This window comes from Cotesia glomerata, unplaced genomic scaffold, assembly GCF_020080835.1.
Source record: "Cotesia glomerata isolate CgM1 unplaced genomic scaffold, MPM_Cglom_v2.3 scaffold_14, whole genome shotgun sequence".
In the NCBI taxonomy this organism is placed as follows: Eukaryota; Metazoa; Arthropoda; class Insecta; order Hymenoptera; family Braconidae; genus Cotesia; species Cotesia glomerata.
The window spans coordinates 227,552-292,587 of NW_025401775.1; the positions used below are offsets into that span (position 1 = coordinate 227,552).

The 65,036-nt window shown below is 30.3% G+C and overlaps 6 protein-coding genes and 2 long non-coding RNA genes across 8 annotated transcripts; 2 read left to right on the plus strand and 6 right to left on the minus strand.

Annotated features, from left to right (window-relative positions):
- Nucleotides 1-424: 424 nt before the first annotated feature.
- Nucleotides 425-915, minus strand: LOC123273825. The gene is made up of 2 exons (XR_006511377.1): nt 881-915; nt 425-700 (listed from the first exon to the last, which is right to left on the minus strand). It is a non-coding gene; the product is annotated as an uncharacterized LOC123273825 (long non-coding RNA).
- An 11,603-nt stretch (nt 916-12,518) lies between these two features.
- LOC123273802 (ATP-dependent DNA helicase PIF1-like) lies at nt 12,519-13,745 on the plus strand. The gene has a single exon (XM_044741272.1). It carries the CDS (start codon nt 12,519-12,521, stop codon nt 13,743-13,745), a length of 1,227 nt encoding a protein of 408 aa, XP_044597207.1.
- A 20,451-nt stretch (nt 13,746-34,196) lies between these two features.
- LOC123273826 lies at nt 34,197-36,717 on the minus strand. Its single transcript, XR_006511378.1, has 5 exons — nt 36,365-36,717; nt 35,932-36,089; nt 35,317-35,536; nt 34,616-34,798; nt 34,197-34,549 (listed from the first exon to the last, which is right to left on the minus strand). It is a non-coding gene; the product is annotated as an uncharacterized LOC123273826 (long non-coding RNA).
- A 1,483-nt stretch (nt 36,718-38,200) lies between these two features.
- On the minus strand, nt 38,201-41,107 carry LOC123273809. Its single transcript, XM_044741280.1, has 2 exons — nt 40,966-41,107; nt 38,201-40,809 (listed from the first exon to the last, which is right to left on the minus strand). The coding sequence occupies exons 1-2, from the start codon at nt 41,047-41,049 to the stop codon at nt 38,245-38,247; spliced, it is 2,649 nt and encodes an 882-aa protein (XP_044597215.1). The 5' UTR covers nt 41,050-41,107; the 3' UTR covers nt 38,201-38,244.
- A 589-nt stretch (nt 41,108-41,696) lies between these two features.
- Nucleotides 41,697-44,368, plus strand: LOC123273813 (probable ATP-dependent helicase PF08_0048). Its single transcript, XM_044741284.1, has 6 exons — nt 41,697-42,177; nt 42,363-42,565; nt 42,824-43,001; nt 43,160-43,503; nt 43,612-43,840; nt 44,046-44,368. Exons 1-6 carry the CDS (start codon nt 42,024-42,026, stop codon nt 44,189-44,191), a joined length of 1,254 nt encoding a protein of 417 aa, XP_044597219.1. The 5' UTR covers nt 41,697-42,023; the 3' UTR covers nt 44,192-44,368.
- A 5,389-nt stretch (nt 44,369-49,757) lies between these two features.
- LOC123273803 lies at nt 49,758-50,762 on the minus strand. The gene has a single exon (XM_044741273.1). It carries the CDS (start codon nt 50,760-50,762, stop codon nt 49,758-49,760), a length of 1,005 nt encoding a protein of 334 aa, XP_044597208.1.
- A 177-nt stretch (nt 50,763-50,939) lies between these two features.
- LOC123273804 lies at nt 50,940-52,382 on the minus strand. Its single transcript, XM_044741274.1, has one exon. It carries the CDS (start codon nt 52,380-52,382, stop codon nt 50,940-50,942), a length of 1,443 nt encoding a protein of 480 aa, XP_044597209.1.
- Nucleotides 52,383-52,409: 27 nt separating this feature from the next.
- Nucleotides 52,410-54,525, minus strand: LOC123273805. The gene is made up of 3 exons (XM_044741276.1): nt 53,739-54,525; nt 53,130-53,680; nt 52,410-53,084 (listed from the first exon to the last, which is right to left on the minus strand). The coding sequence occupies exons 1-3, from the start codon at nt 54,523-54,525 to the stop codon at nt 52,410-52,412; spliced, it is 2,013 nt and encodes a 670-aa protein (XP_044597211.1).
- Between the last annotated feature and the right edge of the window lie 10,511 nt (nt 54,526-65,036).

The following is a 65,036-nucleotide window of genomic DNA, read 5'->3' on the forward strand; positions in this document are numbered from 1 at the left end:
TGCTCACTTTACCCCCTCCCTTGAAACTCTATACTGCGATGGTAGTTGTAGTATTTTTCTGTTTCGATTATTAGGCGCTTTAATTTTTAACTTTATTAATTTTTCTCAACCGTGACAATTACGGTTGGCAAGAACGGGATATAAGAATTGTAATTGTCACGGTTGAGAAAAATTAATAAAGTTAAAAACCATAAATATTCTTTTAAAAAAAATAATATGCTTGTCACAAAAATTTCCTTTCTCTCTTAATTGTTTAAGTCATAAATAGCTATCGCTAAGAAATATATACATTTACAATAAATAAATTTACATACATAAAACACAATAGGGGTGAACCAAATAACCAAATTATAGCTTTGCCTGAAAAAATTCATTTATTTATGAATTTTTAATATTGCGCGGGAAAAGTTCAAATTTTAAGTTAAAAATGTACAAGTATTTTATGAATACAACAAATTTTATAGAATAAATTATCATACAATCTTCCATGTGTATGTTTGAAAAATATTTTTTTAATTAATTTTCTTTATTAACCAGTTTAAATACACAACAGACTAAACATTGTTTGAGTCCTACTTTCTTCGGATAAATCAGCTGTTTATTGTCCGGGGAATTCTCATTGAAAATAATGTTCATACTATAATCTCATAGTTGTTGCCTGTAGATGGCACTATCGTCAATTGAGCGGGTTTCAAATAATCTTAATCTCCTGATAATACGTAACACAATTATGTGTTTGATACATTGAGTCACATACTAACAACAATATCATAATAACAATAAATAATATTGATAATCATAATAACAATAACAATAAAAGTAACTATAATAGTGAAAGTAATGATATCGGTAATAATAATAAATTGATGTAAACAATAACAGCAATAATAATACTTATCATTATCATTATTATTACTAAAATAATTGTTATTTTTATAAAATTCATGTGTACTGCAGTATTAAATCTAAATTGAAAAATTTTGTTATATTACAAAAATGTTAAAATTTTCTTCGTAAATGTAAGAAATGTATAATTTTCATCGATAATTTAGTCTACCAATTTAAAACGGAGGCGTTTACGCGGATTAGTAACTTTAAATTTTTGGAGTTTACTCCTTAAGAATCGATTTTGATATATAAGGCGCCCGGTATGAGAAAAATATGAGGGGTAAAATCTACTGATGAATGACCTCGTTACTTTTTTGGTGCGCAACCTCTATTCTGCGCGAATTTTCTCTTTTTAGGCGCGAGCATTCAAACGTTCACGGGGTATGTTGTGGGTCAGCTTACGCATTAAGTATATACCTATATATGTTATTAGTTATTAGTAATAACGTATTATTATATTAAATATATAGGTATATAATAGGGTGTGCCAAAATGTAACATCCTTGATGGACCTCTTAAAATTGGAATTTTGAGTTCCGCTTTTAACAGGAGTTGTGTTTGGGCATTTCCTGGCAAGTTTTGGGCGTAAAGAATTTATTTGATTTTTATAGAATTTTTTATCAGGAGTTTCGTTCGGCCATTTTTGCTGAAATTTAAAAATTTCAAAATTTAACCGACCAAAAATCCTGTTAAAAAATTCTATAAAAATCAGATAAATCTTTTACGCCCAAAATTTGTCAGTAAATGCCTAAACACAACTCTTGTTAAAAGCGGAACTCAAAATTCCAATTTTAAGAGGTCCATCAAGGAAGTTACATTTTGGCACACCTTAGTAAATAATATATAAGCCACGCGCATTAATTCAAATAGGTATTCAAGTTTATAGTTGAATTGAAAATTGTATAAATTCGGCCATTTCTAAAGTCTAAATGTTGAAAATCTAAAATTATGCCCTTTGTCAAATTTACAAAACCTCAAAAAGAATATAACGCCAAGTGTACATTGAGTGTAAAGTAAAAAATGACAAAGAAAAAAATCCGCGAATTTTCGAAAAAGAACATCTAAAAAGGCAGTCACTTAAAAATAAACAATTCAAATAAAATGCTGCATTAATAAAATAATGCCAATCTGACATAAGCTAATTGATGAAAATGATTCTAAAGAATAATTCAAAGTAACAAATAAACGAAAAAAAATATTGAAATTTGAAAAGATTGTCATTTCTCAAACAATATTATTTTAAATATTGAATTTCCATAAAATTGAAAATCGTAAAAATGTTGCCGTTTTAGAATTTAGAAAAGCAATTTTAGCTGATACTTAGCCTAGCATTACGTAAAATTAGCCGAATCAAAATTTTCAAATAATTAAAAATTCCGATTCAAATAATCATTTGTCGTGTTCGGCTTACAAAACCTACCCCGGGGCAGTGAATACAAAAGCATTTGATTGGACCTCTAATTTTAATTTTTAAATCTTGAAAACTTCCGATCTAGTCAGCTGCTATTCGTTTGTTTTACCCCGGGGTAGGTTTAATAAGCCGAATACGATAATAAATGTATTTACTTTCAATTGCATATTGTATTAGTTAACCTGATATTAACTTACAACAACTGTCAACTTGCGGAGGTTTTATCGTAAATTTTATATTTTATTTATAATTGATATAAATATAAATTTATATCAATTGATATTTATTTCAAAATTGAGAAAATTATACTCAATGAATAAAAATCAATCTATAGATGTGTCATGCATACTCTAAGTAATATAAGAAATACATTCATTTACCCTTAATCACTAATCTATTTATTTTATAATCGTTCGTAAGGAGTAAACTTCAGTCGTGCGTCGGAGCTGACACACACATTTTTTTTAATGCTACTAGCTACTATGAGAAAAGAAAACTTTAATTTTTTTATCCAGAATTAAGCTTTAAAATCAAAGAACGAACGACTTTTCATATGGTTATAGCTTTGCCTGAAAAAATTCATTTATTTATGAATTTTTACTATTGCGCGGGAAAAGTTCAAATTTTAAGTTAAAAGTGTGCAAGTACTTTATGAATACAAAAAATTTTATGAAATAAATCATCATACAACAATTGACGCTCTCTGTATTGGACCTCTCTGTATTTGATCGCTTTCTGTATTTGACCACATTCTTCCTCTGTATTTGACGATTTTAAACAGCTCTTATGGACAAGGACGAGTCAAATACAGAGGATAGTCCTGTGCGGGCGAGTCAAGTACAGAGAGCGTTGACTGAACCTTTTATGTGTATGTTTGAAATATATTTTTTTAATCAAATTTAATTTATTAACCAGTCTAAATACATAACAGACTAAACATTGTTTGAGTTCTACTTTCTTCGGATAAACCAGCTGTTCAGTGTCTGGGGAATTCTCATTGAAGAGAGTGTACATTCTATAATCTCATGGTTGTTGCCTGTAGATCGCACTGTCATTCAATTAAGCGGATTGCAAACAGTCTTAATTTAAATAATCTTAATCTCTTAATAATACGTAACAATACGTAATAATACGTAACGGTATTAATAAATTGATGTAAACAATAATAGCAATAATAATACTGAACATTATCATTATTATTACTAAAATAATTGGAATTTTTAATCAATTCACGTGTATCGCAGTATTAAATCTAGATTAAAAAATTTTTTTTTTTACGAAAATGTTAAAATTTTCTCTGTAAATGTAAAAAATGTATTATTTTCATCGATAATTTAGTCTACCAATTTAAAACGGAGGCGTTTACGCGGATTAGTAACTTAAAATTTTTTAATGCTACTAGCTACTATGAGAAAAGAAAACTTTAATGTTTTTATCAGGATTTGAGCTCTAAAATTTACACTATTATTATGGGTACCTTCAGATATGATGATGTTCAGGTGTAATGCCATATTTTAAAAACGCATAAAAAGCGTGGCTCTGACTTTTTTTTTTAATTAATTTTTCTGATTGTTTGATCACTCATTCAAAGCCGCTAAATGATTTGGCATTTCTTTTACATACACTGTACATAGAATCAAGGGTCGAAGGTTTACTAGATAAAACATAGCACACTTATGTCTTTAAGTTACAAGTGTAATGTAGAGGTGAGCAAAAAATGACACTTAACAAAAAGATATGAAATCCGAACAAAAACAGTTTCACTGTAAAAAATTGCGCCAAGTCCACGTTCATAAAACTCATCTCAATAACATTTGTACTTTACAAAAAAAATTAGATTCGTTTCAATAATTTTCATTCTCTACAAAAAGATGTGAAATACAAAAAAATACCAAGAAACCGTCATAATGTTGAAAAAATTGAAAAACAATTTGTTGAAAATTAAAAAATTATGAAAACAATTTTTTATCGTACTTGGCGCGCGTCATTGAGTACCCCAAATTTTTTCAGGATAAATAATGAACATCCTTTTCATGTTGAGTAATTTATAAGTAAGTCAACCTGCACGTTGATATACGTCAATACGCATGCATACGTTGGGTCGGTTGCATTGTGAGAATTGTGTTTACTAAAAAGTAAAACATATGGCCGACTAAATTGGGAAAATGCGGTGTGAATACCAATTAAAAAATATTAATTACAATTAAACGAAGAAATACCAAGCTCTGATATAGCATAGGGTCCTTCATTGAAAATTAATGACAAAGCTGAAAAAAAATGAATCCAATAATTTTATATAATTTCCGATTTCTTGACCACACCACCATATTGTCAGTTGTTTCCACTAAAGATCTAAAAAACATTTTAAAAACGGGTTTATCCACTAAAACTGATAATTAATACACTAAGCGGTGTTATTTTTAATGAGTTCAGTATACTTGACTAATGTAAATCTGTATAAATATATATATACATTCAAGCAAAATCGATTTTTCTTCAGTAGAAATTCTTCCGAAAAAATTTGGGGTACTCAATGACGCGCGCCAAGTACGATAAAAAATTTTTTTCATAATTTTTTAATTTTCAACAAATTGTTTTTCAATTTTTTCAACATTATGACGGTTTCTTGGTATTTTTTTGTATTTCACATCTTTTTGTAGAGAATGAAAATTATTGAAACGAATCTAATTTTTTTTGTAAAGTACAAATGTTATTGAGATGAGTTTTATGAACGTGGACTTGGCGCAATTTTTTACAGTGAAACTGTTTTTGTTCGGATTACTAATAATTTAATAATTATAAATTATTTTAAATAACAACACTTATGTAAACATAATATTACTACGTAAACATATTTATATTTTTATTTTATATAGGTTAGAAACTTACAATTGTGCATGCGGTCAATTACTGGTGTTTTGAAAAATAGCAGGTTCCAATAGATGACCGAAGTCATTTATTGATGGTACAACGGTGTTTTATTGTGCCAGTATCTGACCGGTCGTTGAATTGGTATTTATTTGATTGTTTTTGTCAAATCTTATTGAGAGATTTGTTAAGAAACTATTAAAGACTACTTCAGAATTTAATTTGGCAAGATTAACCTAATAGAAAATTTTTTGTTAACTAAAACATGTAGTCGCCTCTCGGATACTCTACTATAGTATTTGACCGATTTGAGTCAGATTAATGGTGAAAAATTTTCATGAATTATTTTCGATGTTCTAAAAATTAAATAAAATCTGGAATACCTATTTATTTTAATGATTATAAGTTCAACAATAGTTAAAAATAAATTTCAGGGTCATAAAAAATGCAGTTAATAATAATTTTCGGACTTTTTTATGAAAGCGGTCAACTACTGGTGCCCGGTCAACTACTGGAACATTTACCTTAGTCAAAAACTTTTTTTCTTTAATTACATTAATTCAATTAAAATTTGTATTTCTAAATATTTACGGTGAATTTCATACTTGTACGACAAAATTCAAGTGGTGAGTAAATTATTAACTAATATTATATTAATATGAAAGGATATTTTATCTGTATTCCTTAAGGAAGTATGACCGTGAAAAGTATATTTAAAGAAAATTATTAATATATTTGTTTTAAAAAAAAAATAAATTCCATAATTTTCGTTAAATATGCTTTTCGCGATCGTACGACCTTTCTAATTTAAACGTTTGTAAACTTATTAAAGACCATAAATAACAAATACATGAATTTTTTCTTTATAACAAGCATCGAACATCGAATTACATCAAAGTAGAGTTTTTTAAGTGTGACTACAAAAGTACTTAAAACTACTGATAACTTCAGTTGTTTGTATGTTGAAGATAACACTAAAATTCATAAAACGTTGGGCTACAAGGAACTCCTATGTGAAACTCATTACGTGCATTGCATCATTTGATGATTAAACGTCTTATTAAATCCATTAGATAATGAGTAGGTTAAATCAGGAAGTTCTGTGTGAATCTCATTCCGTGTATTAAATCGGTCAATAGGCATTGTCAAATAGGTACCGATTGAAAAAGTTTGCATTTCATCGTGAAAATCCTGCTATAGACCGATATGTTTAATTGAGTTATTTAACAGAAATACCTGATCCAATCGATAAAACGATAAAACAGACTAAATCAGGAACTCCTGAGTAAATCTAGTTCCGTTTATTGTATAGTTCTATTAGTATTTTCATATAGGTACCAATTAAAACCTTGCAGTAGCTCATGGAAATCCTGTTTAGGATCAATAAGTTAAATTGTATATTCTAACGGAAACGCCTGATCCAATTTAATGGGATCATGAGCTAGTTTCAATCCGGAAGTCCAATGTGAATCTCACTGTGTGTAAGAATTAAAAAATGTAAGAAAATCCTGTCAACGACTACAAATTTTAGTTATATATTCTATCAGGAATGTCTTATTGAAGCTTTTAAGTAATGTTGTGGTTTTTATAAGGATGCTCCATTTCCATAGACATTATCATTTTACACTGGATATCCACGTAGAAAATCTTTGTAGTCCGATTGAATCTTTCTCTTTTGCAACCGGTATAAGTTTTTATAAGGATTTACCACGACAAAAGCACAATCAATTCCAACCAATTTTATTTTTAATGGAAGTTATGGGACATTTTCAACAGGGTATTCAACCCTCTGGAAAAATTATAAATATTAGTCCAACAGTCACGGGAGTGGGGACTTATTTTAGGAAATTTTTTTTTCATTTCGAATCTTCTTTTAAAATTGAGAAATCTTCATTAGTTATTGAGATATATGCAAAAAACTAAACCCCTTTTTTTTTAGTTAATTGTTGATAACTTTTATAATTTTTGCAAGCGGAACTTTTTTAAAAATCTCCGAATTCCGAATTGAATGACACCTCAAACATAATTTTCGGAGATTGTTGAAAAAAGTTGACCTAAACGGCACTCGTTGACTAGACTATAGGCTATCAGTTTATAAAGACGTAAAAGTACTTACGGCCGTATAGCTTAGGGGATAGTCGTCGCTTTCCATACGTTAGGTCGTAGGTTCGAATCTCGATTAGGGCACTTGCGATATTTATAACTTAGAATTGTCTGACGTTTGTGATTATGTTTCTTCGTTTCTAAGTTCCTTGATTTTCTCGAAAATAAATCCTTAGTATTTAATTATAAAATCGCAGATTTCTTAAAATTTAATGGGTCTGAATTTTTGACTCGGGTATGGTACATTAAGCGAGTTTTCAGCACTACTATACTATAAATATGCTGTGGAAACACTGTGGAAACAGCGTGGAAATACCGTGGAAACATAGCAGAATTACTATGGAACTGCTATGGGTTCATCGTGGACAAATAGAACAAATCCACGGTATTCCCACAGTGAGTCTACCGAGTCTCCATAGTATTTCCACGGTGGTCCGGAAGTTGCGAGGGTAATAAATTCTTTCGTTAACCTTAAAATACAGCGTCGATTGCCATAAACCCATCAAAATCGGTAAATTTGTTCGTGAGATATCGTCTACGAATGAAATCGCGAAAAGTAGTTTTTTGCACATAACTTCGAAGTTTCTCGTTGGATCGTTTTTCATGAGAGGAATTAATTATTAGACCGCAAAAAACTACGTCGATTGCTACCAAGATCGTCGTAATCGGTCAATTCGTTTGCGAGATATAGTCAACGAAAGAATTTCAAAAAAGTGATTTTTTGGGTTTTTTGCACATAATGTTAAAATTCCTTGTTGGGTCGTTTTTTATAAGAAAAAAATTAATTATTAGACCGTAAAATATCACGTCGATTGCCACCAAGCCCGTCAAGATTGGTTGTTTCATTCATAAGTTATCGTTGAAAAAAAAAAAAAATTTTTAAAAATATGTTGGAATTACTTCGAAATTTTAGATCTGATTCAATTGTTATTAAAAAACCCTTAGATTCAAAAAACTGATTATTCTTTGTAACTGTTAACAGTCTTTTGAACTCGAAGAGCTCAAAAACGTCATAAGTTTACTTTTAAGCATTTTAGGATAGAATTAGCGGGAAGTTGCAGGGATGGCCTTTAGGGTCAACCGTTTTCCTAATTTTTTTTGTTGGTTTAATGAAGTATATTACTTACACTAGAAGAGACTTTGACAGAGATTCTTTGGTATCTCAGAATTTAAAGAGCTGAAATTATGAAAGTTCTTGGAAAATACAAAGAAAAATCGATTGACCAAGCATCGCAGTGATATTAGTAAAATAATTATTTCTTAATAATCTTACTAGTAATCAATAAAATAAATATATATATACGCAGTTAAAAAAAAATATATAATTTAAACAAAAGTAATTAACTCATTTATCGTTTTATTCTAGTAAATTTATTTGAACTCATTTTTAATCAATTAAAAACACTTATCTATATAAATAAATATTAGATAAAAATTTTCAATCTAAAAAACCGATTTTATAATGTATTTTTTTCATTTCTTTAATTAAAATTAATTAGTAATTATTAATTCTTTTTTACTAAATAGTATATTACAGCCCTTGGAAAATAAAATAAAAAAAGCCTCAGATCACATGTTTGTCTTTATTACATGTGATCTGAGGCTCTTTTTATTTTACTTCCCAAGGGGTGTGATATACTATTATTAAATTAGTATCTTATGGATCTAGAAAGTATAATTTATATAATATAGTGTATATTTATAAATGCGCTACTAGTAGCTGCAATACATCAAAATTGAAAGGGCTACTGCTGCTTTTAGCTCATTTAGGAATGTACCCGTAGTAATTATTTTAATTGTAATTGCCGCTATTTTCCACCAATCAGGTTTACATTACTGAATGAATAGGCTACAACTACCGAAACTTATTTAAAAAAATTAAAAAAAAAATATTACCGGATTAATAAATTCAATCATAAAAGTCTCGCTAATTATCCGGTTGTATTCTATTTAAAAAAAAAAACAAAACAATTAATTTATCCGGACAAATAATTATAAATTATCAATACAGTAACTGTATTTATAGTGACTGCGATTAAATTAATAATAGTTAAATAAAGTAAAATAAATAAAATGGAACAAGGTGGTCGTCCAAAGCACAACTATTGGGAAGAAGGAGGTTTTGAAAGCATTCGATAAAACGGTAAATTAGTAGCTTCTTGTTTAGAATGTAAACAAATAATAAATAATACTGCTGAGCAAAGATTAAAAAGTCACAGGTAAGACTAATAATTTTTTAAACTAACTTTTTAAAATTTTAATTTTATAATAATTAATTTAGTAATTAAGAGCAGTCAGTCAAGCCAGTGTAAAGTTTAACTAAAATAGTAAAATGTTGATAAATTTAATTCGACTTTATTTTTTATAGAAAAAAGTGTAAATGGGAGAATGAAAGTTCTAATTGTAACAGTGATGGTGATGATAATGATTCTGTGATTCAACATTCATCAAAAAAGCGCAAAGAGCGATCTGGAAGCTATGATATAAATAATAATTCTTCTACTTGTGAAATTGCTAATAAAATTAGTACACCATCAACATCTAAACCAAAGAAGACTACACAAAAAATAAATGCATTTGTTGATAAAATAAGTGAATGTGAACTTTTAAAGTTAGATGAAAGCTTAAGCTACTTATTTTTCAGTAAGAATTTATCATTTGAGCTTGTGGAAGATAAATATTTTAAAAAATTTTGTCAAACATTACGACCAGCTTATAAACTACCTAACTAACATGAATTGTCAACACGTTTCCCTGACGGATCCGTTTTACGGTAATGTTACGTAAACTTACGTAAATTTACGGTAAAATGCGGTAGGTACAGTAATATACCGTAATATAGTATCGTACCGTAAATTACGGTAAATGTACGGTAGAAAACCGTAAATGTACGGTAGATTACCGTAAAAATACAGTAACCTACCGTGATTGTACGGTAACAATACCGTCATAGTACCGCAGGCTACCGTGACAGTGCGGTAAAGTTACGTAATTCTCGGTCATATAATATAACTATACAGTAGCTTAGTACCGTTACTATACGGTAATTTATCGTTATTAAATTATATGAAACCGTAATTGTACGGTAACGGAACGTATTTGTGAAATGATATAAATATATATATCAAGTAAAAGTAAAACACCTCAACATCAAGCTATGATTACTCAAGTATTAAATCCAGAGAGTTCTCAATATGCACAATACACTATATATCCTCTTTACGATAAAAGAAAGAATGATACTTCAACAAATATGTATCAAATGTTAAAAATTAATGAAAAAGCATTAGATAATCGATTGAAAACATTAGACTTACAATGTTTTCCAGATTTATATCCTTATGGTAAAAACGGTCAATGTGAAGAAAGAGAAGTACGTATAACTGCTTTCGAATATATTAAAGCAAAATTAAAATCAGCTGATTCACGTTTTCGTCTAAACCAGCAATATTTATTCTTTTTATTAAATGACGCTAACATTCGTCAACTTGGTGCAGGTGTTTATCATACACTGAATGTTACAAATGCTCGTGAAAGATATACAGCGCAAAGTTATTTAAAACATCTCAAAGATGGTCAGTTAGAAGCAAATTTAACAACTCTATTTGCTCGACTTCGAAATTCAGAACAATTTTGGAGTAAGCCTAGAAACAATTTGTCATGTATGACACGTCATTATGGACCTGCAACATGGTTTGTTACTGTCAGTCCTGCTGAATGGCTTTGGTATGATTTAATTGAGTATATAAAGGAAATTAATACTCCACACTTTGATAAACTATCTGCAAGTGAAGTAATTGCAGCTGACCCAGTATCAGTTTCAAGATTTATTGACAATAAATTTCAAGCTGTTCTTGAATTCATTAAATCAGATAGCCAACCTCTCGGTCCACTTAGCCATTACTTTTGGCGCCGAGAATACCAAGGTAGAGGAATTCAACATTTTCATTTAATACTTTGGATAGAAGGTGCTCCAATAATGGGTATTAACACTAATGAAGAAGTTGTTGAATTTATCATGAAATACGTAACTTGTAAGTTACCAGATAGAAAGATATCACCAACACTTTACAGACGCGTAACTACACATCAACAACACAATCACAATAGTTACTGCTTACGAACAAAAAAACCAAAGTCAGGTAAAGTGAGTAATGCTTGTCGATTTGGATTTCCACGGCCTGTTTCTGAAAACTTTGTACTTCGTGATACTGCTACTTCAATAGCCGGGCGTAGAAACTTAAAAAGTAAAAGCCGACTGTATGATCTTCCTCGTAATGAAAACGAAGTTAATATTAATGATTACAATCCATCAGTTTTATCTGTCTGGGAAGGGAATATGGATATTCAATTTATCGGAGAAAAATCTACGATACTGACACAATATGTCACAAAATATGCTACGAAAAGAGAACCAACTAAATCATCAGAAACAATTAATGAAATTAATTGAACCAAAACTTTACCTCAGCTTTTGTGGAAGATTGCGTTTCGTAGTTTAACTCACAGAGAAGTCGGAGCTCTAGAAGCTGCTGATACTTTGTTGGGCATTTCTCTACATGGTACAGATTCAGAAACTATTATTAAATGGTTAGATGTCCGAATGATAAGAAATAGAAAGTTAAAAACCAAAGAAGAAATTGAAGAATTAGAAAGTAATGATCCCGAATCAACTGAGATATTTTGTCCTTCATTAATTGATGATTATTATCCTAATCGTCCTAAAGATTTAGAAAATTTATGCTTGTATAATTTTGCTAAATGGTACGATACAACTAAGACAGAACCAAAAAATAATCTTAATGAGTATTATGAAATACGTCCAGGATTATTTTTGAAAAAACGGTTACGAGGTTATTTAATTAATCATTTTAGATATAATGTTGCAAATCGACCAGAGGATTATTTCTACTCATTGTTATTATTATTTCAACCATGGCGTAATACAGATGAGCTTAAAAATGGATTTGAAACTTACACAGAGTCATTTACTCATCATCAGCATATGCTTCAACAAGCTAATGATTATCATGAATATAATAAAGAATTTGAAAAAGGTTTAGAATACATAAAAAAATTGATTGAAAATAAATGTAATAATGACGATGATAATAATGATGATTCACAGAAAAAGTCATCAAAACTGTGATGCTGCCGAAATACATATAATAGCTAAAGAACTCAATGATGCTGCACAAAAGCATGATAATAATAATTGTACTCTAGCTAATATGATTAATTTAATAACATGAACGCTGATCAAATGAAAGTTTTTAAAAAAATTAAAAATAACGTATTATCTGATAATACTAAATTGAGATTGTATGTTAGCGGAGAAGGTGGTACAGGAAAAAGTTTTCTAATCAATGTAATTAAACGTTGGATTAGAGAAGAATTGAATCTAGAAACGGTTGTAACAGCCCATACTGGTATTGCTGCTTTCAATATCAATGGATTGACTATACATCGAGTATTTCAATTGCATGTCGAACACGGCTTCACACCATCTTATACGCAATTATCTGACAATGTGCTAAAAGCATTACGTGATCAGCTACAAAACACAACGCTATTTATCATTGATGAGATATCAATGGTATCAAATATTACTCTGATATATATACATTTAAGACTCGTAGAAATTTTTGATATCGATGATTGGTTCGGAGGTAAACATGTTGTTGTTTTTGGAGATTTACTCCAACTCCCTCCTGTACATGAAAATCCAACTTATGTCACATTATCATCTGAAGATGCTGAGAAGTATGTTGGGTCATTGTGTAGTGTTAAGTTATGGACCGACTTATTCTGTTATGAAGAACTAAGAATTAATATGAGACAAAAAACTGATAATATTTATGGTCAGCTGCTCTCTCGAGTACGAGTTGCTTCTATGACTAATGATGACATCAAATTATTAGAGCAGAGAAAAATTATTATTGATCCGTCTCTTTCGTATAATGAAAAATTACATGAAATATGTAATTATATTGAGAAATTGCCGTCAGATACAGTCTGTTTGGTACCTACCTGTAAGCAATGTGATTTAATAAATTCAGTAATGACGAGTAAAATTTCTTCTGAAGAAATTATACTAACGGCTCGTGACCACTTAGATTGCAATAAATCGTTGATCAAAAAAGTATCTGACACTTTAAATAAAATAGAAGATAATGCTAGTCAATCAGCTGGACTTGCTAAAACTATAATAATAAAAATTGGTGCGAAAGTTATGTTACGTCGAAATATTGATGTTACTCTTGGTCTAGTAAATGGTGCTATAGGAACAGTTAAATCAGTCTCCAAGTCGATTGATGGGAGTGAAATACAAGCTATCAATATAGACTTTGGTGCAGATACCGAATACGCTATTGAGAAGATTAAAGTCAAATTTCAATTATTTAAAAGAGCTTTTGTTGTAAGAGAACAATTCCCATTATGCTTGAGTTATGCAGTGACTATTCATAAGAGTTAAGGCTTAAGTCTAAAAAATGCTATCATTGAAGCGGGGAACACCATTTTTAATGTTGGTCAAATTTATGTAGCTCTATCTCGTGTAACAGAGTTACGTGGATTACATTTAATCAATTTTGATCCTCATTCCATTAAAGCAAGATCTTCAGCAATTAAAGAATATAATCGTTTAAGAAAAATTTATCGGTCTGATTTACCGATAATTCCGATTACACTGAAATCCGATTGCCTATAATTCTGATCTTACAATCCCTATCGCATAGATTTTTTATACCTTGACAAAAAAAAGTTAATCTGGATAGATAGCGCCATATGTAACAAAACTTTCATTTCATTTTAAAATTTAAAATTATTTTTATTAAGCGACAATATAATCAGATATGTTCAATTTATATTGATAACGGGAAATATTAATTTAAATAATTCGTTTCTTTATTTTCCTTTTTAAACAATTATATTTTAATAAGATTGTCGAATAAGTAATCAATTAAAATAAAAATGAGCTTTAAACGACGATTTTAAGAGGAACTCTAATCATGGACTTAGCGCTATGCGCCGACTGCTGCTGTCATACATGAATGTTTCAGAATGCGGCTTTTGAAAACATGAGGCTTCAATATTTTTTTTAATATCTGTAGCGATTCTCAAGCTTTCATCAGGCTATGCTCTGACCCGTTACGCGCATCTGGCTCCACGCCGCCACTCGGGAACCCTGAATCAACAGGACCGCAATTCCTTTGCTCCGAACGTCTGCTGCAACATTATCTATCCCTGCGACTCCAAAGACTTCCAGTCCCACCAGCAAACTTTGCTATTCTTGAAGCCGATTTTCCAGGGAGCAGTCCTACGAAGCACAGCCAGTCGATTCAAGCGTCCCCGACAATTACTTTGTGGCCCGAGCGGCCTCGGGCTAGTTCTGCTGATGAATCTTCGTAGAATCTTTTGGCCCCTAGATCCTACTAGTTTAATAATAAAATACAAATTAATAATAAAATGCCAATTCTTACAATTATATACCAGTCAATCAGTATAATTTTTCATATTGAATAAACGAGTACCCGGAATATTTAATGATCGGGATTATAAAACTAATTAATTGATATATGTATATGTAAAAAATATATCAAAAATGCACGTGGGTACTCAAATGAAAGCTCTTGATGAGTGTAGCATCGGGATGAGCTTTTATCTTTAAAACCATCAATATTTAACAAAGTATACAATATAATTTAACATAATTAAAAAATGACTTTGTATCTTGTGAACTATTGAGATTCTTAAAAAAAGTACAGTGGAATTTAACAAAATAAGTCATTATTTAATAAAACAAAATTTTAATTTTTTATAGTTCACAAGCCACATTAGTCAAATAGTGACTGCAAGGTTGCTAGTTATTATTATTATTATATTAATATTATAATAATCATATGTAACTAATGGAAAAATGATTCACATTATTTTCTGATTGTAATCATTTCAAACGTACGATAACTTGCCTGTTGAAGAAAAAAGGCTGGTGGACCATTCAGAGCATTATCATCTCTTCAGCTACTGGCTTAATTTGGTCAATATGAGAAGACAGGGGCGTTTGGTTCACTGAAGAACTCTTAATTAACTGCTGAGCCTGCTAATTAGATAATTTCATCAACATACATTTTATTCAGTAATAGATTCAATATAGTTGCGATTATTTTTAGGTCAATCATTTCATTATTCCTATTATTAAACACTTTTTTCAGTTAATTAGTTTTATAATCCCGATCATTAAACATTCCAGGTACTCAAATTTATTTAAAATATGAAAAATGATACTGATTGACTGGTATATAATTGTAAGAATTGGCATTTTATTATTAATTTGTATTTTATTATTAAACCTTTGTATTCATTAATGTGTTCATTAATAATTTTAAAAATATCAAGAATATTAAAAATTTCTTCATACACGGAAAAAATAAAACCCGACTGGTTCGTTTTCTGCACCAGACTCAGTCGTGTGCAAGAAAAAATGGAAGAAAAATTAGCTTACTTCAGACTGAGTCGTGTGCGCACCCGAATGAGTCTAGTGCAGCACAGGACTCAGTCATGGGAGGTGAAAGGGGCTGCTAAAACAATCTCTGATGGTCATTTGGAGCTTAGGACATTACAGCTTGAAACGCAGCTTCTCGCAGATGAAATTATGGTAGGAGGTCTCCCAGAATCTAACGATGAAAAACTGGATGACATTGTTGTTGCTTTGTTGGACAAGTTGGTGGTTCCTGCGTCGGTTGATGATATTGTTAAGGTTGAGCGTTTAGGAGCCAAGATTCTTAATAAGGACCGTAGTATATGTGTGAAATTTAACAATCAAAAGTTTGTCAACATCATTATGAAAAACATCAAACCCTAGCGGATCCGTTTACACGGTGTGTAACGGTGTAAACTCAGTGTAATATGGATTACACCTAGTTTCTACCGAAAAAACGCCGTATTGACACGGTAGATTTGTGAAAAATTTAGCTGAGGTTTACACCTATATTACACCGATGTGTCAACACTCGGTTAACTCCGTATAAACACCAAATTTCCACTGAATGTGCTTTAATATTGGTCTTTCACAGATTTTAGGTTTTTATTGAAGCACATTCAGTGGAAATTTGGTGTTTATACGGAGTTAACCGAATGTTGACACATCGGTGTAACACAGGTGTAAACCTCAGCTACATTTTTCACAAATCTCCAAACACCAAATTTCCACTGAATGTGCTTCAATATTGATCTTTCACTAATTTTAGGCTTTTATTGCGACTTTCGTAATGAAAAACTTGTCTAAGTTCATATGCGCTAAGATAATGTGATAAATTCATTTGGTCGAATTTGGAATTCATATGATCTAACATTTATAATATCTATTGAAATTACATTACATGGTGTACATTTTTAATATTCTCAAGAAATTAGCATCATATTATTAAATTTAATAAATTTTTTGAATCGATAAAAATTCATCCAAGCTTATTTTCGAGATTGTTGGAGCCTTCATTTGCCTTATAACGTAGTTTTCTCATCAAAGTCATAATTTTTCTCGCATATACATCACGTTTGCATTGGTCATTCGTTTCATTCATAAACGTTTTATGCACTGTTGACACTTAGTGTCTCAACGGAGTATTCAAAACGAGTTGACAGTGTACCCGCTGGTTAAAAAAATTGATTACAAAGAAATGAAAAAATATTAGTCAATGAAAACTGTATATGCACAAAATGAACATTTAGATATATATTTACATAGACACAATTCTTTTCAATTCATATTTTTAACCAGGATAATGTACTCTCATTTGGTGAAGATAAAAATTTTTATGTGAAACGTTATTTTTGACTATTTTAGAAAAATTTTGGGAAAAACAATGCATTATTATGGACCATATAATTGCCGTGTTCAAATGGAAATAGTACACGATATAATTGTTCCATTTTCACAGAAAATTCAAAGTCGCGAGGAAATAAAAAAAGATAATAATAATCTTTTTAAAAGTTTCAACTTTCATCATTTAAAAAATTTTTTGGAGCGCTTTCAGTATTGAAATAAAACTGTACATGCGCTATTAACAGTTGTAACTCATTGAATTTTAATGTGCTGAAGCTATGTAAAGCGCGTTTAGGAATTTACGGAAAATTTGAGACTTTCGTCATAAAGTGGAAATTGAAACATGAAATTCTATCTAATTTCCGCACGGCGTTTTTATTTTAAATACATTTTCACAAAGTTTAAAAACAATTTACAGCAGTCTCCCTGTAATCATACTTTAATTTTTTTGGCAGTTACACATCTTTACTCCAGATTACTCAACTCTGTGACATACTGTATTCAACACAAAAAATTAAATAAAAAAAAAAAAATCTTTACTCAATTCTTACACTACTCGAAACTACCTTTACTCAGTACCAATTGTATTTTATGAAATCTTTACTCAATAGTATTTTATAAGTGTTGACGCGCTTTTAAAAATCTCTATTCAATATTTTATTCGGCAAAAACAAAACTGTACTCAAAATTTCTCAGCTTTGTGCAATCTGTACTCCAATAAAATAATTTAATAAATTAAAAAAAATTTTTTACTATATATATATATATATATATATATATATATATATATATATATATATATATATATATATATATATACATATATATATATATATATATGTATATGGATAAAAACTAATTCACTATATGTAACGATATCGGCTAAATGATACTTTGTGTATCTCATAAATGATTACAGTGAGGTTTGAAGTTCGAGAAAATTCTCTCTTCCACACACTACTACCACACTTGTAAGTCCCTCAGGTGTATGAGATATGCGCAGTCAGTTCTGCTCAGGCCCACTCTATCTCAACATCTCGACATCCCGCTCAAGCCGACTTCGTATGGTTGTCGCGTAGTACTGCCTGATTTTGAGTGAAGAAGCCATTGTGACTAAAAATACTTCTTGCGTCAGCCATTACAATAATAGTAAAATTTTTATAAAACACAATATTGTGGTTCAATTTTTTTACTAGTGACATAGTATTTTACTACGTAAGTGTACCCAACTATTGTTATTATATCCTATAGCAAACAAAATTATAAAAATTTTGTTTATTTGTTTTCCAGTAGAAAGGTAAGTTTGTTTACAAATTGCTATATTAAAAAATTTCCAGAAAAAAGTAGACATTTCTGTATGTTGTGTTACAGATACTATAAGGGATTATATCTATTAGGTACCGTTGAAAAGACATAAGCATACCCTGTTGAAAAACTCCAATAAGATCCATGGCGACAAAAGCCAATAAGATCCATGGCGACAAAAGCCACTCAGAAACCAATAAAACTTATGGGTTTCTAAGTGGCTTTTGTCGCTTTTGATGGGATCCTATTGGAAATTTTAAACAGGGTACATAAACATTTTTTTTATTAGAAATCTACTTAATCATTTTTGAAAGTATTTTAGTTGAAAAAAATTTTTTTAATTGAAAATTTTGTTTAACAGCTTTATGACTTCCGGGGTAGGTATTGGCTGTCTTACTGGCGGATTAAAAAAAAATTATTTTTTAATCGTAGATATTTGAAAAATGTACAATGTGAGCAAATTTTTTTTCACCATGTTTTTTTTGCAAAAAAAAAATTTTTTTTTCTTTACTTAATTTTTTTTCTAGTGATAATAAAAATAAGAGATAATTCATAATTTAAAAAATGTTTTTAACAAATGAAAGACAAAAAAAAATGACACTGAAGTTGACAACAATTAGAAATTTTTTAATCATTTCATAACAATGAAATATATCCCAGTAAACACGTTTACGTCAATGTGACGTCAAAATGACATTGGGCTATGTCAGGATTTACGTAAGATACAAGTCACGAATGAGTCATATATGACTCATTATTTCACAGTTCTTGACGTAAGATTCTGACGTAAAAATATGACGTAGTCATGACGTCAGTATTATGTCTCAATGACTTTATGACGTCAATATGACATACCTGTGATGTCTATATTATGATAATGATGTCATTATGACGTAAAAGTGATGTAAGTGATGTAAGAATTGTACCTCAGAAAAAATATTTTAAAAAAAATTTCTCAAAAATAAAAAGATGGCAATTATGAAATTAATTATAGTGTTGTAGACTTATTACAAAGTTTGAAACACTAGTTATATGTTGATACTTGATGAAAAAATCCTGAAATATGCTGGGCTCGAACTTGGGTCCTCACGTATCGAAGTCTGGAACGCTGCTCACTTGTCCAAGTAACGGTTCATGTCACGAAGTAAATAACTTATGTGATAAGCCTTACATGACGAAAAATGCTTATTTCATAATTTTTCTGAGATTAAATGGATTTTAAGAGCTGGAATTGTATAAAATTCAAGTCTAATAATTTATACAATTTTATAAAATTTCATTAAACTCATGAAATTTTATAAAGTTCTATAAAACTTTGTAAAAACTCTTATAAAAGGCTCTCTAGTGAAACTTGTGGTAATGAATAGGCAATTTATAAATTTTCATAAGAATTGATTGAATCTTACACTTTCAAAAATTTTCGTCTAAAAGCGGACACAGAGAACTTTAGACTCTCTGCGGACACAGAGAACTTTCACAGAGTGAAATTTTTTCAGAGTAAACGATGTATCCGTGTCATTTGAATATTTTTAATATTTATTGATTTTTCAAGACTCGAATTTTTTTTATTTAATTTTTCCGAAAATTGAGTATTTTTCATTTGGATTTTTCTTCTTCAAAATTTCAATTTACAAAATTTAGATTTTTTTTTTTTAATTTCAACTCTTTTAAGTATACAATTTTTTTCTATATTTCTTTTTATTTTTAATTTCAATTTTTTTCGAAATTTGAATTTCTTTAATTTAACATACTAACAACATTATGAAACTTGATGTACACAGTAAAATTTTGCGTCATTGTGTCAAAAATTTTTGTGTTAAAATTTTTATGTTAAATATTTAACATTTTTTATGTTGATTTAACACAATAAATGTTAAATTTACACTTAAAAAGTTAAATATTTAACACAAAAAATTTTTAACACTAAAGTTTTTGACGCAATGACGCAAAATTTTTTACTGTGTAAAATACTATTAGTCTCGTCAATAACAATCATGGAACTGTTTGAATTATTTCAAATACAATGTTTCATAAGTAGCAGCACTAATGTCAGAAAATTATTTTTCAAGTAATAGTGCAATATTTAAATGACTGACATTTAATTTCTTGACGCGAAATCATAAGAAATTATATGTTTACTCGCTTGACGGTTTAAAAATTTAGAGTTCATGCCACATAAATTGAACTCGGTATTTTGTTATCAGTTTCACACCAAATCATTTATACTGAATGAAGTCGAAAATATTTTTACAATGGATAAAAGTACCTAAATTCATGGAAAAATATAAGTGAGAAACATATATGCAACGAAAAAGTATTTCTTGCATCAAGAAAATTTTGACGGAGGCCGAAGTTATATTGGAGCAAGAAGTGTTTTTAGTGTCAAGAAATTTTGACTTCATTCACGAAATGTTCAGTCATCTCTAATATATTCTTAGTCCAAAGAAATTTACCTTTGAGTCAAGATTTTTTTCTGCACTGTATGGAAACATACAAGCATAGACATAAAAAGTTTATATCACACATGTATTTAATTTGCATGTCTTTTTCTTAAAAACGTAAATGAAAAATATTTTGTATGTTATTTGCTAATATGTTAGATATATTCATTAATATTATAAATTATAAATTTTTGTTATTAAGAGCGGACTTAAATTTGCAAGGTACCAGCTTAAATCAGCTGTTTACCTCTTCCTGATTCTTACTAAATTTTAAACCAATTTTCATTAATATTTAGCGATTAATTGTAAATTAGACATCTTGTTGAAGAAGTTTTATATTTGATAAATTTTGATCAATCGATAATATTAAAAAATACATCCCCAAATTTTATCAATATTATGGAAAATAATCGTTTGTCACTGATTTAGAAAATGACTTTCAAATTACGTCAGTATTGTGTACAATTGTGACAAATTATTGATGTTAAATAATGACTCACAGATGGTATCGGTATTACGTAAGACCGTGACTTGTCACTGATGTAAACGCATGATGTTAAACTTACGTCGTTATGACATACAATGATGGCATTAATGTTACGTAATATTGTAGTTTATATATTATGTCAGTTGTACGTAATATCTAAGTCATTTCCGTTACATCATGGAGAAGTAATAAACTTACATCAGTATGATGTCAAAAATATATCATATATTTTTACATCATAATTGGATCACAAGACAGGTCAATTTTACGTCATATTTACGTAAAATATTGTGACATTCCTATGACTTATAAATGACGTCATATTGAAGTCATGTGTTCACTGGGATTAAGCAAAAAATTTAATAAAAAATTCCAAATGTAAAAATAAAAAAAAAATAATTAGTGAAAATTGTAGAAAAGCATTTTTGTTATTGTAAATGATTTATTATAAGAATTTAAAAAATTGACAATTGTCAGCTAATTTTAATATCACAAAAGAAAAATATAAAAAAATTCGATATGCAAAAATCACAAAGAACTATTAATTCAATTTATTAGAAATAATTTTTTTAAACTAATTTGTTTTTTGAGGAGGTTCGAGCGAATTTAATATAAAAAATAATTTCCAACCTTGAGCTTTGAAATTGAGTATACGTATAAATAAATGTCATTTTTCTAATCCCAAAATTTTAAAAAGATTCACCGTTTAGTTGCTTAGAGATTAAATTTCAAAAATCACATTTATCATCTTTTTATACACGGGCTCTTATGGTGGACGAACTTTAGTTGAGACTTTAATTATTTTTTTCAATATTAACCTCCCAACTTTAACGTACAAAAAACTATACACAAGAAACTTGGATTGTTGTAAAATATAAAAAAAAATTTAATAATAATACATTAACGATATAGTTTTTGAAGTATTTAAAGTTAAATTTTAAGTTTTTAACTCGTTTATCGTCAGCTATTTATTCAAATAAAGATTTGACAACGTTGCATCAACAGGTGAGAAAAAAAAAGGATAGAAATATAGTTACAGAGAGAGAAATATCTAACTCACACACTCATGCACGTCTCTGTAATGGGTGTAGTCAAACGCTCTGTTGCCAAATCTGTTTATTTAATCCGGCAAGTAATAAATACGAAAGTCGTTTTATTACTTCATTTTATAAAATAAGGAAAAATTATAGATTATTAAATCGTTCAAATTATTTTAATTCAAAATAAAGGATTTTGACGAATATTGGGAAGACTAAAAGTAAAAAAAAATTTAATCGTTATTTTGACTCATAAGTTACGATCGAACTTCCTTGAATAACATCTAAAAACGTCAAGGGTCTGCTGACTTTTATGTTTTTTTTTATATTGTTCAAAAATTTTTATCCAAATTAGATTTTATTTTTTACTAACGAATATATCTTCTTCCAAAACTTGAAATTTTTAGTGAGTATTATACTTTTAGATCATAATTATGTAAATGGCAAAAATATATTTTTTTATTCGCTTTTATGGTTTCCGAGTACCGTAATCACATAATAATTATACACCCTTATGAGATCTATAACATGGTATATAGATTATAGATCTTTCAAAATTAAAATATTTTGTATTCACATTTCTTTGACTCATTTGATTAGATCACGAGGTTATCATATATACAATATATATGCAATATACATTTTAATTACCAATATACATTTTAATAGTTACCAATATACATTTTAATAACACTCACGTTATATATTGAAAATTAAAATTAACAAATTTTTAGTTTAATTCTAGTCTTTTCATAATACTATTTGATTATCTGTTTTTATTTTGTCTGTAAATATTACTTTTGATCAATTCAATTAATACTTAGATCGTAAAAAATTATAAGTTTTTACTAACATAACAGTGTACATGAACATTTTAAGTTTTTTGTTAATTTTTTATATTGAGTGTTATGATTATTTCAAAAATATCTTTTGTTCATCACACACATTTTAAAATTACTTGTTGGCTTATGACTCCTTAACTTCAACAATGACGAAATTTTGTTTTTAATAATGTCTTGAAGTAGAAAATATTTTTAAAGAAATGAAGAAAAGGAACTATAATGTAAAAATGTTCAAATAGACTTGTAAAATAATCAAGATGAGTGAGGTGTATATTTTTTGAAATAAGTGTAAAACAATGAAAATATGTATCAGTCTTCATTCTCTCATAACAAAATTGGTTTCTTTATTAGTAAAAAAAAAAATACCATAATTATAAGTAAACGAATTCCAGTATTTTATTAATTCAAAAAAAATAGATTTTTCTATGTCAGGAAATTTTCTATTTTCTTATTGTCAAAATAAAATTCATCGGTATTTGCTTTAATATGCTTTAATTCATCCGTATTTTACAATGCTATATAGATTAAGGAAGTACGAGCGGGGAGAGCAGCAACCATATGATTTTTCTCAATATATAGATATACATTTAACATTGGCTAATGGCGGCATTTATTTTTCTTTTAATCAATACACTTTAATTAGTCGGGCAAGTGTAAATTTTTTTGAATTAAATTTTTCACTAATATATTTACTTTCATCCATAAGTTTTTTAAAAATATTCATCGACAGTTTTCCGAGAAAAATACAGAAATGTATCTATGTTTGGAGGTTATCCCATAAGACCGATGTTAAATTGCTCAACGTCAAAGTTAATTATTTAAATAAATAATCGGGCAATCTCCTTCAAATTTTCGGAATTTATTTAGACATATTTAAACTTTATATTAAAAAAATTTCAAGCCTTTTATCAAAAGTTGCCTTGGTGCTCGTACTACCTTAAATGACTGGGAATTGTAAATGAAAAATATTTTCATCTTATTTCAGCTACCAAATTATTCTTATAATGAGCGGGAATCGAGGAATGTCACGGACAGCAATATTCAAAAGGAATAAGAAAAAACTTCAAAATTATAAGAAATTGTACCCTCAGGATAAACTACTACGTTCCCTTCCTGGCGGATTTTTGGAAGAAGTAAGTTTTAAAAATTTGTAAACACAGACAGTTAAACTCAAGTACTTAAAACTCAAAACTGTAAATGCAATTAAAAAAAATATTATTCAGTTCTAATTTAACACATTAAGCAAAATAAAAAAATTGAAAATGTCGACTAACTTTCTTATTATAAATTAACAGACATCTGTAAATTTTTTTGACTTTTATAACAGTAAAATTGTTATGAAAAAATTTTAATTAAAAAATTCCACGTCAAAAAATTGAAAAAAATTACAAGTGCAAACTTTTTTAACTTTTCGCTAAGAAAATTGAAAATTTTCAAAAATCGGGAAGTTATTGTTTTTACCCCGTTTTCCAAAAATCGAGTTTTCATCAGATCTTGACGTTTTGAGGTTATTTATTTGTATCAAAAAGAATTCTAATAATAATAAAAGACAATGCACTGGAATATAGGAATCTAACGGAATAAAATAAGTGGTGACCGTAGCGGCATCAGGCGTAATTTACTTAAAGCGAGATTTGTTAATAGTTAACAAATCTATATTTGAATGAAATAAATGAGTCGATTCAATTAAATAAACCAAAACGAAGTAGTATTTAATTCAAAGTAATATATATTTAAATGAAAGAAATTTGTTAACATTAAATAAATATTTTTGATTTATTTCAAATAAATCTGCGCATTTGAGTCCAACAAACGGTTTTCTTAGTGTAGTTTTAGTAGTTTTAAGATTTAGAAAAGTATCAAGATTATGTTGGAGTTATATTTAAAAAATCTGTTCAACTAAGGTTATAAAAAAGATTTTGTTAAAAGACCAGATCGGATAACCTAAAATATGTTGTAGTAACGAATAAATATAGTTGTATAAACATCCCGAAATCAATCAATTTGTAAGCATAACAAAATAGAAAAAAATAATTTTTTGCTGTTACAAAATGATTTTGCTGTCACCCAGAATAATTCTGTTGCCAAAAATAAAATTCTGAAAAGCTTTTCGCCAAAATTGTTATAAGGGTTATAACTTACAAATTTTTTTATTATTGTAACGATTAACAAATCTTGGATGTGGTTCACTATATTGACTAAAAGATTGATTTTTTATTATTTTAATGGTTAATGTCATAAATCTAACGTTAATTAAAATAGTTAAAAAAATTAGGAAAACGGTTGACCCTAAAGGCCATCTCTGCAATTTTCCGCTAATTCCATACCTAAACGCTTGATATTGCACTTATGACGTTTTTGAGCTTCTCGAACTCCGAAATATAATTTATCTGTTTTTTCGAGTTCTCCGAGCTCAAAGAGTGAGCTGTTGTATGATTTTGAGCTCTCCAAGCTCAAATATTTCGATTTTTTTGGCTTTTGAGCTCTTCGAGCTCAATAATCTAATAGCAATTTAAAAAAACACTATTCTTAAAATTTTTAAACTGCAATTACTTTTGAATGAATGAATCGTTTTTTACGCGGCGATCGACGTGGTTATTTTATGTTAAGAGCTAATTAGATTTGGAATCGATCGGTAAAGCGGTTTAAAAGTTATTCTAAAAAAACCACATTTAAAAAAAATTTTTTTCGTAGTTTTTTCAAAATTTCTCAAAATTTACCGGTTTGAATCGGTCCAAATTATATTAAAAATCTAAGTTTGGTCAAGACCTTTCGAATGCCACTAACCGCGATCAAATCGGTCAAGCCGTTCAAAATTTATAATCGGTTCACAAACTTACACACACACACACACACACACCTTTTTAATTTTAATAACGTTCAATGTTAATTTATCTTTAATATTAACACGGAGTTCTACACTGATAGAAGGATTTTTTTGTATTTAAAAAGATTTGTTAATATTTAATAAATGATTTATTAGAGGATAGGTCCTTAACTAATATTTATTAACAGTTAATAAATTATTTATTAGCAGCTATTTTTTTGTGCTAACCAAATATTTATTACTATTTAATAAACGATTTATTAACATATAAAGAACGATTTATAAACATCTATAAAATCATTTATTAATATTTAATAAATCATTTATTAGTATTTATACACTGGATTATTAATATTTAAAAAATTCCTCAGAAACGTGTTTCAATGTTTTATTTTAATTATAAAAATTACAGAGAATTAGATATTTAATGAAGTAAATGTAAAATGAAATTAAAGGATACAAATTATAAAAAGAAAAATAGTTTACAATTATTTGTAAATATAATTCTCAGTCTGATTAATTCTCTTTATTTACAACTACGCGTTAAGTACCAACGCCATCTACCAACACCGATCACCAACAGAATATTTGTTAACTATTAACAAATCTTATTTGGTGGAAATAAATATTTTTTTAAATATATTAAAGCTTCTTAATAGTTACAAAAATTTTGTTTTCATAAAAAATAGATTTAGTTAATACTAACAAATATTGTTAATAGTAAAAAAATATTATTTCCACCCAAAAAAATATCTGAAGAAGATTTTAATAAATTGATTTATTAAATACAAACAAATCATTCTATCAGTGTATGTATGTAAACCTCTTACAACTTTTGAACGGCTCGACCGATTGGATCGAAATAGGTGGCGATCCAAAGAATATCATTGCCATTAAATTTCGTGAGAAATATGAATCGATTCGGTTCGCTAGATTTTGAAAAATCTCAAAAATAAAATTTAAAAAAAATCGTTTATTTGAAATAACTTCTAAACGGCTCCACCGATCGATTCCAAAAACTAATCCGTTCTTATGTTTGAAAAACCACGTCGATTGCTACCAGTCCCGTGAAATTCTGTTGATTCGTTCGAGGGTTATCGAAAACGAAATATTTCGAAAAAAGTGTTTTTTTCACATAACTTCGACATTTCTTTGTGAATCGTTCTTGATGAAATAAAATCATTATTAGAGCCTTAAAAACCACGTCGATTGCCACCAACCGCATGAAAATCGGTTAATTCATTCAAAAGTTATTGCGGTTCGAAAGTTCAAAAAATAGTATTCTATGAAACTTCCATCAGACTTTTGAGCTCAACGAGCTCAAAAGCATAGAAAAGCTATTTTTCTGAGCTCGGAGAGCCTAAAATAATACATAAATTATAATTTTGAGCTCGAAAAGTTCAAAAACGTCACACTGATAGTAGGATTTATTTGTATCAAAAAATATTTGTTAATAGTTAACAAATCATTTATTAGAGACCAATTTTTAGTATTAAACAAATATTTCTTAGTATTTAAAAGAATTTGTTTGTATTTAATAAATTTGATATTCGTTGATTAAATATTAATAAATCTTTTTAAATACTAAGAAATATTAGATAAGGACTGAAAAGTGGTCTCTAATAAATGATTTGTTAAATATTAACAAATACTTTTAACTATAAACAAATCCTTCTATCAGTGCATAAGTGCAATTTTAAGCACTTGGATATGGAATTAGCGGGAAGTTGCAGGGATGGCCTTTAGGGTCTACCGTTTTCCAGATTTTTTTTCACTCGTTTTTTTGTTATCGACAGTTCAAGACGCCAAATATCAAAAAAAACCCTTGGTATGGTTTTGTAGGAAATTAAATTCTCTACAAAGATGATTTTTTGTCGAATGTTAAGAATCAACAGCTTCTTTTTAATAGCTCATTAAATTACAGTTTATTCTATAATTTTTATTTTTAATTATTGGCGAAGACTTATTAGACTACTTCTTAACGAAAAGAACAGACTAATACAATTTTTCTAGAAATATTTATGATCTAAAAAAATAGTTTTTATGTTTTAATTGATTGTAGTATGGTAGTATAGCAGTTGAAAATAATTCTATTAACAAAAATAATGAAGAGAAAAGATTAATTTTTCGTAATTTTTATACGGGGCATCAATTCATAAAAAAAGCAAATGTTATTTTTATTTATAAATAAAACAAAGAATATTCGATTTAAAGGATTTTTCGTAAAAGTTTACGTTTTAAAAAAAAGTGCTTATGGTACAAATTATATTAAACAAGTAGAAATAAGCAACGACATAACTTTTGTAAGCAATTTAAAATTAGTCCGGCCTGCAACTCAAATATGTACAGACATGGGCATCTTTGTTTTGATCTTCCAAATTGTTGGGAAACTGACTAATGACAAAGAGATTATCAAGAGTATGAAATTTATAAATGTATCGAGTAAGTAATACTCGAAATGAATAAATAAACAGTTCTTGAATGACTGTACATGAAAAGAAAAATATAGGAACTGTCTCCATTATTTTACGAAATTTGTTCCTGTTCAATGATAAGGAGTACGAATACAAATTATGGTAACAGTTCCTATAGCAATTCTATAATTATTGTCGCTAATTCAAAGTAATGGATCCTATACTATTATGAGTAGTCAATATTTTATTTATAAAACTGATATATCTTAATTAACGAGTTAATAAAATTGAAAGTGTACTTTTGAGATTGAATTTCGATTTTGATAACAAAAAAAGATAATTTTTTTATGTAACTTTAATATTTTTATAATTTTTTTACGTATATCATCTCAAAAGCTTGCAAAAATCTTAAAAGATTTATTTCTATTAAATCAATAAATATTATTTCATACTATAAAACATGCATTATTTATTATTAGTGTGCTTTAATTAATAAGTGATTGAATTTGTAAACATGTATTTTCTACTACGAAATGTCCAACAAATATTGCAAAAATTTCCTCACTCCCTAACAACATTAGATTACATTAATTAAATTAGATAAAATTAAATAAGAAAATAAAATTAATTAATTAAAATAAATAAGAAAAAAAAGTATTTCTATCTTTGTGAATAAAATTTTAAGTACAAATGTTATGGAGTATGATCATTTTTAAATAATGTGCTAGGCTTAACAATTTTTTAGTAGAATCATTTGATAACAGAGTTTTTGAATGTACAAGTCATTTTGCTGACTCAAACAGAAAAAATTTCTTTAAAAAAAAATGGATATTGTTGTGACAAGAAATTAATTTGTTGATAATTTTTAATCATTATGTTCCTGAGTTGAAGAAATAAAAATTTTTCTCACAGTCACTTTTTTGTTGAAAAAAAATTTGGTAATTATTTACAAGTGGTGTCCACCATTTTAATTTTCATTTTTTTTAATTTTCATTTTTTTTTTTGAAAATTTTGATATATTTATTTTGAAAAATACATAAAAAAATGAACAATTTGAAAAAAACATTTGATTAACACAATTTTAACAAATTTTCAAAAAAATTTATAAATTTTTTAGAAAATGGTGATATTCAACTTTTTTTTTTGTAAAAAATAAAAAAAAAATTTCGTTCATAAAAATGATAATAAAAATGGTGGACCCCACTTGTAAATAATTACCAATAGTTTTTTTGTGTTTAGAAAAAAAAAATTTTAGATAATAGAAAATTTATGAATTTTTATCTAAAATTGTTCTTTCCGAAATCTATAAAAATTTTTTTGAAAAGAAAATTATTGATTGAAAATTTTTTATTTCTTCAACTCAGAAATTGAATTATTGTAAATTTCCGGCAAATTAATTTTTTATTGCGGCATTGTTTCTTTTTTTCGAAAGAAAATTTATTTCTCAGTGTACAATGGGATTTCTGGGTATTTCTGGTATTTTTATAACTAGTGAAATTCCAGCATAGATACGGTGCAATACCCGATTTAAAAGTTTAGGAGTAATGTCAGTGTAAGTACGGTGTAATATCTATGTTCTTGTTGCTTACAGTGGGATTCTAGTGTAGAAACGGTGTAATACACGCTTTTTTACATTTACGGTGAAATTCCAGTGTAGAGATAGTGTAACACACGCTTTTTTACATTTACGGTGGAATTCCAGTGTAGAGACGGTGTAACACCTGTTGTTTACATTCAAAGTGAGAATTCGGTTTAAACACGGTGTAACGCAGCAGTTTTTGATCACCGCTGTGTCTACACTGAAATCCTACTGTAACACACCGTGGTACTCTGGTGTAAGTATAGTTAATTTTTTCACATTTACACCGTGTGATTCTAGTGTATTCGGTGTAATCGGATCCGCTAGGGATTAAAATTAAAATTAAAAAAATTACTATAAATTAACTCAATAGATCGTTTAAAAAAAAAATTTTAGTGAAAGATTTTAAAAAAGAAAAAGAGACATTTCCCTGACTAAAAAAATTATTAAAAATGATTTTATATATGTAAAATGTACATAACAGACTATTAGAAATGATTTGAATAATGAGAAATTATTTAAAATGATTTAAAAACGAACCATTTCAAGTACTTTTTAATGATTCCTCTCTTATTAAGGTTCACCACTTCAACTTTTTACTTTTTTTAAGTAAAATAAACTATTCCAAAATAAATAAGGAAAAATGAGTAATTAGAGTTTATGCCCAAAATTTAATTCTTAATTGATTTATAGAAAAAAAATTGTAATTATTAAGATATACAATGTTTGAAAGTAAAAATCAAGTAAAAAATCAATTGAACCAAATAATTTGTATAGACTTTCTCAGACTATTAAGTTTTTTCCTTATGACTTCCCGGAATGAAAATTAACGATTCTAACAAATAAGGAAGATGTTGGTTCTACTGAATATTCAGAAAATCTAGTGCCCATCATATTTATGATGTTCAAACGTCTTAGATAGCGATCGTGACTATTTTTACGGTGGTATCCTTATGTCTGTACGTATGAATGCACAACTTGACCGATCGGAATGAAACTCCCGGTTTTTAAAAGGTTTTACTCAACTTAGATTTTTAATATTTTCAGGATCGATCTAAAAACGATTTAACTCTTCAATATGAAAAACTGTGTCAATCAACGCCAATCTGACCAAAATAAGTAGATTTATTTGTAAAATGTCGTTGTCGACAAAATTGAAAAAAAAAGGGTTTTTTCAAATTCCTTTTTCAATTTCATGTTAGGTCATTACTGGAGCGAAGGGCTATCTTATAGTGTTCAAAATCTGAGTCGAACGCCACCATTTACGTCAAAATTAGTTGATTTGTTCGAGAGATATTGTTGGTAAAAAATTTTTGAAAATAAAAGAAAATGTTTCGTTAAATGTTTACCAAACTTTTGAACTCGAAGAACTTAAGAGCATAACATGTTTTATCTTTGAGCTGGAAAAATTCAAAATAACATATTAACTGTACTATTGAGCTCAAAGAGCCTAAAAACATTGTGACAAGCAATAATTCGATCGCTCTGCGATTAAAATTAGCGTAAAGTTTCAGAAATAACTTACAGGGTCAGCTGTTTTCTAGAGTTTTTAAACATGAGTATAAATTTTTTATACAGAATTTTTAAATAAAATCATGTAGAAATAAAAAAAGGAAATTATCGACAAGTTAAATAAAACTATTATAAAATTATTTGTTCCAACTGAATCTATGTAAGGTAAAAGCCCCAATATATGATCATGTAGCAGTATATGATCACTCCATGTATTTGTATATCTATATTCACAAATATAGGTATACAAATACATGGAGTGATCATATACTGGTACATGATCATATATTGGGGCTTTTACCTTATTAAAATTTTTTTTTTTTTCTTTTTTTTAATATCTTTTAGAGATAAATACATCGATGATCTGCTGTAAGGATGTTTTTGCTGTCCCAAGCATTTTTTCATTAGAAAAATTGTTATTTCGTTACTGAAAAAATATTATTACGAAAGTAAAAAAAATTTTCTATTTGCAGCATTGAAAACTAAAATAAAATAAATTTCGGTTTTTTTGCTATAAATTCGTAAACCACCGAAATATCAGTCTCCTGGGCTGTCCCATTCTCAAAATTAAAACTTTAAGATTAAATTTTAAGTTATTTGTCAATGATATATAACTTGTTTCATAATGTTTATAAACTTAATTAGTTAAGTAACAATCTTCTTCAATAAAAAGTACCAAAAATTAATTTATTTCATTAAATTCATTAAACCAAAGTTTGTTCCAGGCATTTTAAGATCAGTCCCCTGCCAGAAGTTCGAAGCCAAAAAAAAAATCCAGAGTGTTACTTTACTTCTTGTAAGGTTTATAAGGATCTAACTATCCTTGAGTTAATAACCATAGGGCTGTTAGTGCTTTATCGCCATTTTATTTATTGTCAAGGCAGCGTTTGTGCTGGAAATATGTGTCTGGGCCACTTCAAAACTCAGTCCCCGACAGCTATTTTCATTTATAATTTATTTATAAAATTGGATCCATAAGTCTTAATATTATTCTAATTAATGTAAGCATTCATTGAGAACTCGAAAAGTTGAATGCATTGGAATAGTTTGCTTGATTTTTCTCAATTTGATAAAAAAAAAAAAAAAGTTCCCTGGCAAACAGTCCCCTGTCATGTTATATGACAAAAGATACACAAATATCAAGAAAGAAAAAACTAATTCGGCTGTTTATTTATTATGATTGAGCTGATAGTTTTGTAGCCCTTGTTAATTTTTTTTCTAATAGAATCAAAAATAACTTGATCGGGTAATTTTGTACAGATTTAAGACGTCCTTAAAGAGAATCACTCATATATAGTAGAAAAAGTCATTTTCTGGATAAAGTGAAATAAGAGTTCCGATTGAGAATGTTATCAATGATAATTATGCAAAAATAAAAGTTTACAGTGAAGCTTTTACTAACTTAAATACCGGAACATAGTATTCTATGCATATATTAGTAAATATAAATAATGAAGAAAATAACCAAAAAAATTAGGAAAACGGTTGACCCTGAAGGCCATCCCTGCAACTTCCCGCTAATTCCATACTTAGGCGCTTAAAATTGCACCAATGACGTTTTTGAGCTCTTAGAGCTTAAAAATAAAATTTATGGGTTATTTTGAGCTCTTCAAGCTCAAAGAGATTGTTTTCTTATGCTTTTGAGCTCGTCGAGCTCAAAAGTCTGATAGGGATTTGATGACACTATTTTTTGAATTTTTAAACCGCAATAACTCTTGAATGAATAAACCGATTTTTCACGCGGTTGGTAGCATTCGACGCAATTTTTTAAGCCTCACAAAGAATTTCAAATTTCAAATTGATTGCACTAGAAATTTCAGAGTTATTACGAAAAAACACTTTTTTCGGTTTTCTTTCGTTCACGATATCTCTCGAACGAATCAACCGATTTTGACCAAACTGGTGGCGATCGACGTAGTTTTTTTAAGGTTGAAAGCTTATTAGTTTTTGGAATTGGACCTTTGAACCGTTTATAAGTTATTCCAAAAAAACCACATTTGAAAAAAATTTTTTTTTCAGTTTTTTTAAGATTTCTCAAAATCTATTGATCTTAATCGGTCCAAATAGTTTTTAAAATCTCAGTTTGGTCAAGATTCTTTGAATGGCACCAACCGCGATGAAATCGGTCTCGCCGTTCAAAAGTTTTAAGCGGTTCACATACTTTCACACACACAAACACACACACACACACACACACACACACACACACACACACACACACACACACACACACACACACACACACACACATACAGACACCGTGACCACCTCGCGGGGATAGTCAGGGAAGCTTCCTGTGACCTTCAAACGTCGAGATCTGATGAAAACTCGGTTTTGGCAAAACGGGGTGAAAACAATAACATCCCGATTTTTGAAAATCTTCGATTTTCGTAGCGGGAAGTTAAAAATATAAAAAGTCAGCGAAAAAATGTATATAATTTTAAGTATTAAAATATATGATCAAGATTTAAATTATTAAAAATATAATATTTTTGATTAACTCAGAGAACACCAACTTCGAAATAAAATTTTCTTAGAGAAATATATTGAAAAATATAATACCACGATGAAATTTTTCTGTTCTCATATACGTTCGTCTATGTATGAAACTGAAAGTTAATAATAGTATTAATATTATCTATCAGAATAATAAAATAGATTAGAAATGAACATCTTGTAATTTATTTTTTTTATATGCTGACAACGTTTAAAACGAACATTAATAATTTCTCTGGAAGATAACTTCTTTTTTAAATTATTTTTTCTATGTTGACAACATTTAAAACAAACATTTCGATAATTTGTCTTAAATAGATTTTTTTTCAATTAATATATTCTTCAAAATTTTAGTTTATCTAATTTCTTCTTCAAGCTGATTCAATTTTTGACGCTTATTATATTCAGACAAAGGAATACTGTTCTTTCCTCTCAAAAGCCATACGAGCGGTTTAGTTTCTTCATCAATTTTCCGGATCTGATTAACAGACTCAATTTTCAAAACCAAGGAATCATCTATAATTTTAAAAAACACAATTATATAAAATTAAAAAATATAAAAAAAAAAACATTCGTAATTACCAATGACTTTGGGAGTCCCAATCACTTCTACGTGATCACCTTGCTTTAGTACACTGTCAGTATAATTTGAAACTTTGATCTCTAATTGCAAACCACGGTCGGTTACGTAACTAAATGCCTCATTCCTTGTAGACATCGAGGATTTTTTCACTGAAAATGCGGTTTTCAAGTATCCACAGGTACCTGTAAGTATTATGTATATATTACAGAGAATAGTTTTACTTAAATATAATAAAAAAATAGTAAATTAAATAAAAATAATCCTGAGCGAGCTAAGGATAGTTTGTGACAGACGTAGAGCTACTCAGTGAAAGAGACAGCAGTAGTACAAGCTATAGGTCGTAAGTAAACTACCTTGAATAAAAAAAAATGTTGAAAAGGATCCAAATTGTTTTAGAGTGAAAAAAATTTTCTTTTGACAAAAAAGTTTCCTTGGTTTAGACAATTGTACTTTGTTGTAGTATTTTTTTTATAAATAATTTTGTAGTAATAAAGTAAGAAAGTTTAAAAGATTAATTATATAGTTAAGTGTGAAAAAATTTTCTGTGTGTCTATTTTTCTTCATTGTGAATGTTTTTTAAATCTTATTACTATAAGTAAAGTATATCTTAATTATGATCTTCATAGATATTTTAAATCAACAAAAAAGATTTTAGATTATAGTTGATAATAAAAATGGATTCTCAATTTATTATACTTACGCAAAATTACTGGTTACAAGTTTCCTTGTATATCCTTCAGCTGAATCATAGGATACTCGACATTTGAATCATAAAATGATATTGCTCGTATCGCATTCTTATCCATCATTCCCAATACTTGAATAATTGTAGAATTAATAACATGAACTTCAACATTTCTCACATTTCCAGAAGTGTAATTATTAACATTCTTCGTCTTTGCACCCTCCAAATAAATTATCTGTAAAAATATTTAAAATATTTTAGAATAGAAACCATTTTTTAGATAGATAATTTATCTAATTTTGATAATAAAGCTAATGTAGTAGTAAGGGAAAAGAACATTTGTAAAATGAAAATTGACTTGTCAAATAATTGAAATGAATAAAAATATAATTTAATCCGCTAAAATTAAACAACATATTAAAAGTAACAATTTATGTTTTGATTCGTTTTGATATTGAAAAATATATGCATGGAAAATAAAAGGTCAACTAATAAGCTATGGTTATTAAAAAACAAAAAAAAAATATTAAGTTTTAGGATTGAGTTAATTAAAAATAAATTAATTAAATTGATCATTCACTAAAATTTTGTGATTAATATTAATTAAAATAAATTTGATTTTTCTTCTACCTTGTAAGTTGATATAAGTGCCTCCGTTCTTTTTACCTCCTCTCCATGCAGCAATTTGAACTCTTTTGCCATTGTTGTTATTCAACAAAAATTTGAAAACAAAGTGAGAACCAGCTAAATGAGATGCTTCAACTTCATCCACGAATCCAATTAACTCTCTGAAATTGATATTTTACGTTAAAATGAATCGATATTTAATGATACTAAAGTGAGCCGACGTTTTTAATTTTTTGATTATTTTTTATTTAATAATAAAATTAAAAAAATATATTTTTTTTCTAAATTGCACTTTTTCAAGTTTTTAAAAAATGACAATTTTTTTTTTTTTTTTTTTTTGTTTCATTTTTTCGAGGAAATAAAATTTTTTAATTTTTACATGTCGGATAACTTAATTTTCATTGATATTTATATAAATAATAATTAAATTACTTACACCGACTGGCCAGGTTGCATTGCAGAAATATCTTCATTGGATGTGAAATCGACTTTTTCACAATTACTTTGTTTTCCATTATTTTCAGGGATTTTTTCTTCATTATTTTCAGGCATTTTTTCTTTAGAAAATTTTTCGAGATGATTGGTTTTGATTTTTTTATTATTAGTTGTATACATATCTCATAAAGTTGTATCAACTGCTGTTAATTTTAGATAATCCTCACCAACATCATCATTTCTCGAAGAACCTTGGTCTTGCTTATTAATTCTCAAATTTACTTACTCTTAATTTACTTTATATTTTTGTAAACTCTTTCAATATTATCTTTTTATTAGCTTTTATTATTTTTTGACGACTTTTTACTCACTAAGATAATAACTTTTGTTTGTAATAAATGACAATCATTGACATTCGAACATTCAACTACTTATTTTTAATTTATTTATACATATACATAAAAACACACTTGAAAATTAAATAATACCATAAGCAACTTCTTTAGTCATATTAGATTGGTAACGCACGAACGAAACTTACACAGAGTTTTTATTTTAGCTGTTTTGAACTACAATTAATCCTTTATTATGTCTGATGTGATTTCACTTCAGATGTGGCTACCAGTAAATTGAGTGATAATTTGTATAGTATGGTATTATTGAAAGATCTTGGTGCCCCCTAGCAACTATTATTGAAAACTGATTCGCACTTCCAATTTAAACCGTAGTATAACTATTTACAAATAAATAATTTAAGCAATCAAATTTTAATATTATGAATATAATAAAAATATAAACAACTTTAAGAATCAGATAGAAAAAAAAATTTTTTTCAGCTGAGAAAGTATATCACATAAATATTGTTCGAAGTTTGAAATATAATTGTAATTAAAAAAAAAATAAAATAATTTAATAACTAAGTCATCAGTAAATATTTTTTTTTTATTATTTATTTATTTATACTTATATTTAATTGGAAATTTATAATTTATATGTAAATAATTATTTTTTTAACTTCGACATATGTAATTGAAAAAAATCAATTACGTGGAGGAAATAAAGATAAACTAAGAAAATAATTTTCATTTATCCCGGGAAAAAATGATTTTGCCTAATCATATATAAGTATATATAATTATATATGGGCCATATATAATTATATATTCAATTATATATAATTATGTATGATGATATATAGACCTATATATAGTTATATATAACCATATATAGTCTTATATATAATTATACCTAACTATATTTGACTAATATGAGTCTATATATGGAGTTATATATAATTAGATCTGATCAGACCTGATTTATATTACCTCATATATAATTATATATAAAGCTATATATAATTAGATCTGATCGAGTCTGACTCATATAGACTCATATATAATTATATATAGGGCTATATATAATTATATCTGAGCACACTCACCTTATATAAGTCCATATATAATTATATATAATTAGATCTCGTCAAGTCTGACTTTTATATAGACCCATATTTTATTATATATGATTCTATATACATATAACTAGATATGGTCAATGTAACTAATATATACATAAGGAAGAAATTTCATTTATAATCAGATATAATCATAAATGAAACATAATGATTGATAGAATATACATATGGATCAGATTTTTTTTGCAGAGTAAAGAGGTCGAGCTGGTATAAAAAACCATAGTATATAATTTCTTGACTTGCACATTATCTTATATTTTTATTATCATTTCTTTTACAGCTATAAATAATATAATAAATTAATAGGAATAACATTTATCGCAAATTATATAAAATATATTTACTAAATGTAACATCATATTATTTACTCCTTTTACAAAAAATATACTAGTTTAAATTATACATTGTTACCATACAATTTTTAAAGTGTTCGGTCTTTTACATACATAATTTTCGACCCTTATAATTTGTGTGATTGATTGAATATTCGAGTATTTAATTAGCATTGTATCATCATTCTCTTGTATAGGAATGACATGTTCAATATTATTTTTCATTTTCTTGTGATGAAAGATTTTCGAATGATCAATTGAAAACTGGTGTACAATAATATACAAATTCTCTTCAAATTGGACAAAACATTTAATCGATCCATATATTAAAGATTTATCAAGATCTATCTGCACAGTGTGACTATTTGTTTTCGTCATTTTGTAAATTTCTGATGTATAAATCTCATTATTTATTTTGACACGTCCATAGATAGATATATTTTCTAATTCAATGTGATTAGAGCGTAATAAACCCTCCTCAAAATCATTAAATTTTATATCTGTGATAATTTTTCCTAAGACCTGATAATCTTTTAACCCATCAGTAGTTACAATATTATTAGCTGACCGTTCATCGATGCGATTTTCAATAAGTTGTGCTCCTTGTAGAATTTGTAAATTGTTAATGATTTCTTGACCGAAATGCTTGCTGCCGTGCACACATCTCGCTATGTAGCCATTAAAATTTTCAAATGAAAAAGCTGAAGTTCCTAGTAGGGGTCCCCACCTTTTTACGCATAATGCTAAATGGAGGAGTTGATGAACGTTATAACTTAATTGTCGATCACCATATAACTCTTCAACTTGCGATACAAACAATTTTAATAAGTCATTCGACTCCTCAAGATCCGTGACTGTTACAGTAGATTTAACTAAATTGAAAATAGCTTTCACTAGTAATAACCAATGCTGCACATATATCTCTGGTAAATAGGCAGCAAGCAACGGAAGAGAGTAAAATAACAAAAAATTGTAGCATTCAGATGCTTTAAATAAATTATACTGTGATAATTTTCGAGGTAACCTGGAAAATGACTGCGGTGGTCGTATCCTTAACATAAAGTCATCAACTTCTGTGATTTTGCTTTTTAAACTGTAAGGACTTTTTTTTCCGAACCAAAGACCAAATACTTGTTTGACGACACCAAGTAAAACTGAATGCATGAATTCGGGTAAAACACATTTTCCAAGATCAATTAAAGGAAGACAAGATAGAACAGAATATCCTTTCACACCTCGGATTTGAATTTTAGTATTTTTTTGAAGTAGTATTTTAGCTTGAGCTTCCATTTTCTTTCCAGTTCTTAATCTGTAATCAATTTTGTACGGAAAAATACGCGAAGTTTTCAATCCAGCAATAGGTTTACTTTTTACCGTCCGAATCTCACATATGTTACATCCGTAACGGCCGTTGAAAGACATAATATTTTGGACTTGGGCTCTAGCTGGTGCATCTGCTATCATTATCGGAGCAACTATTTTGGAGTTTATCGTTTCCCCAGTTTTTGGATTTATCCAATCAATACCAGTGACGAAGCATTGTTTTAGTTTATTAAAAATTGGCTTGAGAAAAAGATTCATGGATGGCTTACAGCTGTCATCATACCACAGTCCAATTATTATTATATATTTGTCTCTGATGTTTATAGGTAGTTCTGCGATTGTGAACATAAGTGGCCAGCAATGACTTTTTGCACTCTTTACCAAAGATAAGCCATCAGTGTTGAGAATAAGTGTTAAATCATAAGTACCTCTATTATTCCGAGCATTGACTCTGATATATTCTGTTCCATCAGTTATATCTGAAATATTTCCATCATTTTGTGATCGAGTTAGTTTTAATTTTTCAGCTAAATTATTATGTTCAAATAGAAATTTTATTTGATCAGAAACGTCAAATTCGTGAAAAAATCCAATATCTGAGATCTTATCTGTTTTACACAAAGAACATTTTTTTATTTGCTTTTTGCCTGAAATTTCAATATCAACGCCAAACAAACATTTTTTACAGTAGTAATTCTTTATAAATTTGCTTGGAGGAGCAATATTTTTAGCGTATTGAAAAAGTTTAAATAATGTTTTTGGCATTTCATTATCCTCTGGTAAAAATTTAAGTTGCATTTTCAATATATCTTTTAATGCAGCTTTAGTAATATTATGCTTAATATATAACTTCAATAAACATAATACACATTCATCTACGCTCATAGTACTATTAGGAAAAATCATATTACTTTGATCTATATCTTCATGGATGATTTCTTCTATCTCGATTAAATTATCATGATCACCTTTGGCATCTTCGAAATCATCATCATCTTCGTAATCAACAGGACATTCATCATCATTATCATTTATTTCTTCATCATCATTATCATTTACTTCTTCATCATCGTGGTCACTAGCTAATTCCTGATCGGTTTCATTCAATCGATCATCCGTACTCTTGTTTGAAACGCTATCGATATCTGATACATCGCTTGATGAAAAATTATCATCATTTGTCAAGTTATTTATAACATTTGTTGCAAAATCATTTTCAACAATACTTGATTCTTCATGATAATTTTCACTTCTACTAGTATCGTCGTTAGAGAAAAAGCCACTTGTTCGCCATCGATTTAGTGTCCTCAATGGAATCTAAATTATAAAAATGAAAATGATACTGAAACTATCTGCAGCTTTATAATTTTTTGGAATTATGTTAATAGATAAATTATTATAATTTATTTCTCCAATAAAAGAAATAGCTACTGTAAATAACTCATAAATATAAATTATTCATAAAATATTTACCGGAGCTGTCGAATCTGATTTGTATCGCTTATACCTCCTTCTAGGAATTAGTGAGTAAGAATTTTCATCATCATCGGATGACATTTTATTATGAAATTCTTTTAAATAAAGTGTAGAAATTGATCAAACTACTTTTAACACGTACTATCTAGAAAAAGAAGCAAAATGCATTACTTAGTAATTGAAAATTTTTATGATAATATGTATCTTAACTTATAAATGTAGATTTGATTAAAATATTTATTTTAACTTCGAATAATGAGATTAGAAAAGATTGGACAATAAAAAAATTCATAAAATGAAATTATTATGTTACGAATATTTCGATTATTTATTAATCTTTAAAGCTTGGAGTAAAGGCTACAAACAAAATAGTAAAAAAAAAAATTAAATAAAACTCCATAATTTTACAAAACATGCATAGATACTGATTAATTCATAACAACCAGGGTTTTTATTATCGTCCAATTAGTTGATGAGGCACTTTATTAATTATTTGTATCTTTATTATTAAAAATCTACTGTAAAAATTTTTACTTACTGACTTTTCTCTGTAGAAAATAAAAGTTTTTGCCAACAACAATTTCACTCTGTAATTCTTACTTCACGAGTTAGTAGTCAAATAAATCAATTAATACACATGTATATTTCAAAATAGATTTGATCTATAAATTTTGTTAATATTAATTTACAAAAAAAGTCCTTGATATTTTATTAAGTCTTATCTGTTATGGAAAAGGTTATGTGTGTACATAAGTTTAAATGCGACATACATATGTACTAGAATGTGTGGGGTATAAACAGTGTGTACTACACATTCATCGACAAAGCGCCACTTAATGGCGCCTCTGGCAGGTTGGTACTCACCAACACTGTTAATCCTCACACACACTTGCATACACAAAGCACTAAGTACCGCCATTTTTTTCACAAAGCGTGTTTCAGTTTCGGCTTTCTATTGTTACTAATATTTTGTTCAATTACATTAAATAATTGTTTAAAAAAAATTAAACAAGTCTGACAGTAAGAATTAGGTGCATAGAAAAAAAAATAATACAATGTTTATTTTAAAATGTAAGAGAGACGATTCTGTTTGTAAAGTTGATGATAGTGAGGTTATCTATAATAAAGATAGCCCGCCTAAAGATGGTGAAGACGTAAAATTTTACTACGGTGGCAAACAAGAATTTGGACAAGTGATTATGATGTCTGGTAAGTCAAAAAAATTAGTTGATCTAAGTAGCAAAATATTAATTACTGAGCTTATTTTATTATTTTTACCCGAAGATATTATATTAATTTATAATATCTTTGCTAACTCCTGTTCTGTACCAAAGCCTTGTTTTTTTTTTATGAGAGTCCTAATAAATTAATATAATTTAATGTGATTTTTTTAGACAATATAAAAAAAATTAATACAAAGTTTGAGCAAATTAAACAAAGTTTAAGGAAAAGAACGCGTCCAAGCTCATCTCCAGAAGTTAAAAAGGAATCTGTTTCAACAAAAAGAACAAGGAAAATAAATTCCAAGTATAACTCATCATCCTTTGAAAATATGGACCTCTTAAAGCTTCCGAAAGTCCGTGAATCCGAAAAACGAGTATGTATATTGTAATTATTTATTATAAGTCACACAGGCGTGTTGATTGTTCTTTAAAATAATTAACAGATTATTGAATATAGTATGAAGATAGAATTAATTTTTTCGAAGTTTGAACTTGGTTTCTTATTTTCTTTTTATCATTAAAATAATTAAATTTATATAGTATTAAACAATTTTATCAAAAGATTAAAAAATTCTAAACAATGAAATATATAATTTACTAACTTAATATAATATAAAATTTAAATTTTACAGGAAATTAAGGATGATAATAGAAAAAAAGGTGACAAAATATTGCAGAAGCTAATTGAAAAAGACATAACTGGTGAACAAAGTAAATCTGAAGATTGCGGAAGTAGTCCTTCCAAAGATGAATTAAAAAAACAACTGGCAAAATTGCAGAAAGAAATCAAAAACTCCAAAAAATCAGATGGTAAGAAATTTTTTAGAACCGAAAACTATTTCTTTCCGATTTTTTAATTTTCACTTCAATTCAAATTTTTTGAATTTTTTAAAAATTTCATATAAAATTAGTTTTAGCATAGCTGTTTCATTAAAAATGACGTTAATAATTATTTTTTATCATTTCAGTAATAACAGAACAATTAGATGACGATACTGCATTCACTTCTCACACTGAATTAAAAAAAAACCAAAATTATAATACTGACTTAAATTCTGCTTCTGAAAGTGATACAGATGATAGCTTATCAAATGTCAATGATCAAAAGTCGAGCGATGTGCTAGAGACTAGTGGAAATAATGATGAGAGTCGTCATGAGTCAAAAATATTAAAAGGTGACAATAATAATAAGGAAAACAATCCTCACAATATTGTAGTCAACAAGACAAGTCCGGATGAGGAGACTACCGAAAAAATTAGTGATGATTGCAACGACTCTGATCTTTGGGGGAAAGATTGGCCTGGAGAACCCGTATGTATTTTAGTATTAGACTCTATTATTATTCAGAAATGATATTTATTGTGATGCTTTCTGTTCTGTTTTTTGTTATATTTATTTCTAATTATTTTTCAATGATAGATGTGTAAATTAATGAACAAAATATACTGCAAAGAAACAGAGTATAGAATGTGCAAATCACTGTGCAGCCAAGCTTCTCACGTTGTCCGGAGATTGATCCCAGGAGTTTTTAAGCCAAGTGGTTATTTGACTGCTACGCTGACTGGACAAGCTCCTAGAGCTCACGTACAAGAAGGAAAATTAGCTCCAATGAAAGCATTAAATTCTGTAGCGAAAAATGAGATTATTGGTAACAAAAAAAAAATTTTTTTTTAACTAAGTATGAATTTAAAAAGCTAGATTATTTCTCAAATATTTTAGTGTTAATGAAATTTGATAAATATTTTTCATATTTAATTTTTGATTCATATTTATATGAACATACTTTTTATAAAAGCTGGTATGTTTATTTTAATACATATTTTTAATTTATTGAATTATTTCTTAATTTTTAGACTTCGCTCTGGCTTTAGCTAAGAACAAGAAATGGATGACTCCAAAAGGTGTTCCTCAAACTAGAGAGCAACTAGCAAGTGTTATGTCTCAACGAATTGGGGAGTTAAAAAGAGCTGATCAACTTAAAAAACAAACTAAATCTTAAGCAAATATTAGTTGATCAATATCTTTTCCATAATTTTTTTAAAAATATATTTTTGTTTAATTAAATTAAAGTTAAATTTTGTGTCTTTTAAGATATAAGATCTTATGTACTAATATGAATGAAACTGTTAACATCGTTATTTGCCAGATAAACTTATAAAAGTAATAACTATTACTGTACCTGAGCTTAAAGGTTTTAAAAGATATTTTTTTACGTATTCAAAATTTTGTTATTCAGTGATAACGATAAAATCAATATACTATTAAGTTGATATGCAATAATAAAAATGTAAGGTTACTCATTTTTCATAAGTCGATGAATATGTAATAATATATTACATAATTAACTCCAAAAGAAGTTCCTTAAACTAGAGGAGTAAGTATTATATCTTCAAAAGAACTGATTAGTTAATAAGCCAGCTAAGCCTTAAACAAATATTATAAAATTATACTCTTATTTAATTATAGCTAAATCTTTTGTGCTTTGATATGTTAGGTCTCATAACTTGATATTAAATACAGATGTACTTAAGTTTCAGAAACTTAAATAACAAGGGTTGAGATTATTGATAATTTTATTATTTAATGATGTAGCAATAAAATCGATGTTACCATTAAATGGATTTTCGATAAGGATTATGTAAACATACTTACGATATATTAAGAGATCTATAAATATGTAATATTGCTATTATAAAATTAAAGTGCCATTTCTTCAATAAAATTCGATCAGTATGAAATAAAAACATGTAGTAAAAAAGTTATTATTAATTATATTCTATTTTTGTTATATATAAGTTATATATATTTTATATATAGTTATATATAAGTTATACATAAGTTATATATAGTTATATATAATTAGACCTGGCCAATTTTCAGGTCTAATTTATATATAAGTTACCATATATAATCATATATAATTATATATGATCAGGCAAAATCATTTTTTCCCGGGATGATTAGAAAGAAAATTTTTAATTTTCCAGAAAAAAAAATGATGTAACATAACTTTATAATCAATTATCTCAATTGTATTGTCCACGAATGGCGTTTAATTATTGTGAAATTATTAATACGTCAAAAAATGTCGAGTGAATTATTATTTTATTTGATAGAATAAATGCCTATAGAGAAAAGTAAATAGTGTGGAATTAATGAAAAGGAATCTTTAAATAAAAATAGTTGGAAATTTAAGACTTCTTACAATCACGAAAAAATTGAAAGTAAAAAAAAATCAGATCAAAGAATTATCATGAATTATGACAGATTCAAAATCTTAAACAAATAAAAAATTTATATTATTATATATGCTTATTTAATCTCAATCGTTTTTAATCTCTTTTACTAGCCATTTTACTCTTTTTAAATGATTATTATTATTTTTATCATTATTATTATAGATGAAAATGAAGTTAACTTTTAAAAAAAAAAATTAGGAAAACGGTTGACCCTGAAGACCATCCCTGCAACTCCCTGCTAATTCCATACGTAGGCGCTTAAAATTGCACCAATGACGTTTTTGAGCTCTTCGAGCTTAAAAATACAAGTTATGGGTTATTTGGAGCTCTCCAAGCAAAAGAGATTGCATTCCTATGCTTTAAAGCTCTTCGAGCTCAAAAGTCTGATAGAGATTTGATAAGACACTATTTTTTGAATTTTTAAACCGCAATAACTTTTGAATGTATAAACCAATTTTTACGCGGTTAAGAGCATTCAACGCAGTTTTTCAAGCCTCACAAAGAATCTTAAATTTCAAATTGATCGCGCTAGGAATTTCGGAGTTATTCCGAAAGAACACTTTTTTCGGTTTTCTTTCGTTCACGATATATCTCGAATGATTCAACCGATTTCGACCGGACTGGTAGCGATCTACGTGGTTTTTTGAGGTTAAGAGCTGATTAGTTTTTGGAATTGAACCTTTAAGCCGTTTGAAAGTTATTCCAAAAAAACCACATTTAAAAAAAAATTTTTTTTTAGTTTTTTCAAGATTTCTCAAAATCTATTGATTTTAATCATTCCAAATGGTTCTCAAAATCTAAGTTTGGTCAAGCCCTTTCGAATAGCACCAACCGCGATGAAATCAGTCAAGCCGTTCAAAAGTTATAAGCGGTTCGCATACTTTCACACACACACACACACACACACACACACACACACACACACACACACACACACACACACACACACACACACACACACACACACACACACACACACACACACACACACACACACACACACACACACACACACACACACACACACACACACACACACACACACACACACACACACACACACACACACACACACACATACATACAGACACTGTGACAACCTCTCGGGGATAGTCAGGGAAACTTCCTATGACCTTTAAACGTCGAGATCTGATAAAAACTCGATTTTTGCAAAACGGGGTGAAAACAATAACTTCCCGATTTTTGAAAATCTTCGATTTTCTTAGCGGGAAGTTAAAAAAAAGAACTGTCAGTTAAAAGTCAAGATTTGTCAACAAATCTATACTACTTTCCTCGCAGATTAATATTTCACAGCATTAATTAAATAGATATAATTAAGTCGTACAACTAGAAGATTTTGATAAAATGGTCAAAATTAATCAATATAAGTAAGCTATATATATATATATAATTTTTTTTTATATTTAATTTTTTGCTTTAACTGACAACTGATATTTTGAACCTCAATATCATGATAAAGAAATCTAATTTGAAATGATTTAAAAAATTTTGAAATAATTTAAAAGTATCTGATTTAAATATTACATAAGTATACGTTTCACATAAAATTAATTATTTCATATCATCTTTCTGAATCGAGGTTATAATTCTATTTTCTCAGTTATGTTATGAATAATATCATAAATGCTAAACAAAAAAAATACTTCATTTTCTCTTTTTACTCGTAGCTTTGTTAGCTTTGTTACACGAATGATTGGGATTTATTGGATGGAAGATGGATACAGATACATTTCTTTAATATCTGAAGCAGCACAAACAAGATATGTTATCAGCATGAGTATTATTTTTCAAAGTATTATCAGTAATATTCATTTACACCAATTAATTCTTATAGAAAAATCATTTGCAGGAGATGAAGTTATCGATGAATTAACAAATAATCCTTTAATCTGTGAATTTCGATTTAACATTGATAAAATTTCGCGTATAAAATTAATTTCTATCACGTTAACAACTAATAATTTCGCTTTATTACCGAATTTGAAATTAGAGATAGAATCGGAAGATGATGAATAATCGACTGAATTATTTATTCAAAAATGTATTGAGACAAGGGAAAAAGTACTGAAAAGTATTAGATTCTGACAATAGAACCAATATATTTCGATAGTTTTTTCTTTGTCTCAACAATTTTTCTTAACAAGGGATTTTTCATTTTAATTATTATTTTTATTAAAAATTAAATAGTAATGGAATCATAATAAATTAAAAAAAAAATTGGTTGTCTGTAAGGTCGGTTTAAGGACGATAGTTATACGTGATTACGTCATAAAAAAACATTGATGAAAAATTGCATACTTTTAAAAATTAAATTGAATCATTATACCATTGAATTCTCATTACTTTTTGCTCAAAAATTAAAAAATTTTGAATACTTAAAAATTATTTTAACAAAAAAAGGACTTATTGATACTCTTAGACCTCTCTACCGTTTGTTTTATCGTCCTTCTCTATCGCTTCTTGCGCGCTCTCGCTCGCCCGCACAGGATCAGGTGGTACGGGATACTTTTTCGTGTGCGCTGCAAGTGTTCATCAATTTATAAGACGTTATAGTATCAAAAAAACATAATAAGACAATATTTCAAAATGATAAAAAAAGAATTGAAAAAAAACAAGTAAATAAATGTGACGAAATAATGAAAAGAAATAAAAAAAAATTTAAGGAAAAAGAAAGTGAAAAAAATAAGCACATAAGAACAGGACAGGTCCCATACGCATTTTTTAAAATCAAATGATAATTTAAAACGCGAAAATCAAAATTGAATAAAGTCATTTTTTCCACTTTTAGAGTGTTTTAATTGCTTATTTTACCTCCATTCCTTTCACCTGCGTGGCATAGGCCTACTGGAGACCCACCACGTAAAAAATTGGGAACGCATTAAACTACATGGTACCTCATGGGTGATGTGGAAATCTGTCTAATGACAGATTTTTTCTTTTTTGTAAATCCTAGTAGTTTTTTTTTTTCATTTTTATGAAATCTACTTTCATTTCGGCTGCCGAATGGCTTTTTTGATTAAAAATTACTTTAATTATTTTATATTCAGAAAAAAATTCATTTATGGCCGCACAATACCTCTAAATGAACCTCGCTGCTGATTTAATAGTTTAAAATTGCCTCATTTATTCCGAATAAATATTAAAAACTTAGTCGTAGGCGCCCAAAACCCCTGACTAACCGACGATACTTATTTTTTCTTATTAAATTATTTCAATCAATTTAAATAAAAATAAAAATCCACTGATAGTTGTATATAAACTCTAACTTACTATCACTAATAATTTTTTAATTAAAAATTAATTTAATCGTTCTAAATGAAAATAAAAATTTATTCATAGCTACCCAGTGCCTGTAACTGATCCTGATCACGAATTTTTTAATTAAAATTGATATAATTATTTTAAATGAAAATGCAAATTAATTTATGGCTTCCTAATGTTTCTAACTAACCCTCGATACGGATTTCTATTATAAGTTAACATTAATTATTCTAAATAAATATAAAAATTCATTCATGGCCGACCAGTGCCTCTAACAGATCCAGGCTAATGATTTCTAAATTCGAAATTGCCTCACGTATTCCGAATGAAAATCAAAAACTCAGTCATAGCCGCCCAGAGCACCTGATTAATTAACGCTAATAATATTTTATTTTAAGATAATTTCAATTTGAATAATTACAGAAAGAGCGGAAAAGCGGGGATCAGGTTTAGGTCTGGATATCTCAATTAAAACGCGTAAATTATTATCAAAAATAACACTAGGAATTTATTTACATTAAATACACTCAATATTTAATATGTTTAATAGCGGATTGTTAAGATAAAAGCGGATTTATAAATTACAGCGTGGTTTGCAAAAGCGAAGCCGGTTGACACGTGGTTGAACACTTTGCCGTCACTGAAAAAGCGGTGAAATAAATGCACAAATAACACAACTTATCTGAAACAAACTAAAGCGAATTATTAGCGGTTAATTTAAGCAAATTAAATTATTAAATAAGCCAAATGCGGTTTATTAACGAAAAGCGAAAGTAAAGAAATACTAATGGCGACTCGATGCAGCGAAAGCGTGGAAGCGAAAGATAACAACAATAGTCCGTTTTCTTCCTCGTTAAATTGGGGAAGAAGGCTATTGCGCATGTCTAGTGGGAGCGATCAGCCAATAAAGCGGTCGATTCATGACGTGATCGAGAAGCTGATTTTCTATTGGCGGTTCGATTTTTGCGGGAACTAGCGGTGGACAGGTGCGTCTCTTGACTTTGGGTGTCCCCCAGGAGCGAGTTAATCGCTACTGGGCCTTGTTCACCGAACATTCTCCCCTGGGTTGGCGGCTGCGTCGACAAGATCATCTTCTTCATGCGTTAGCGGCAGGACACAGAGCTTTGTAATTGGACGTACCAGCTCTGTGTTAACTGTCTTAACAGTTACTACGCGGATTTGTCCATCCTCACCTGGATGGACAGCAATTACTTTGGTTAATGGCCACTTGGTTGGCGGGAGATCCTCAGTGGTGATCAGTACAACTGAACCCACCTTGATCGGGTTGCGTCGATGATGCCACTTTAAAATGGCCTGGTAGCGGTGGATGCAGTCCTGGTAGTAGCGTTTCCAGAAATGTTGAACCATTTGCTGGACTTGTTCCCAGTGCGAGAGCAGAGCAGGTTGTAAATCTGTCAGCGATGGCTCTGGGATAGCGGTCAGTGACTGTCCGATTAAGAAGTGACCTGGAGTCAGTACAGCCAGGTCAGCAGGATCTTCATTCAGCGGTGTGAGCGGTCTGGAATTCAATATGGCTTCAATTTGAGCCAGTAGCGTTGAATATTGCTCAAGCGTCAATAGCGAGTCTCCGATTGTTCTTCGAAGGTGAAATTTGATAGATTTCACAGCGGCTTCCCATTTTCCTCCAAAATGTGGAGCTCCAGGCAAATTGAATTTCCAGTTCGTGCCATCTTGAGCGATCAAGGTTGATAATTCTCGTAATGTGCGGGATCCTGCAGCGAATAGTCGTTTCAGCTCTTTATCTGCTCCTACAAAATTGGTTCCACAGTCTGAATATAGCGTGTGGCAGATACCTCGGCGACTGGTGAAGCGGCGATAAGCGGCGATGAAAGCGGCAGCGGTGTAGTCTGTTACTAGCTCTAAATGTACAGCTGAACTGAACATGCATACAAAGACTGCAATCCAGCCTTTGTATGTTTTTGCTCCACGTCCTTGAAACGTTTTTAGCGTGATAGGTCCAGCGTAGTCGAGTCCTGTATGCAAGAAGGCTCGAGTTGGCTGTACTCGTGCGGCGGGTAGTTGACACATCAACTGTTGAGCGCGTTCTCCACGGTGTCTCGTGCAGATAACGCAGCGTAAAATAAATGATCTGACTGGAACACGGCCTCCAATAATCCAGACACTCTTGCGTAAGTCAGCGAGCGTAAGCTTACCTCCGTGAAGCGTTTTGCGGTGCGAATCATCAATCAAAATTGATGTAAGCGGTTATTGTCGTGGTAGAATCGCTGGATGCCTCTCTTCTGGGTCCAGCAATGCGTTTTTCAAGCGGCCACCGACTCTCAGGACCCCCTGATGGTCGATAAACGGAGTCAGCTTACTGATGCTGTTATTTTTAGGCAGACCATCACCATCTTGTAGCGTGTGAATCTCTCTAGCGAAGTATTGTCCTTGAGTGAACTTAATCAAGGTCAATTGAGCGCGCTCCAGGTCTGATGGAGTAAGCGGGTAGGCCAGCGAAGATTGTGGAACTCTTTTAAAGCGGTCGATGGCACGATGCCAGATGCTAAGCTTCCGTAGCAGTGGAAACAGCTGCGTGTAATGCGACAGTAATTGTTGGAGCAGGCAATTTTCTGCTTTCCAAGTTACTAGTGTCAGACCTTGGCGTTCTTCTCGATGTGTTGCGTTGTCGGTTGGAGGCTCCAGAGTGGGCAAAGAGGATTCTGGTTCATGAAGCCAAGTTGGTCCATGCCACCAGAGAGCGTGATGTTTCAGTTTTAGCGTAGGTATACCTCTTGAAGCGCAGTCAGCGGGGTTTTGTTTTCCTGGAATAAATTTCCAGGAGACATCTCGAAGCGTTTCTTGGATTTTTCCCACTCTATTGCGGACGAATGGCTTCCAGCGGATTGCTGGACTTTTAATCCATGCGAGAGTCACGGCGGAGTCAGTCCAGAGATTGATCCTGACATTTTCAAGCGACTGAACTTCTTTAACATGAAGTATCAGTTGTGTTAGCAACCATGCGGCAGATAATTCCAAGCGTGGGATTGTCATGGTCTTCAGCGGTGCTACTTGCGTTTTTGAACACAGAAGTGAGACCTTTGTGTTCCCATCAGCGTCAGTGACTCTCAAATAAACAGTGGCAGCCATAGCGTTTTGCGAAGCATCTAAGAACCCGTGCAATTCCATAGATGCTCCAGGTGCTATATTATTCCAGCGTGGAATGCGGATGGATTCGATGTTTCGAAGATCCTCGCGGTATCTAGTCCATTTGTGAATGAGTGATGGTGACAATTGTTCATCCCATGACACTCTATCTAGCCACAGGTTTTGCATAAAGATCTTGGCTTTGACGACTATTGGTGCGAGAAGTCCTAGCGGATCATACAGCTTAGCGATTTCAGACAATATAGCTCTTTTTGTCTTGGGCATCTCTGGCGGTAGCGTGTACTTGAACTGGAGAGCGTCAGTGCGTGAATTCCAGTACATGCCCAGGACTTTAACTGGTGCATCACTGATTTCTTTAAGCGGTGTATCCAGCTGCTTTTCTGGAGCGACTTCAACGAGTAACCGTGGGCTATTGCTAGCCCATTTGGCAAGCGGGAAGCAGCCTGCTGCACACAGAGCTTTTGTTTGTACTGCAGCCTTGATAGCGTCTTCTTCGTTGTCTGCTCCACCGTAGATGTCATCTACGTAGCGTGTTTTCAACATTGGAGCAACAGCTAGCGGAAAGCGGTGTCATTCATCCTTTACTAGTTGGATAAGCACACGTACTGCGTTAAAAGGTGCACTAGCGGTTCCGTATGTGACTGTCTTGAGACAGTAAGCGTCTATTAAGTCATTCTCATCTATCCAGAGAATGCACTGAAGCGGCCAATCAAGCGAGTCGACCTCAATCTGTCTGAACATCTTGGTGATGTCAGTAGCGAATAGAATCCTGCTGCAACGGATTCTCAACATCACATCAAAAATGTCAATTTGCGTTTTGGGTCCTGCGTGGAGAATGTCGTTCAATGAAATTCCTGTAGATGTTGCACAGGAACCATTGAACACTGTGCGGAGCTTCGTAGTGGCACTATCAAGCTCCAATACCCCATGGTGAGGCAAGAAGTAAGCGTTTGCGGGCAATTCGTTGACTGGTACTCGTATCATGTGTCCTAGTTGAATGTATTCTGCCATGAATGCACGATACATGTCAGAATATTCTCTTTCTCGCGACAAGCGAGTTATTAATCTGCGGAGTGACCCCATAGCTGCGTTGATAGAGTCGCCAAGTTGACTCTCAAGGGCCTTAAGCGGTAATCTCACTACGTAGCGTCCATCAGGCTGTCGATAATGCGTTTGACGAAAGTGAATTTCACATTCGTCTTCTTCAGCGGTGTTGAGCGGTGAATTTCCTGATGGAACTTCTTCCTATTCCCAAAACTTAGCGATAGCGTCTTGTAATTCAGTATCTACTGACGCATGTAGTGCTGCGTGTGATGTTGAAGCGTGTTTAGCGGTGACAGCCCCATAGACAATCCAACCAAGCGTGGTGGATTGTGCAATAGGAGCATTGCGAGGTCCTTGTTGAATCTCTGCGTTCATGATCTGTGCGGCTGGTGATGCACCTAGAATAATATCTACAGGGCGTGGCTGTAGATACTGCGGGTCAGCGAGCTTGAGATTCTCAAGATGCGGCCATTTCGGATCAGCGATCACGAACGATGGAAGATCTACCGTCAGTGTTGGTAGAATATGCATGCTGACATGCATTGATGCGGTCGTACACAGCGAACGAAGCTCAATTGTGCTCACACCTAGTGAGCTTCCTGCGGTGACATTGCCAATGCCCTTGAGCATGACCATGTCACGTTGTAGCGGTTGTCCAAGCTTCTTGAAGAGCGACTGTCTCATAAATGAGAGCTCTGAACCTTGATCAATCAACACTCTGGCGGTGATTGGATTACCATGATGTGGGCGGACCTGGACTAAAGCGGTAGCTAGCAATACTTGAGCGGAAAGCGGATCTGAAATAACCAACAGTTAATGTTGAATTATAAGCGGTCTAATGGAACGGTTAGTTACCTTGTGTGTTGTCTGCAAGTGTCTGTGGTGCAGATTTAGGCGGTGTATCTCGATGGATGGAAGTATGATGACGTTGACTGCACTTCCTGCATCCTTGAGCGGTCTTACAATCAGCGACGCGATGCGGGCCCAAGCAATTGTAGCACAGGCGGTATTTTTCGACTATGTCGATTCGTTCCTCCAAAGTAGCGGCATTAAAGATTGGACAGAACAACATGTAATGTTCCTCAGGGCACAGCGAGCAATTTCTTCTGGGCTTTGCTTTGTATTGAGTAGCGGTGTAAGAGGATGTTGTCTTCTGAGGTTTATTACTGCGTGAGCCTCCGGATTTATGACCTTCAGATTGCTTCTTGGGTTCCGAAGCGGGTTCCAAGTTCTCCCAAGCCCTGACTTTGGACTTGAGAAACTCGTGGAGCTGAACGTAAGTCGGCATGTTATCAGTAAGACCCAGGCTGGTCTCCCAATCTTCTCTAACGGCGGGCGGCAAGCGGCGTAGCGTCAGGTGTATGATTATCAGGTCCCAGTGATCTACTGGAACTCCTTGGGCCTTGATGGAATCCAGAGCCTTTTGGTTGGATAGTAACAAGGAATCCAATTTAGCGGCTGATCTAGCGGGAACAGACTCACCAACCAGCAGGTCTTCAAGATGTGATGATACAACGCGGCGAGGATTGGAATAGCGGCTTTTCAAAAGGTTCCATGCGGGCTCAAATGACTCATCAGTGGATGACATGTTTCCAATAAGCTGGTGTGCTTCATCTTTGGTGAATGTCTTCAAATAATGCATCTTCTGGCTGTTTTTCAGAAGTGCATTATCAATAACAATATCAGAGAAGAGCTGACTAAATGATCCTCAGAGCTTAAAGTCTCCAGAGAAGCTCTGGAGCTTAATTTTTGGGAGTCCAGTGACCGATGAGCCTCCCATGAAGGCGGTGCTGTGCATACCCAGGTTTTGTTGTGTTTGTGCGGCTTCTCTGGCATCAATCTCCTGCTGAATGACGTCTTTGCGGGTGGCTATGCGGGTCTCCAAGATTGCACAGGTGGCGTGAGCGTTAGTATAATGATTCCCGACGTGGTACTCGTGTTCAAGTACTTCCGGGTACATCTCAAAGATCAGCGAGTTCAAGTTAGTGATGTCCAGCCAAATCTTGGAGCTTTGTGTTGCCACTGACTCAATAGCGGTGATCGTAAGCGAGTTAAGCTCCTCATTAGTTAAGCGATCCACCATGGCATACAAAGCATCCAGGTACTGCTTTTGCATAGCAATAGCAGTTTCAAACTGCATTGCAGTGTTTAATGTAGGACCGAGATCGAGTTTTCAGTCAATTAAAGCGGAAAATTCAGCGTACCGGTGTACGAATGACTACCAGGAGCAGCACCCGATGTGCTCTGCGATGCTCCTGACACTCGACCTTTCCTAGCGGTATTACAGTTCACTTAACACAGCACAATTTTTAAGCGGAATAATAAATTAATTTAATTGAGATAGAGCCAGCCTGATCCGGCTCGAGGGACCAATGAATAATTACAGAAAGAGCGGAAAAGCGGGGATCAGGTTTAGGTCTGGATATCTCAATTAAAACGCGTAAATTATTATCAAAAATAACACAAGGAATTTATTTACATTAAATACACTCAATATTTAATATGTTTAATAGCGGATTGTTAAGATAAAAGCGGATTTATAAATTACAGCTTGGTTTGCAAAAGCGAAGCCGGTTGACACGTGGTTGAACACTTTGCCGGCACTGAAAAAGCGGTGAAATAAATGCACAAATAACACAACTTATCTGAAACAAACTAAAGCGAATTATTAGCGGTTAATTTAAGCAAATTAAATTATTAAATAAGCCAAATGCGGTTTATTAACGAAAAGCGAAAGTAAAGAAATACTAATGGCGACTCGATGCAGCGAAAGCGTGGAAGCGAAAGATAACAACAATAGTCCGTCTTCTTCCTCGTTAAATTGGGGAAGAAGGCTATTGCGCATGTCTAGTGGGAGCGATCAGCCAATAAAGCGGTCGATTCATGACGTGATCGAGAGGCTGATTTTCTATTGGCGGTTCGATTTTTGCGGGAACTAGCGTCGGACAGGTGCGTCTCTTGAATTTGGGTGTCCCCCAGGAGCGAGTTAATCGCTACTGGACCTTGTTCACCGAACACAATTCGTTTGAATAAAAATAAAAATTTATTAACGGATGCTCAGTGCCTCTTACTTACTATCTCTATTTATTTTTTGATTGAGAATTACTTTTTCCGTTCCAAATAAAAATAAAAATTTCATTATATTTACTCATTGCCTGTTACTGACCTTGATTATAAATTTTTTTACAAAAATTAATTTAACTATTCTAAATTGAAATAAAAATTGATTCATGGTAGCCCAGTTGTTCAAATTACTATTCTAAAATCAATTTAATTATTCTAAACAAAAATCAAAATTCATTTAAGCCCGCCTAGTTTTTACAACTAACTCTCGTTACTGATTTTTTTTCATTGACAATAATTTCAATTATCTAATATAAAAATAAAAATCCATTTATGGCCGCTAGGTTTTCCTAACTAACCTTTGCTTCCAATTTTTTCTATTAAAAATTTCTGTAATTATTCTAATTAAATATAAAAATTCATTCATCTCCGCCCAGTACCTCTAACTGATCCACGCTACTGATTTTTTAGATTAAAATTGCCACAATTGATCCAAATGATTATTAAAAACTCATTTATAGCCGCCCGGAGCCCCTGACTGACCGTCGATACTTATTTTTTATTTTAAAATTATTTCAATTCATTTGAATAAAAATAAAAATTCATTCATAGCAGCTTATTTCCTTCAACTTACTATCACTACTGATCTTCTAATTAAAAATCACTCTAATCTTTCTAAAGCAAAAAATTTATAGCCACACAGAGCCTGTAACTGACCCTGATCACTAATTTTTTTATTAAAATTAATTTTATTTTTTTAAATATATATCAAAATTCATTGTCGGCCGCTTAGTTGTTTTTTAACTTACTCTCGCTACTGATTTTTCGAATTAAAAATTACGTTAATTATTCAAAATAAAAACGAAAACATATTTATGGTCGCCGAGTACGTCTAACTGAGCCTCGATACTAAATTTTTTTAGTAAAAATTTCATTAATTATTCTAAAAAAAAATAAAATTTCGGTGATGGCCGCCTGGTACCTTCAACTGAGCCTCGCAAGTGATTTTTTTAACGAAAATTTCCTCAATTATTCCAAATAAAAATCAAAAACTCATACATAGCTGCCCAGGGCTCCTTACTGACCTTACTTGGTATTTAGAATTTTGAAATTATTTTAATCCCTTTAAATGAAAATAAAAATTTATTTATAGATGCCTAGCTCTTCTAACTTACTATCTATACTGAATTATGAATTGAAAATTACTTGATTCCGTATAAATAAAAACAAAAATTTAGTCATAGCTACTCAGTGCCCGTAACTGACCCTGCTCCCTAATTTTTCTATTACAATTAATTTAATTATTTGAATTAAAAATAAAAACTTTTTTATAGTGGCCTTATTTTTCTAACTTACCCTCGCTACCGATTTTTTTTAGTGAAGATTACTTTAATTATTCTAAAGAAAATAAAAATTCGTTCATGGCCGCCCAGTGCCTATAACAGATCCTTGCTACAGATTTTTTAGTTCAAAATTGCCTCAATTATTCTAAATAAAAATAAAAAAATTGTCATATCTGCCCCTGATTGACCGACGCTACTGATATTTTATTTTAAAATTATTTCAACTCGTTTGAATAAATATAAAAATTTATTTACGGCCACTTAAAGCCTCTTACTGACTATCTTTGATTTTTTAATTAATAATTAATTTATTCCATCTAAATTAAAATAAAAATTCCATCATAGCTACCCAGTGCCTTTGACTGACCCTTATTACTAATTTTTTTATCAAAATTAATTTAATTATCCTAAATTAAAATAGAAATTAATTAAGGGCCGGCCAGTACCACTAATTAAGCATTGCTTCCGATTTTCTAGTTCAAAATTGCCTCAATTGAGGTAAAGGCCCCAATATATGATCATGTACAAGTATATGATCTCTCCATGTATTTTTATATCTATGTTCACAAACAGAGGTATACAAATACATGAAGTGATCATACATTGGGGCTTTAACCTTATTCCAAATTACAATTGAAAACTCAGTCATTGCCGCCTTAAGCCCCATGACCGGCACTTTTTATTTTTCATTTCAAAATTATTTCAATTCAGTTATATGAAAATTAAAATTCATTTATGGACGCTTAGTGCTTTTAACTTACTATCACTACTAATTATTCGATTAAAAATTACTTTAATCGTTCCAATTAAAAATAAAATTTATTCATGGCCGCCCAGCTTTCGTAACTGACCCTCGCTACAGATTTTTTTCATTAAAAATTACTTTAATTATCCTAATTAAAGATAGATTTTCATTCATGGCCACCTTGTCCCTCTAACTGATTTTCGCTACTGATTTGTTAATTTAAAATAGCCTCAATTATTCCAAATAAATATTAACACCTCAGTCATATTCGCCCAGAGCCCCTGACTGTTCGTCGATAGTTATTTTTTATTTAAAATTATTTTAATCCATTTAAATAAAAATAGATATTTATTGAAGGCCGCTTATTGCCTCTAACTTATTTTCTTCATTGATTTTTCAATTCAAAATCACGTTAATCGTTCTAAATGAGAAAAAAAATTAATTTATCGCTACACAGTGCCTGTAACTAACACTGATCACTAATTTTTATATTAGAATTAATTTAATTCGTCTCAATAAAAATAAAAATTTAATCTTGGCCGCCCACTTTTTTCCGCTTATACTCGTTACTAATATTTTCCATTAAAAATTTCGTTAATTATTCAAAATAAAGAAAAAATTTATTTATAACCGCCCAGTACCTCTAACTGAACCTTTCTACTAGAAGTAGAAACATCATTCATTTAATAATGGTAAAAGATCGCCTTAAAGCATTTCAGTGTACCCAAAAATCAGCCTGGGTATTAGCTTTACAAATAACTTTTATATTAAATTTGTGTTATTACATATAATTGCTCATCTGCCTTTTCTTTTCCTCACCTATCCTCCGTCCCTTACTCTCTGCTCTTTCACTTCAACTTCTTTCTTTTTGCCTGATAGGTGCCACGACTTCAGTTATGCTCTCTCTTCTATCGAAACCTTCATTTATAGCATTTCTCAGATTTTTATCCAGCTTTCCATCCACTGTAACCCTTCCCCACTTTCAGCTAGCAGTTTTTCCAAGCTATCTTCCCACCTATTGACTCCATTAAATCTCCTAGCCACGTGGTCAAAAGATTCTACGTCTGTTTTCCATACTCTACACATTTTTTCATCCTACTTCAACCAATATCTATTTCCTCTACATTTGCTTCCTCCTCTTAGCTTGGCTATAGTCCTCTTTTCCGTCATTTTTCTTTTCTCTGCTCCAACAGCTTGGAATGTCCTCCTCAACTACTCTACTATACATTCTGTTGAACCGCGACTCCATTACATTCGCCCTCCTTTTCTGCCACTGAACGTATCTGTCTTTCTCTCTCAATCCTTTCTCCATCCTTCTTTCTTCCATCCATTCTAGAGCTATTCCAGCTGACGACTAGCAACATCTTCTCATATAATTCTCCCTATCATCTAGTCCCTCACTTCGCCTTCTCGATTTTTTCTTTCGTTCCACCATGCCTCTAGCCACTAGTTCTCTCTTTCCTCCAAACCTCACCTTTTCTTCAAACTTAAATGTTATTGCTCCTGCTTTAACCCTTAGTTTATCGATCTTTTACACTTCTCTTATTATATACCCAGATACCGACCTGTTTATACCCATAACCTATCTTCCGTACTGCTCTTGTAGACTCTCTATCTTCCTCTTTTCACTCCATCCCTAAATTTCTGTTCCATGAAGAGCTATGCTAGTCACTACAATATCAAATAGTAACTTTTTAAATTTTAGTTTCCCTCCAAATCTCCTTTCTTCAATTTACCACACTTTTCTCATCGCCTGCCTCGCTTTCGTTACTCTATTTGACACGTGCTCCTTCACACTATCATTCCTTGTAAAGATGATACCCAGGTAGCAGAAGCTCTTTACCTCTTCGACTTGCTTTCTCTTCCACAGCTATTCAGTCTTCTTCTGTCTTCCTCTCCCTTCACCATTTTTGAATTTCATCATTTTTGTCTTTCCACACACACACGCACGCACGCACGCACACGCACAAACACACATACACACACACACACACACACACACACACACACAAACACAGATACATACAGCGGCATGGACACCATTGCGGGAATAGTCAGGGAAGGTTCCTGTGACCTTAAATCGTCGAGATCTGATGGAAACTCAATTTTCGCAATACGGTTAAATCAATAACATCCCGATTTTTAAAAAATTTTTAATTTTTTTAGCGGGAAGTTTAAAAATACATTTACGGCCGATTAGTGCTTCTTACTTACTATCTCTACTGATTTTTTAATTAAAAATCACTTTATTCGTTCTAAATAAAAATAAAAATTTATTTATAACCACCCAGTGACTTTAACTGACCCTGATCACTAATTTTTTATGAGAATTAATTTAATTATGCTAAATTAAAATATAAATTTATTCATTGCCGCCCAGTACCTCTGACTGAGTATCGCTACTGATGTTTCAGTTCAAAATTGCCTCAATAATTTTTAAATAAAATGAGAAACTCAGTCATAGCTGCCTAGAGCTTCTGAATGACCGTCACTTCTTGTGTTTCATTTAAAAATTGTTTTTAATCAGTTTAATAACAAATTAAATTCAGTCATGACCGCTTTGTGCGTCTAACTAACTATCACTACTAATTATTCAATTAAAAATTAATTTAATCTTTCTAGATAGAATTTAAAATTCATTCATTGCCGCCCAGTTTTTCTAACTAACCCTCGCTACCAATTTTTTTTATTAAAAATTGCTTTAATTATTTTAAATTCAGATAAAAATTCATTTATGGCCGCACAGTATCTCTAACTGAACCTCGCTGCTGATTTAATAGTTTAATATTGCCTCATCTATTCCGAATAAATATTAAAAACTTAGTTGTAGCCGCCTAAAGCCCCTGAATGACCGACAATACTTAATTTTTCTTATTAAATTATTTCAATAAATTTAAATAGAAATAAAAATCCACTCATAGTTGTATATTGACACCAACGCACTATCACTAATAATTTTTAAATTAAAAATTACTTTAAATGTTCTAAATGAAAATAAAAATTTATTCATAGCTACCCAGTGCCTGTAACTTATCCTGATCACTAATTTTTTAATTAAAATTAATATAATTGTTTTAAATGAAGATAAAAATTCATTTATCGCTTCCTAATGTTACTAACTAACCCTCGCTACGGATTGCTATTATAAGTTAACTTCGAATATTCTAAATAAATATAAAAATTCTTTCATGGCCGGCCAGTGCCTTTAACTGATCCAGGCTACTGATTTCTAAATTCGAAATTGCCTTACTTATTCCAAATAAAAATCAAAAACTCAGTCATAGCCGCCCAGAGCACCTGATTAATTGACGTTAATAATATTTTATTTTAAGATAATTTCAATTCGTTTGAATAAAAATAAAAATTCATTAACGGATGCTCAGCGCCTCTTACTTACTATCTCTATTGATTTTTTGATTGAGAATTACTTTTTCCGTTCCAAATAAAAATAAAAATTTAATTATATCTACTCATTGCCTGTAACTGACCTTGATTATAAATTTTTTCACAAAAATTTATTTAATTATTCTAAATTAAAATAAAAATTCATTTATGGCAGCCCAGTTCCTCTAATTACTATTCTAAAATCAATTTAATTATTCTTAACAACAATCGAAATTCATTTAAGCCCGCCTAGTTTTTACAACTCACTCTCGTTACTGATTTTTTTTATTGAGAATTTCTTTAATTATCTAATATAAAAATGAAAATTCATTTATGGCAGCCAGGTTTTCCTAACTAACCCTTGCTACCGATTTTTAACTTCCCGCTAAAAATCTCAGATTTTCAAAAATCGGGAAGTTATTGTTTTCACCCCGTTTTACAAAAATCGAGTTTTCATCAAATCTTGACGTTTGAAGGTCACAGGAAGCTTCCCTTACTATTTTTACGATGATGTCCGTACGTCTGTATGTATGTGTGTGTGTGTGTGTGTGTGTGTGTGTGTGTGTGTGTGTGTGTGTGTGTGTGTGTGTGTGTGTGTGTGTGTGTGTGTGTGTGTGTGTGTGTGTGTGTGTGTGTGTGTGTGTGTGTATGTAAACCTCTTGTAACTTTTGAACGACTTGACCGATTTCATCGCGGTTGGTGACATTCGAAAGGGCTTCACTAAACTTAGATTTTCTGAAAATTTGAACTGATTCGGACCGGTTGATTTCGAGAAAATCCAAAAAAAGTTGTTTTTTTTTAATTTTTTTTAAATATCTCCGAATTGGCTAAACCGCGTGAAAATCAGTTCATTCATTCAAAAGTTATAGCAGTTTGAAAATTGAATAAATCGTGTTTTATCAAATTTTGATAAGACTTTTGAGCTCGAAGAGCTCAAAAGCTTAAAACAGCTATTTTTTCATAGAGCTCAAAAAAGTACATCGATTGTCGCCAACTACGTGAAAATCGGTTGATTCATTCGAAAATTATAACAGTTTGAAAATTATAAAAATTGTGTTTCATCGAACTTTGATAAAACTTTTGAGCTCGAAGAGCTCAAAAGCATAAAACAGCTATTTTTTTTTTTCATTGCTTATACAATGACAAGTTAATGAATATTATTTTATTGTAATTAATTTAACAAAAATTATATCAACTTATTATATTTACCGATCAGTATAGCCGAGCAGTCTAAGGCATAAAACCGACGCCTAGATCGAATAAAGTACTGAATCCAGACTCTAGCATGAACAGGATTTTTTTCACTAGTACCTCAGGTATACTTGGACTGGGAGGCCGCCAGATGGCGCGCCGACGGTAATTACGACCGGGTTTTCTGTTGTTTCCCTAATCAAGTCACTATATTGAAAAAGCAGTAACTAGTGCATTCTCAATACAGGCAATCGCAAGTACAGATTAATTAAAAATCGGCCATAGCTACAAAAAATGGCAAGAAATATAAGTAAAAGGCAGGATTGAATGATATAAAGTAGATTCCTTAAATGTAAACAGCAATTATCACTGTTATACATGAAATCTATAATAATAAAAATAAAGTTTGGCAAATCTTAAAATGCAAGCTTCATAGCGGTCGTTCAATTTTTACAAAAAAGAAAATGATCATTTATCAAATTCAAGTTTTGCATCATTTCCTGAGAAGAATGTTCTATAGCGCATGTGCCAATCTCAATTTTTCACTCACGGCTTAAGATTGCACGGACAATACCCCGTAAGTTATAAAAGAATCTAAATTTTTTTTTTAATTAAAATTAAAAATTCGAATACAAAAATTCATTATCATAATTTAACCGTTACCTTACATTATAATTAAATAAAATAATTAAATAATTCAATCAACAAAAACAATAAATAGTCAACTTTTGACTCAAGTATTTTTTCACAAAACTCAGACCTGGCAACACCGCGCTTAACAGCAATTTATATTTACCTCGCTGTGCAGTGTTAAGTTGAAAAACATAACCCATAAATATACACAGGAATGATTAAAATTCAAAATTCGTGCGTTCTGTTCTGCGCAACGTTGCCACAGTGCGCTGAATCACGTGATTTTTTTTATTTTTAGATATGTCGGCTTGAAATTTTCGTATATTTCTCATCGTTTGCATTAAAATATCTTTAAAAGCCTTCCTCAGAAAATTTTCATTTTATTTTTAACGTATTCTACGAAAGTTGATTGACTGAAATAAAAGTTTTTTGTTTTATAATCTTCCTATGAGGTAGTCACATAAATCGATATATGTGCAATCCACCAATCGTCTCTATTGGCTACATGTCAAATTTCAATTTTTTAATAATTTATTAAAGGAAAACCCTTCGCCAGATCTAATCCAAAAAATTAATTTAAACGTATGAGATAGCAATTCATAACATATCAAAAAATTAGCTTTTGATCTTCACAAGTGCATTAGTGTCCGAATAACCTTAAGTCTAGTCATTATGTTGTATATAAATATAGATTTACAAATACACAGTCGGATTTTGGTTTATTATTAATAATAATTAAACGATAATGAATTAAATGGTGATGATAATTGAAAAACATCGCCCTGCGATATTTTAGATGATTAAAAAAAAATTATTCCGAGAAGATAATTTTTTCGACCAATTTCCTTGCCACATACACGGATCCGTAAACACAGACACACGAACGTCCACGAAAAACTATTTTTGATCAATTTATTTACTATGTTAAACTAAATAATTGTTTTTGAACTATATTTTAAGTGTTTAACAAATTATTTTTGAAGTGAAACTTCTTTATCGAGGTTGGAAAAAAATTTAGTGTAACATTTTTTCGTTACGCGTCACATTTTTCCGTTACGCGCCATCTTTTTCTTATTCCTACCACGCGTGATTCGAAGTATACTTTCTCCAGCGGAGTAGGGATTGGTAAATGTCTCCAATGTATTTTGCGGCCCGTTTTGAGTAGTTACATTTTTGAAATCCAGTTGGCGATTGCATCGACTTCCATAAGAGCCAATGGACATTAAATGGTTTTTTAAAGTGATAATCAATTTTTAACTAATTGTTTTTTCGAATAAATGGAAGATTTTCAAAAATGGACTTAGACAATTTGGTAATTAGAACATCGATATTAAAGTTCTTTATATAATTTTCGTAAACTGATTAACTAATTTTCAGATTAAATAATGGCAGAATCTAAAAAATGATAACAATGGTAATGACGATGAGATCATAATTGATGAAATACAATAATTATATTTAGCAACTTAGCAGTTCACTATGTGACTACTGTGACTTGTGAACCATAAATAAATAAAATTTTGCTTTATTAAATAATAACTTTTGTTAAATTGCACTGTAATTTTTTAACTATTGGCGTTATTGAAAATACTAGCTGTTACCCGCCCGCTCCGCTGGGCACTTCATAGAATTGTATTTTTAGAGATCTAGACTTGAAATTTAATGGGAGTATTGTTTAAATTTGTACAGATTTCAAATTTTATCAGATTGGCCCGTTCCTTTTATCCCTGTGATTATTCTAGTTAGTATTCATTGTAAATTTTAATGTGCAATCACTATGACATTCCAGTGGTT

Coding starts and splice junctions, on each gene's coding strand:
- LOC123273802 (XM_044741272.1), top strand. CDS start 12,519: ATGAACGCTGATCAAATGAAAGTTTTTAAAAAAATTAAAAATAACGTA.
- LOC123273804 (XM_044741274.1), bottom strand. CDS start 52,382: ATGTTGAAAACACGCTACGTAGATGACATCTACGGTGGAGCAGACAAC.
- LOC123273805 (XM_044741276.1), bottom strand. CDS start 54,525: ATGCATTATTTGAAGACATTCACCAAAGATGAAGCACACCAGCTTATT. Junction 53,681..53,738: donor ACTTGCAGACAACACACAAG/GTAACTAACCGT, acceptor TGGTTATTTCAG/ATCCGCTTTCCGCTCAAGTA. Junction 53,085..53,129: donor ACGCAGCACTACATGCGTCA/GTAGATACTGAA, acceptor TTTTGGGAATAG/GAAGAAGTTCCATCAGGAAA.
- LOC123273803 (XM_044741273.1), bottom strand. CDS start 50,762: ATGTGTCAACTACCCGCCGCACGAGTACAGCCAACTCGAGCCTTCTTG.
- LOC123273809 (XM_044741280.1), bottom strand. CDS start 41,049: ATGTCATCCGATGATGATGAAAATTCTTACTCACTAATTCCTAGAAGG. Junction 40,810..40,965: donor AATCAGATTCGACAGCTCCG/GTAAATATTTTA, acceptor TTTATAATTTAG/ATTCCATTGAGGACACTAAA.
- LOC123273813 (XM_044741284.1), top strand. CDS start 42,024: ATGTTTATTTTAAAATGTAAGAGAGACGATTCTGTTTGTAAAGTTGAT. Junction 43,504..43,611: donor AAGATTGGCCTGGAGAACCC/GTATGTATTTTA, acceptor TTTCAATGATAG/ATGTGTAAATTAATGAACAA. Junction 43,841..44,045: donor AGCGAAAAATGAGATTATTG/GTAACAAAAAAA, acceptor CTTAATTTTTAG/ACTTCGCTCTGGCTTTAGCT.